The sequence below is a fragment of the Eleutherodactylus coqui genome, chromosome 1, assembly GCF_035609145.1.
Source record: "Eleutherodactylus coqui strain aEleCoq1 chromosome 1, aEleCoq1.hap1, whole genome shotgun sequence".
Classification (NCBI taxonomy): Eukaryota; Metazoa; Chordata; class Amphibia; order Anura; family Eleutherodactylidae; genus Eleutherodactylus; species Eleutherodactylus coqui.
Genome location: NC_089837.1, coordinates 4611854 through 4676434, shown reverse-complemented (window position 1 = coordinate 4676434; position 64581 = coordinate 4611854). Strand labels below are relative to the sequence as shown.

The 64581-nt window shown below is 45.3% G+C and overlaps 1 protein-coding gene across 1 annotated transcript; it reads left to right on the top strand.

The window, feature by feature from the left end:
* Nucleotides 1-18990: 18990 nt before the first annotated feature.
* Nucleotides 18991-58780, top strand: ZNF513 (zinc finger protein 513). The gene is made up of 4 exons (XM_066594334.1): nt 18991-19122; nt 47078-47200; nt 48044-48751; nt 57018-58780. Exons 1-4 carry the CDS (start codon nt 19083-19085, stop codon nt 57773-57775), a joined length of 1629 nt encoding a protein of 542 aa, XP_066450431.1. The 5' UTR covers nt 18991-19082; the 3' UTR covers nt 57776-58780.
* Nucleotides 58781-64581: the final 5801 nt, after the last annotated feature.

Genomic DNA, 64581 nt, shown 5'->3' with positions numbered 1-64581 from the left:
GTTTAACGAAACTCATGCTTATCTGGTTAGTGGCTGCTCCGGAATCAATAAACACCTTCCCGGGTCGGGAGAAATTCCGGAATCTAACCTGACAAGGTACCAACAGTTTAGGAAGTACCTGAAGTCCTAGGCGATCCTCCCTGCAATCGCCTAGGACTCAGAGCTCTTCCGCCGGTTCGGACTGTGAGCGCTGAAGCCTCGGGGCAGGTGATCACTCGATGTCCAGCTTTCCCGCAGTAGAAGCAGAGATGATGCACCAAACGAATCCGGCGTCGCTCTTTGGGGTCCAGCGGGTCCACCTCCATTGGCTCAGGAACAGCGACAGGTAGGGAAGAAGAGGGAACAGGACAAATGACCTCCCTGACCCTACGGGCCTGTCTATCCTGCTTCCTAGACCTGAGCCTCCTATCTGCCTTCACCGCTAGCTCCATAGCCTCCCTTAAGGACCTGGGAACGGGATGGGAAATCAACAGGTCTTTTACCGCATCCGAGAGGCCCTGCAAAAAGACGTCCTTCAGAGCGCTATCGTTCCATGCAGTATCCCCTGCATAGCGTCTGAAGTTGGAGCAATAATCCTCCAAACAGAGCGACCCCTGGTGCAACGCCAGCAACCGCGAAACCGCCAACCCCGCTCTGTCCGGCTCGTCGAAGATACCCCCGAGTTCCTGAAAAAACGAGTCCACGGACTGCAGGCAGGAGGAACCCTCGGGGATGGAAAAGGCCCATGTCTGGGCAGAGCCCCGCAGCAGGGACATTATCAGCCCGACCCTCTGAGACTCCGACCCGGAAGAACGGGGATGTATCCGAAAAAACAGGCGACACGCTTGTTGGAAAACAAAAAACTTGTTCCTCTCCCCAGAAAATACCTCAGGAAGAGGGCACTTGGGTTCTGGGCTGGTTGAGGCGTCCGGCCCCTGCGACACTTCCCGCTGCTCCTGGGCTGCCATGCGGGCGGATAAATCCTGGATCACAGGCCCCAGGGCCTGCAGCTGGTTCGTGAGGGACCTGATCGCCTCCATGACAAACGGTTTTAAAGGGCCAGTTATTATGTTACGGCACTCTGTCCCCCGAGCGCCAGATGGGGTGCCCTGAACTTCCCGCACCCCACTGTCCCTGCCTACTTGCCTCGGCCCTGGCTAACCCCAGGCGGGCAACTGGGCGGCGGTCCCTGTACTGGCTAGGGACCTGGCAACTACCACGATGGAACTAACTAACGGGGGACAGAGTGCCGACAGAAGAGGCAGGTGTAACAGACCAACAAAACTTACTAGGTAAATCAAGGCTGGAGGTGGAGCTCACAGGCAAACGAAAGGATACTGACAAGCAACTAGGGCAGACTTGAACAGACCTGACTAGAGGCTAGCAGAACCAATAACTGGCAGTGAGCTCAGGTCACTGCCAGCCTTTTAACTTCAAGTCTCCGCCCGGGGGCGGAGAGTGGGAGGAGCCGACTCTCCCACTGTGCATAAGGAAGGTGGGGGAGAGCGGGCGGCACCCTACGGGCGGACACGCCCACGCCGCCACACGCTGGCTGCCCCACGCCACCGGGAGAGCCCCGACTGCAGAGCTCCGGGGCGCCGGAGCCGACATCGGAGCGGTGCGCGCCGGCCACAGGACCCAGCGCCGCCCTGCATGGTAACAATAACTGCTACTCGCATGGACAGCGGGCGGAAAAGCCGTAGCATATGTACCTCAAATGATGGAAAAGTGAGTGAGGGTACAGGGGGGGATGATCTGGTAGGTACATTTCGGGGAGAGAAGAGCACCTACTCCTCTGCCATGCCTGTCATCTGGTCTCGGGGTCTAGGACAACTGCAGGCCATTGTAACACAGTGCAGCAGGGGAGGCCGCGTCAGACTCATGGATCCACGTTTCTGTGGGAGCGAGCAAATTTAAAGATTTAGCAGAAAAAAAGTCATGGATGGTGGGGAGTTTATTACGTGCTGACTGGCAGTTCCAGAGCGCACATTTAAAGGAGTCAGGGGAGGGTATGCATGGGCTAGCAGTTGGGCTTGGGGATTTTATTAGTGAGTCAAGTAGTGGGTGATAGCTGGGAGCAGTGGAGGGTGGGCCAAGATTGGGAGAGATATCCCCAGCAGCTAGTAGCAGCAGGATAGAGAGGGTGAGCAGATGGTTAGGAGATTTATGACGGTGGCAGTTATGGTTGTTAGTGGTATTAGGGGGTTTGAGGCTAAGCAAGAAGCTAAAGAGTGCATGAGAGCTGTGCATAGGTGAGGACAGGAGAGAGGGGCTGATGTGAATAGTGTGCCCCGGAGGTTGGCACTTGAAAGAAGTTCTAAAACTGAGAGCAAGAATGAGAACAGAGGTGACAGCATTAGTGATAGCTTTAAAGTGTAAAGGATTTAGACAAAGTTTGTGGCCTACCTGGCTCCTACCCTGTTGAACTGCCATGATCAAACTGCATCATACTTCATCCAGCCATACTTAATACAGCTTATATTCGCGAGGCAGCCACCCGCGTGGCATGGATGCTTACACTAATATTATAGTGAAAGTTAAAGGTACGACTAGGAAACAGCTGGGAGGGGCTAATCAGGTTCCAATTGACTAGCCAGCTGACTTTAGCATTGCAAACCTAATGACCAAGGGGGGGGGGGTGAAATTTATTGCTCTCCTTAGATAAGGCAAGCATCTCAACAAGGATGGGTGAAAGATGCTATTTGGGGTGGTGGATGGCAGAAGTAAAGTTTATTTTAGTCAGTAAAACGTACCAATGCCAACAGATGAAATGCAAAACACACAATTCACAGCAAGCAAGTAGTACAGATGATTTGGGCTAGTCCCACAGGGGGGGCCTCAGTGCTGGTACCTCCAGAGTGCACTTGTCTTTACTCTATTTCCCAATTTGTGAACAGCCGAGCTAATCTCACACCAATATGAACTCCATTCTTTTGAATGGGGTCATATACCTGAGCAACTTATCCTATCTTTGGGCGTTCCCTCGAACACCTTGCCCATTGTTTTCAATTGGGCCGGCAAAGCATCGCATGGCATGCAGAGTTTCCCATTGAAAGCAATGGAAAACACTTGCCGATCCTCCGTCATGGCTGAGAATCACGACTTGCCTGAAGTGCAGCGAGGTCTCCCACAGCGTCCGCATATGGGCTGCAAATGGCGCTGTGTATGCCTGTGAGACATGCTTTGTTCAGAGCATTGCATGTGTATGGACAGTGTATCCAACCCATACAAGGGCAATGTGTGATACATAGAGAAGTAGAGCATGCTGGGATTTATTTTCTGTGTATTGATACGCATTGTCTACATGCATGTAAGAATGTCTCTATTCACATCGTGTTACACACGGGGTATACGCGTGCATAATACGCAGTGACCATCCACCCCGATGGGGCAGATTAAAGTTGTGACGGGGTGAGCATCTTCACCTGGGCGTTCCCTTACCTGTTTCTTACCTGTTGTAAGCCAATCAGGTCTACAAACCATTAAAATCCTAAATGCAACATAAACAGCGACGCATAGCAATAGTAGAATAAAGCTTGAACTAAACCCAAGACCATAAGAACCTGGTGGCCCAGATAATCAGCGGCTTCTACTTACTCACCCCACGGCTGTAGAAGCATTGGAGAGCATTCAGAACCAAGAGAAAGCAAAGCTCTTCCGTTGTGCTAATAAATGCCTCAGTCCTGGTGCGATCATTCCTGCAGCGGCAGCCCCTCTGATGAGTAACGGTGGGCCAGATGACCTCCATCCACCGCCAAGAGAGGATAGAGCTCTTAGACTCGGGTCACACAGGACGGAATTCCAAAGGAACTCTTGCGGAATGGCCGCACCGAAAAACCGCGAGAATTCTGCTGGAAGAGCGTAGCTTCAAAACCCGTGGCATTCAGCAGCGGCTTTGAGGGGTTTTGCCGTCAGCATTCAGCAGCGGCTTTCTCTCCCCATAGAGAGGATAGAGGCCGCTGCGGAAATGAAAAGAAGAATTGCCATGCTGTTTCTTTGTTTTACGCACCGCATGTCCATTTCCGTGCGGCTTGGCTACAGCGTGTGGACGACATTTTTGCAAAATCTCGTCCACTTTGCTGGCTACACCCGGGATTAGGAGCTGCGGGCGGAATTGCCGTGCAGACATATCACATGGAAATTCCGCAGCAATTCCGCCCCGTGTAGACCCAGCCTTATGGCTGTCCATTAGAAAGGCTGCTTTGCTCCATAAGATTGCCATATCAGTCACACTCCCGGACCGTCTTGGGCTGCGCCTTAAGACATAATGTACAGATGGGCGTGTCTCTGAGATAAATAGTCTTACAAAGAGGAGAGGTGCTTGTAAGTATCAGACTGGCATCATTGACTAGTTTACTGCTATGAGAAGCAAAACAAGGTGTAAATATTTCTGGTATACCATCTCACAATGCCCCGACCCAACTCTATAGGGTTCGACTATACATCCCCATCAGATGCTGGAGCTTTGTACCCTTCTTCTGTGCATGGCTTGTGTCTGTTGTGGGGGCACAGCTCTATACCCGGGGTCCGGCCAAACCACATCTCCAAGGATGAAGTGATATCTTTCCATGGGATTCCTGATAGAGTATACAGTCATGACTAGGCATTATCCTCGGGTTCTGTTTCTCATCTTTGGCCTCTCTAATCTTAAAGGGGTTGTCCCGCGGCAGCAAGTGGGGTTATACACTTCTGTATGGCCATATTAATGCACTTTGTAATGTACATCGTGCATTAATTATGAGCCATACAGAAGTTTTTCACTTACCTGTTCCGTTGCTGGTGTCCCCGTCTCCATGGTGCCGTCTAATTTTCAGCGTCTAATCGCCGGATTAGACGCGCTTGCGCAGTCCGGTCTTCTTCTTTTCTGAATGGGGCCGCTCGTGCCGGAGAGCGGCTCCTCGTAGCTCCGTCCCGTCACGTGCCGATTCCAGCCAATCAGGAGGCTGGAATCGGCAATGGACCGCACAGAAGACCTGCGGTCCACCGAGGGTGAAGATCCCGGCGGCCATCTTCACCAGGTAAGTAAGAAGTCACCGGAGCGCGGGGATTCAGGTAAGCACTATCCGGTTTTCTTTTTTAACCCCTGCATCGGGTTTGTCTCGCGCCGAACGGGGGGGCTATTGAAAAAAAAACAAACCCGTTTCGGCGCGGGACAACCCCTTTAAAGGTTGAGGCTCCCATTGAGTCCATCTTCCTTGGCACTACGTTGTGGCCAGTGAAGTGTGAGACACTTGGACAACCATCAAGACGTTCTGAATCCTCTCACCTCAGGGCTCCATACTGACACACTACCTCAGACAACAGCTTCTTAGCCATACATAGTGACATAGTATGTAAGCCAAAAAAACACAGATGAGGCAAAAAAAAGATGAGGTAGAAGCCAAATTTCCTCTTTTAAGGGAAAAATTCCTTCCTAACTCCAATCAGTAATAGTCAGAATAATCCCCGAAATCCATAGGTGCACGGTAAACCACGGCGGCAACATACAGTAGAAGCAGAAACCAAGAATGGCAGCAGGATGCAAAGTATTCTATTGATGTATTTCCATTGGGAGGCTGTCCTACTGTATGTAGATATATTATACAGAGTTAGTATTTTACCCTCCAGCAGTCTTTTTTGTAAACTAAACACCCCCAGTTTTGATAGCCTCTCTGGGTATTGTAGTCCGTCCATTCCATTTATTACTTTAGTTGCCCCCTTTGTACCTACTCAAGCTCTGATGTGTCCTTCTCGAGTACCGGTGCCCCAAACCATCCACAATACTCATGTAGCTTTACCAGTGAATTGGAAAGAGGAAGAACAATGTTCTCATCATGCGCCCCTAGACCTCCTCTGTTGGCCCCATGATCCTATTTACCTTGGCAGCAGCTGCCTGACACTGGTTGCTCTAGTTACATAGTAACATAGTATGTAAGGCTGAATAAAGACAATGTCCATCTAGCCCAGCCTGTTTATCCTCCTGTGTTGATCCAGAGGAAGGCAAAAAACCCCAAGGGCAGAAACCAATTTAGCCCTTTTGGGGAAAAAAATTCCTTCCTGACTCCCTAATGGCAATCAGACTGCTCCCTGGACCAACCCCTAATAGTTCCTACCTGCCTGTATACCCGGATTGACAATTAACCTAAGACTTGTATCCTATAATGTCCTTCCTCTCCAGAAAGACATCAAGTCCCCTCTTAAACTCCTCTATGGATCCTGCCAGCACCACGTCCTCAGGCAGAGAGTTCCACAGTCTCACTGCTCTTACAGTAAAGAACCCCCTCCTGTGTTGGTGATGAAACCTGCTTCTTCTAGACGTAGCGGTTGTCCTCTTGTTACCGTCGCAGTCCTGGGTATAAACAGATCCTGGCAGAGATCCTTGTATTGTCCCCTCATGGATTTATACAGAGTTATTTGGTCGCCCCTTAGCCGTCTGTTTTCCGGGGTGAATAATCCCAGTTTTGGTGCCTCTCTGGGTATTCCAGTCCCTTCATTCCATGTATTAGTTTAGTCGCTCTTCTTTGTACCCCTCCAGCACTGTAACATCTTTCCTGAGCACCGGTGACCAGAACTGTACGCAGTATTCCATGTGAGGCCTGACAAGTGCCTTATATAGTGGGAGGATAATGTTTTCGTCCCTCACCCCTATACCTCTTTTAATGCACCCCAAGACTCTATTAGCTTTTGCAGCAGCTGACTGGCATTGGTTACTCCAGTTTAGTCTACAGCCCACTAGTACCCCTAGGCCTTTCCCCTAGCAGTACCCCATTTAGTGTATATTGGTGACATCCATTTCTCCTGTCCATGTGCAGAACCTTACATTTATCCACATTGGACTTCATTTGCCATTCCCCCCCCCCCCCCCCCAAGCCCCCGGCTTATCTCGGTCCGTTTGTAGCCGCACATTGTCCTCCATTGTATTAATTATATCGTATAATTTTGTGTCATCTGCAAATATTGATATTTTACTGTGCAACCCCTCTATCAGGTCGTTGATACATATATTGAACAGAATGGGGCCCTATACTGAACCCTGTGGCCCCCACTAGCAACGGGAGTCCAATCAGAGTACGAACCATTTATTACCCCCTCTGCTTTCTATCTCTGAGCCAGTTCTTTACCCAGATACACACGTTTCCACCCAATCTGAGCTCCTCATTATATATATTAGCCTATTATGCAGCACGGTGTCAAAGGCTTTAGAGAAGTCCAGATATACGAGATCAATAGACTCTCCCAGGTCCAGCCTAGAGCTTACTTCATCGTGGAAGCTGATCAGATTGGTCTGACATGATCAAACCCTCATGAATCCATGCTGGTGAGGGGTTATTCCGTTGTTCTCCTTGAGGTACTCTTCGATAGCGTCTCTCAGAAACCCCTCGAAAATTTTTCCCGTTACTGAAGTGAGACTTACCGGCCTGTAGTTACCAGGCTCACTTTTGGTCCCCTTTTTGTAAATTGGAATGACGTTGGCAATGCGCCAATCCAATGGTACAACACCGGTCTTGATAGTGTCTAGAAATATTCGATATAGCGGCCTAGCTATCTCATCACTTAGTTCCCTTAGTACCCTTGGGTGTATTCCATCTCGGCCTGGCGATTTATCGATTTTAATCGTCTTTAACAGGTTCCACACTTCCTCCTGCGTTAGGCATGAGATATTTTGTGAGGGGTTTCATTTTATTCCCCTGCATCTCGTGTGGCATTTCCTTTTCATTCCTGAATACGCTTGAGAAGAAACTATTTAATAGATTTGCCTTCCCTCCATCATCTTCAATGATTTCTCGTGCATCACTTGTTAAAGGGCCAGTGCTCTCCCTCCAACCCGATAGTGAGTGCCAACTATCACGGCTGCTCCCGCTTCTCATTCCATCCTGATGAAGCAGTTAACTCCTTGTTAACCTGCAGAAACGTGTTGATAGGGATGTAGTTCTTAGTGAGAGAGTTTTAACCTTTTCAGACAGTCAGAATCAGTGTTAGCCGGCGGCCCGGTACCATTAGCCGGGCGGCTGTACCGATGCCGAGATAGCCGCTGATTCATTACAGTGATTAGTACTGTTATGGTCAGTTAGGACCTTTTCACCGCTGAGACTACTGAATTTAGGGATAATCTGAAGCACTAAGGGTGTTGTGAGTAACTCCCATGAGCACATTATCTTTTAAAGCACACGGGGGTTATTAACCTTTGGTGTGCTGGTTTCCAGTGACTTGATGAATAAAGGAAGGATCTTTGGGGCTAAGGTGGTATATTACACAGGGCCCTAGTGGGATCATATGTGTGTGTCAGATACTGATTAATGTGCACACATTTAACCCCTTCAGCGCTGGAATACTATGCCACGTTTTGCAAAAATAAGGAAAGTGGTAATTCTTTACTAACCGGTGCTCCCAATAACCTTATTAAAGGGGTTGTCCCGCGAAAGCAAGTGGGGGTATACACTTCTGTATGGCCATATTAATGCACTTTGTAATGTACATTGTGCACTAAATATGAGCCATACAGAAGTTATTCACTTACCTGTTCCGTTGCTGGCGTCCCCGTCTCCATGGTGCCGTCTAATTTCAGCGTCTAATCTCCCGATTAGACGCGCTTGCGCAGTCCGGTCTTCTCCCTTCTGAATGGGGCCGCTCGTGCCGGAGAGCTGCTCCTCGTAGCTCCGCCCCGTCACGTGTGCCGATTCCAGCCAATCAGGAGGCTGGAATCGGCAATGGAACGCACAGAGCTCACGGTGCACCATGGGAGAAGACCTGCGGTCCACCGTGGGTGAAGATCCCGGCGGCCATCTTCGCAAGGTAAGTAAGAAGTCACCGGAGCGCGGGGATTCGGGTAAGTACTATCCGTTTTTTTTTTAAACCCCTGCATCGGGTTTATCTCGCGCCAAACAAGGGGGCTATTGAAAAAAAAAAAAACCCGTTTCGGCGCGGGACAACCCCTTTAAGGAATCAAGTGTGTCCGTAATATAGGGGAGATATTAACCCTTTACGGTCTGAACACCTTAAGTTATAATCACATAACCTCCGAATATATGATGTGATTACTTCTGTGCCATTACCTAAACCTATACTAGTAACATTAAATCTCGGTTTGGTCCTTTCCCCATTTTACACCCTAGCGAGAGGGGGATCTGCATGAGAGAACAGTGAGACTAGATATCTAATGCTCATCCTTTGCATCCCCCCTGGGGGGCACATCCAGGCGGCTGGGTGCATAACAACACATTATCTCTCCGACTCTGTAACTTCTTACAATCTAAGGGTTCCGTTAATAAACTGGACCACAGATAAGATTGTAATGAAAAGGATTTTGTTCCTTCCCGAACCTAAAACAGCGTTTGATCACCAGTGGGAGGTCATCATCTAACTTTTCTGGTCATAGGCCCCACAAGTGACTCAGTGTCCATTACCAGCGACACTGCTTGGTTCTGGTATACGGGTTTTCCGTGTGGAACTAGGGGATACTCTATATCCAAGCGTTCCTATCTCGATTATATATGTTTTGTTCTGTCCGTTTTTGGTTTTTCTGATAAAGTTGGTTGGTTTAATATGACATTCTTCCTCGGTGATTGCCTAGAATTTGATGAATTACTGCCTCGGTGAATAATGGGGAGGACAGGATGCTTCTACTTGGTGAATGTTCAGGCACGATGGGCGCCTTCCTGGTTCCTCCCCCGACACCTTATGCTCGGTTATGATAAAGATCTATTAACTCTTTATAATTGGAGCTTTGCATTACAATATAGTTTATTTGATAAAATACAATGTAATCTGCAATATATGTAGATGCTACATGAGAGACAAAGCGCAGCCAGACCTCATGACCAATAATAAGAGTATGGAGAAATATGGTCAAAGATATGATACCGAAGGGAGCATGGGTACAGCCTGAATAGAGAATGCACAACTGAGTATTGTACGGCTCTAGGATAGATTTACAGGTAAAGAGCCCCGATCTGATGGGCCAGTTCATAGTGTTACCTGTGATACTTGGTCCACCACTATACCCAGCACAATACTGGCTAACTAAGGCCTCATGTCCACGGGGAAAATCAGGCCCGCTACGGATGCTCCATGGAGAATCCGCAGCGGGTCCCTCCTGTCCCGCGGATATGAGCACTGAAAATAGAATATACTCACCTACTGCGGGCCGTGCCTGTCTTCCCTTCTTCACGGCCGGATCTTCTTTCTTCGGCCCGGCAGATGTGCTCGGCACGCCGGCTGCATGCCGCGCGCATGCACCAGCACATCCGCCTGGGGCGAAGCAAGAAGATCCGGCCGCGAAGAAGGGAAGACAGGCACAGCCCGCAGCAGGTGAGTATATTCTGATTTTAGGTCTCCCGTGGATCCAGACGGCTTCCATAGGCTTCAATAGAAGCCTGCAGGAGCCATCCGCGCAGGGGACCCGCACCAAATGGAGCATGGTCCTGATTTTTTCCTGCACACGGATCCACGTCTGCAGGGAAAAATGACATCCGCAAGTATTTAACTACCTGCGGGTGTCTAATGCATCCCTATGGGGAGCGGATCCGCGTGCAGGAAAAACGCTGCGGATTGTAAATTAGAATTTACAAGTGGACATGAGGCCTTAATGTAATGGTGGATACAAATAATAAGACACATAAGATAGACACCTGTGAAAAGACCTTAGATGGTCTAGTCTGTGGTCAGAGGACATCACAATATGAGCCATGTCTGTTATACCATACAGTCAGTATATGCGGCTGGACCATGCTGTTAATTACTTATCACATGATGGTAGGGCCACAATATATTTGTATGGTAGCACCACCTCCATGTACAATATGACTCCACCCTTCTCAGGAGGTTTACAGAATGTGTCCCTGTTATACTGGTTCACAGAAGTTTATACTTTCCTCCCTGATGCTGAAATAACTATAATATATTATTGGCATCCAGACAGATTACCGATGTCTGATATTAACAATATCACTCCAGAAGCACTGAGGACCATTGGTATGATGGATACAGGGTGGATACAGGGCACCATTGGTATAATGTATTCACAGGTTGGTCGCCCACAGCAGGAAAAGTTATACATTGTGTATTGCATCCTTTATTATTACTTTTTACTCTCTTTGTTATTTTCAGTATTTGCGATTCCTGGATGTTCTGCAATATGGGAAGAGAAGCCAATAATCTGGAGACGCTGCCCCTACGATATAGGTAAAACAGCCGTCTTAAAGAGCCTTTTAGATGTTAATCCGGCAAGAAGAATTGAAGAATATAATGGATACATCTGGCATGGATGGAATAGAACCCTCGAACGTACCATCATCTTATGGACTCTTTCTCAATGGACAATTCTAAATGGGGGATTTGTGAAGGTCTCAGGCCTAAATATGAATTGGTCTACCACTTCTTGACACAGCTAAACAGGATTTTCTGGGGTCAGTACAGAGATCTCTCCCATCATCTATTTATACCCAGGACTGTAACAAGGAGGCGCTCTAATAACTATGTATACATATATCAGGAGTCAGTACAGAGATCTCTCCTATCATCTATTATACCCAAGACTGTAACAAGGGGGCGCTCTCATAACTATGTATAATATATCAGGAGTCAGTACAGAGATCTCTCCCATCATCTATTATACCAGGAGTGTAACAAGGAGGCGCTCTAATAACTATGTATAGATGTATCAGGGGTCAGTACAGAGATCTCTCCCATCATCTATTATACCCAGGACTGTAACAAGGGGGCGCTCTAATACCTATGTATAATATATCAGGAGTCAGTACAGAGATCTCTCCCATCATCTATTATACCAGGAGTGTAACAAGGAGGCGCTCTAATAACTATGTATAGATGTATCAGGGGTCAGTACAGAGATCTCTCCCATCATCTACTATACCCAGGACTGTAACAAGGGGGCGCTCTCATAACTATGTATAATATATCAGGGGTCAGTACAGAGATCTCTCCCATCATCTATTATACCCAGGACTGTAACAAGGGGGCGCTCTAATAACTATGTATAGCTATATCAGGGGTCAATACAGAGATCTCTCCCATCATCTATTTATACCCAGGACTGTAACAAGGAGGCGCTCTAATAACTATGTATACATATATCAGGAGTCAGTACAGGGATCTCTCCCATCATCTATTATACCCAGGACTGTAACAAGGGGGTGCTCTAATAACAATGTATAATATATATGCGGTCAGTACAGAGATCTCTCCCATCATCTATTATACCCAGGACTGTAACAAGGGGGTGCTCTAATAACTATGTATAGATATATCAGGGGTCAGTACAGAGATCTCTCCCATCATCTATTATACCCAGGACTGTAACAAGGGGGCGCTCTAATAACTATGTATGGATATATCAGGGGTCAGTCCAGAGATCTCTCCCATCATCTATTATACCCAGGACTGTAACAAGGGGGCGCTCTAATAACTATGTATGGATATATCAGGGGTCAGTCCAGAGATCTCTCCCATCATCTATTATACCCAGGACTGTAACAAGGGGGCGCTCTAATAACTATGTATAGATATATCAGGGGTCAGTCCAGAGATCTCTCCCATCATCTATTATACCCAGGACTATAACAAGGGGGCGCTGCAATAGCTATGTACAGATATATCAGGGGTCAGTACAGAGATCCCTCCCGTCATCTATTATACCCAGGACTGTAACAACGGGGCTCTCTAATAACTATGTATAAATATATCAGGGGTCAGTACAGAGATCCCTCCCGTCATCTATTATACCCAGGACTGTAACAAGGGGGCGCTCTAATAACCATGTATAGATATATCAGGGGTCAGTACAGAGATCTCTCCCATCATCTATTATACCCAGGACTGTAACAAGGGGGCTCTCTAATAACTATGTATAGATATATCAGGGGTCAGTACAGAGATCTCTCCCATCATCTATTATACCCAGGACTGTAACAAGGGGGCGCTCTAATAACCATGTATAATATATCAGGGGTCAGTACAGAGATCTCCCCCATCTATTATACCCAGGACTGTAACAAGGGGGTGCTCTAATAACTATGTATAGATATAACAGGGGTCAGTACAGAGATCTCTCCCATCATCTCTTATACCCAGGACTGTAACAAGGGGGCGCTCTAATAACTATGTATAGATATATCAGGGGACAGTACAGAGATCTCTCCCATGATCTATTATACCTAGGACTGTAACAAAGGGGGCGCTCTAATAACTATGTATCGATATATCAGGGGTCAGTACAGAGATCTCTCCCATCATCTATTATACCCAGGGCTGTAACAAGGGGGCGCTCTAATAACTATGTATATCAGTGGTCAGTACAGAGATCTCTGCCATCATCTATTATACCCAGGACTGTAACAAGGGGGAGCTCTAATAACTATGTATCATATATCAGAGGTCAGTACAGAGATCTCTACCATCATCTATTATACCCAGGACTGTAACAAGGGGGCGCTCTAATAGTTATGTATAGATATATCAGGGGACAGTAGAGAGATCTCTACCATCATCTATTATACCCAGGACTGTAACAAGGGGGCGCTCTAATAGTTATGTATAGATATATCAGGGGACAGTAGAGAGATCTCTGCCATCATCTATTATACCCAGGACTGTAACAAAGAGACGCTCTAATAACTATGTATAGATATATCAGGAGTCAGTATAGAGATCTCTCCCATCATCTATTATACCCAGGACTGTAACAAGGGGGCGCTCTAATAACTATGTATAGATATGTCAGAGGTCAGTACAGAGATCTCTCCCATCATCTATTATACCCAGGACTGTAACAATGGGGCGCTCTAATAACTATGTATAGATATATCAGGGGTCAGTACAGAGATCTCTCCTATCATCTATTATACCCAGGACTGTAACAAGGGGGCGCTCTAATAACTATGTATAGATATATCAGGGGTCAGTACAGAGATCTCTCTCATCATCTATTATACCCAGGACTGTAACAAGGGGGCGCTCTAATAACTATGTAAAGATATATCAGGGGTCAGTACAGAGATCTCTTCCATCATCTATTATACCCAGGACTGTAACAAGGGGGCGCTCTAATAACTATGTATAGATATATCAGGGGTCAGTACAGAGATCTCTCCTATCATCTATTATACCCCGGACTGTAACAAGGGGGCGCTCTAATAACTATGTATAGATATATCAGGGGTCAGTACAGAGATCTCTCCTATCATCTATTATACCCAGGACTGTAACAAGGGGGCGCTCTAATAACTATGTATAGATATATCAGGGTCAGTACAGAGATCTCTCCCATCATCTATTATACCCAGAACTGTAACAAGGGGGCGCTCTAATAACTATGTATGGATATATCAGGGGTCAGTGCAGAGATCTCTCCCATCATCTATTATACGCAGGACTGTAACAAGGGGGCACTCCAATAACTATGTATTATATATCCGGGGTCAGTACAGAGATCTCTCCCATCATCTATTATACCCAGGACTATAACAAGGGGGCTCTCCAATAACTATGTATAATATATCAGGGGTCAGTACTGAGATCTCTCCCATCAACTATTATACCCAGGACTGTAACGAGGGGGCGCTCTAATAACTATGTATAATATATCAGGGGTCAGTACAGAGATCTCTCCCATCATCTATTATATCCAGGACTGTAACAAGGGGGCACTCTAATAACTATGTATAGATATATCAGGGGTCAGTACAGAGATCTCTCCCATCATCTATTATACCCAGGACTGTAACAAGGGGGAGCTCTAATAACTATGTATCATATATCAGAGGTCAGTACAGAGATCTCTACCATCATCTATTATACCCAGGACTGTAACAAGGGGGCGCTCTAATAGTTATGTATAGATATATCAGGGGACAGTAGAGAGATCTCTACCATCATCTATTATACCCAGGACTGTAACAAGGGGGCGCTCTAATAGTTATGTATAGATATATCAGGGGACAGTAGAGAGATCTCTGCCATCATCTATTATACCCAGGACTGTAACAAAGAGACGCTCTAATAACTATGTATAGATATATCAGCGGTCAGTACAGAGATCTCTCCTATCATCTATTATACCCAGGACTGTAACAAGGGGGCGCTCTAATAACTATGTATAGATATATCAGGGGTCAGTACAGAGATCTCTCCTATCATCTATTATACCCAGGACTGTAACAAGGGGGCGCTCTAATAACTATGTATAGATATATCAGGGGTCAGTACAGAGATCTCTCCCATCATCTATTATACCCAGGACTGTAACAAGGGGGCGCTCTAATAACTATGTATAGATATATCAGGGGTCAGTACAGAGATCTCTCCCATCATCTATTATACCCAGGACTGTAACAAGGGGGCGCTCTCTACGTCTAGAGAAAAGGTTTCTACTACATAGAAGGGGGTTTTTACTGTAAGAGCAGTGAGACTGTGGAACTCTCTCCAGAGGACGGGGTGATGGTGATACGATATAAGAGGGCACTGGAGGCCTTTCTTGAGTGTTACGATATTACATGTTATCTCTGATTACTGTGAAGGTCTCAGGCCTGAATATGATTTTGTCTAGCACTCCTTGACACAGCTAACCAGGATTCCCTGGGCAGACTGCTAGCAGTACAACTCAGCAAAGTTCACTAATCGCACATCCTGTTTACTGGAACCATCAACGGAATGTAATACTGGAATGCGATAAGATAACATCGCTAAGCAACAATGTATGTTTATGTGAAACCACGCTGATCAGACATAAAGCCGCCCTCGTCATGTTACTATAGAGGTTGGGACATGTAATAAGGGTGGACTGCTTTGCACATAGACCAGTCTGTGTCACTGCTTTCTCACGGCGGCCGCCATAACCACCTCTGCTTTGGAGCCTCACAGCATAGTGATGGAATGATTGAATTTCCCTAACGTCACTCAGGCGGGTCGGTGACCCCGGGATTATTCTGATTGCCAGACTAGAGGCAGGAAGGATTTTTTCCCCTTTAAACGGGAAACATTGTCTTCTACCTGATTGGGGTTTCTTCCCTTTCTCTGGATCCACATTGTGGGGTGATAGGCTGGACTGGATCTTACACCATTATGAACCCCATTTTTTTGAATGGAGTCATATGCACAAGCAATCTTTTCCTGCATCGCCCACTGATGTCAATGGCCCCTTTAAGGGCTCGTGCGCTGTGCGCTGTGCATGCGAGTGCTACGCAAGGTTGTATCAAGACTGCCAATCCTCCATAACGTGCACCCACATCCTGGAGAGCTTCACAGCCCGAAAATGGAAGGACCGTGTGTAGGAAGCCTCACATGTTACTATGCAGGGGCACTCACCTACATAGGGTTGGTAGGTGTAGGTAGAGTCAACCTCGCAGTGGCGGCAGGTGTAAGTAGAGCCCCTCCCCACAGGTGAAGGTACAGTCACTCCCACAAGTGTAGGTAGAGTCAACCTCGCAGTGGCAGCAGGTGTAAGTAGAGCCCCTCCGCGCAGGTGTAGGTACAGTCAACCTCCCCACAGGTGAAGGTACAGTCACCCCCACAGGTGAAGGTACAGTCACCCCCACAAGTGTAGGTACAGTCACCCCCACAGGTGAAGGTACAGTCACCCCCACAAGTGTAGGTACAGTCACCCCCACAGGTGAAGGTACAGTCACCCCCACAAGTGTAAGTACAGTCACCCTCCCCCTCCCTCCCCGCAGGTGAAGGTACAGTCACCCTCCCCGCAGGTGAAGGTACAGTCAACCTCCCCACAGGTGAAGGTACAGTCAACCTCCCCACAGGTGAAGGTACAGTCACCCCCACAAGTGTAGGTACACTCACCCCCACAAGTATAGGTACAGTCAACCTCCCCACAGGTGAAGGTACAGTCACCCCCACAAATGTAGGTACAGTCACCCCCACAAGTGTAGGTACAGTCAACCTCCCCGCAGGTGAAGGTACAGTCACCCCCACAAGTGTAGGTACAGTCACCCCCACAAGTATAGGTACAGTCAACCTCCCCACAGGTGAAGGTACAGTCACCCCCACAAATGTAGGTACAGTCACTCTCACAAGTGTAGGTACAGTCACCCCCGCAGGTGAAGGTACAGTCAACCTCCCCACAGGTGTAGGTACAGTCACCCCCACAAGTGTAGGTACAGTCAACCTCCCCACAGGTGAAGGTACAGTCACCCCCACAAGTGTAGGTACAGTCACTCTCACAAGTGTAGGTACAGTCACCCCCGCAGGTGAAGGTACAGTCACTCCCACAAGTGTAGGTAGAGTCAACCTCGCAGTGGCAGCAGGTGTAAGTAGAGCCCCTCCGCGCAGGTGTAGGTACAGTCAACCTCCCCACAGGTGAAGGTACAGTCACCCCCACAAGTGTAGGTACAGTCACCCCCACAGGTGAAGGTACAGTCACCCCCACAAGTGTAGGTACAGTCACCCTCCCCCTCCCTCCCCGCAGGTGAAGGTACAGTCACCCTCCCCGCAGGTGAAGGTACAGTCAACCTCCCCACAGGTGAAGGTACAGTCAACCTCCCCACAGGTGAAGGTACAGTCACCCCCACAAGTGTAGGTACACTCACCCCCACAAGTATAGGTACAGTCAACCTCCCCACAGGTGAAGGTACAGTCACCCCCACAAATGTAGGTACAGTCACCCCCACAAGTGTAGGTACAGTCAACCTCCCCGCAGGTGAAGGTACAGTCACCCCCACAAGTGTAGGTACAGTCACCCCCACAAGTATAGGTACAGTCAACCTCCCCACAGGTGAAGGTACAGTCACCCCCACAAATGTAGGTACAGTCACTCTCACAAGTGTAGGTACAGTCACCCCCGCAGGTGAAGGTACAGTCAACCTCCCCACAGGTGTAGGTACAGTCACCCCCACAAGTGTAGGTACAGTCAACCTCCCCACAGGTGAAGGTACAGTCACCCCCACAAGTGTAGGTACAGTCACCCCCACAAGTGTAGGTACAGTCACTCCCCCCCCCCTCCCCGCAGGTGTAGGTACAGTCAACCTCCCCACAGGTGAAGGTACAGTCACCCCCACAAGTGTAGGTACAGTCACCCCCACAAGTATAGGTACAGTCAACCTCCCCACAGGTGAAGGTACAGTCACCCCCACAAATGTAGGTACAGTCACCCCCACAAGTGTAGGTACAGTCACTCCCCCCCCCCCTCCCCGCAGGTGTAGGTACAGTCAAGCTCCCCACAGGTGAAGGTACAGTCACCCCCCCCCCCCAGGTGTAGGTACAGTCCCCAACAACACACACAGATGTAGGTACAGTGACACACACCCACAGATGTAGGTACAGTCACACCCTTCAGGTGTAGGTACAGATACTCCACAGATGTAGGTATACTCCCCCCCCCCCCACAAATGTAGGTACAGTCACCCCCTACAGGTGTAGGTACAGTCACCCCCCCCTCACAGGTGTAGATACAGTGAATCCTCCCCCCTCCCCCACAGATGTAGATACAGTCACCCCCTCAGGTGTAGGTACAGTCACCCCCCTACAGGTGTAGGTACAGTCACCCCCCCCCCCCCCTCACAGGTGTAGATACAGTGAATCCTCCCCCCTCCCCCACAGATGTAGATACAGTCACCCCCTACAGGTGTAGGTACAGTCACCCCCCTACAGAGGTAGGTACAGTCACCTCCCCCCTCAGGTGTAGGTACAGTCACCTCCCCCACAGGTGTAGGTACAGTCACTCCCCTACAGATGTAGGTACAGTCACCTCCCCCCTCAGGTGTAGGTACAGTCACCTCCCCCACAGGTGTAGGTACAGTCACTCCCCCCCTCCCCCACAGATGTAGGTAAAGTCAGCCCGCCATACCCTCCCACAGGTGTAGGTATAGACATCCCCCATACAGGGGTAGGTACAGTCACCCCACAGGGCGGCGGGTGTGAAGTGATCACTTCGGTTACTATGGCAACAGCTGTGAACACGTCCTCGCCGTCATAACGAGTCTTTGGAGGGAGGAGAAACTACAACTCCCAGCACGCCCCGCGCCCGCACCGGAAGTCAGCGCACAGCAAGCGAATATGACGTACCTCCTATTCCGGCCGGAAACACATGAAAGAGCCGAGCTGAGAGCCGCCGCACCGGAAATACCGAGAGCGGCGCCGGAAGTACCGGAGAGGGAGGAGCCATGCCGCGGAGGAAGCAGTCCAACCCCCAGCCGGTGAAATGTGAGGATGGATGCGTGTGCCCGCCCCGTATATACACATACATACAACCCTTGTGCTGTATACACAGCTGTGTGCCCCCTGTAATATATACCTATATACACCCGAGTCCCGCTGTACCCCCATATATATATATATATATATACACCCCATGTACTGTATATACACTATATACTGTATACACAGCTGTGTGCCCCCGTGTAATATATACCTATATACACCCGAGTCCCGCTGTACCCCCATATATATACACCCCATGTACTGTATATACACTATATACTGTATACACAGCTGTGTGCCCCCTGTAATATATACCTATATACACCCGAGTCCCGCTGTACCCCCATATATATATATATATATATACACCCCATGTACTGTATATACACTATATACTGTATACACAGCTGTGTGCCCCCCTGTAATATATACCTATATACACCCGAGTCCCGCTGTACCCCCATATATATACACCCCATGTACTGTATATACACTATATACTGTATACACAGCTGTGTGCCCCTGTAATATATACCTATATACACCCGAGTCCCGCTGTACCCCCATATATATATATATATATATATACACCCCATGTACTGTATATACACTATATACTGTATACACAGCTGTGTGCCCCCTGTAATATATACCTATATACACCCGAGTCCCGCTGTACCCCCATATATATATACACCCCATGTACTGTATATACACTATATACTGTATACACAGCTGTGTGCCCCTGTAATATATACCTATATACACCCGAGTCCCGCTGTACCCCCATATATATATATATATATATATACACCCCATGTACTGTATATACACTATATACTGTAGACACAGCTGTGTGCCCCCTGTAATATATACCTATATACACCCGAGTCCCGCTGTACCCCCATATATATATACACCCCATGTACTGTATATACACTATATACTGTATACACAGCTGTGTGCCCCCTGTAATATATACCTATATACACCCGAGTCCCGCTGTACCCCCCATATATATATATATATATATATATATATATATATATATATATATATATATATACACACCCCATGTACTGTATATACACTATATACTGTATACACAGCTGTGTGCCCCCTGTAATATATACCTATATACACCCGAGTCCCGCTGTACCCCCCATATATATATATACCCCATGTACTGTATATACACTATATACTGTATACACAGCTGTGTGCCCCCCTGTAAATATACCTATATACACCCGAGTCCCGCTGTACCCCCATATATATATATATACACCCCATGTACTGTATATACACTATATACTGTATACACAGCTGTGTGCCCCCTGTAATATATACCTATATACACCCGAGTCCCGCTGTACCCCCATATATATACGCCCCATGTACTGTATATACACTATATACTGTATACACAGCTGTGTGCCCCCTGTAATATATACCTATATACACCCGAGTCCCGCTGTACCCCCATATATATACGCCCCATGTACTGTATATACACTATATACTGTATACACAGCTGTGTGCCCCCTGTAATATATACCTATATACACCCGAGTCCCGCTGTACCCCCATATATATATGTATACACCCCATGTACTGTATATACACTATATACTGTATACACAGCTGTGTGCCCCCTGTAATATATACCTATATACACCCGAGTCCCGCTGTACCCCCATATATATACGCCCCATGTACTGTATATACACTATATACTGTATACACAGCTGTGTGCCCCCTGTAATATATACCTATATACACCCGAGTCCCGCTGTACCCCCATATATATATATACGCCCCATGTACTGTATATACACTATATACTGTATACACAGCTGTGTGCCCCCTGTAATATATACCTATATACACCCGAGTCCCGCTGTACCCCCATATATATATATATATACGCCCCATGTACTGTATATACACTATATACTGTATACACAGCTGTGTGCCCCCTGTAATATATACCTATATACACCCGAGTCCCGCTGTACCCCCATATATATATACACACCCCATGTACTGTATATACACTATATACTGTATACACAGCTGTGTGCCCCCCTGTAATATATACCTATATACACCCGAGTCCCGCTGTACCCCCCATATATATATATATATACACCCCATGTACTGTATATACACTATATACTGTATACACAGCTGTGTGCCCCCTGTAATATATACCTATATACACCCGAGTCCCGCTGTACCCCCATATATATATATACACCCCATGTACTGTATATACACTATATACTGTATACACAGCTGTGTGCCCCCGTGTAATATATACCTATATACACCCGAGTCCCGCTGTACCCCCATATATATATACACACCCCATGTACTGTATATACACTATATACTGTATACACAGCTGTGTGCCCCCTGTAATATATACCTATATACACCCGAGTCCCGCTGTACCCCCATATATATATATATATATATATATATACCCCATGTACTGTATATACACTATATACTGTATACGCAGCTGTGTGCCCCCGTGTAATATATACCTATATACACCCGAGTCCCGCTGTACCCCCATATATATATATATATATATATATATATATATATATACACACCCCATGTACTGTATATACACTATATACTGTATACACAGCTGTGTGCCCCCTGTAATATATACCTATATACACCCCATGTACTGTATATACACTATATACTGTATACACAGCTGTGTGCCCCCTGTAATATATACCTATATACACCCGAGTCCCGCTGTACCCCCATATATATATACACCCCATGTACTGTATATACACTATATACTGTATACACAGCTGTGTGCCCCCTGTAATATATACCTATATACACCCGAGTCCCGCTGTACCCCCATATATATATATATATATATATATATATATATATATATATATATATACACACCCCATGTACTGTATATACACTATATACTGTATACACAGCTGTGTGCCCCCTGTAATATATACCTATATACACCCGAGTCCCGCTGTACCCCCCATATATATATATACCCCATGTACTGTATATACACTATATACTGTATACACAGCTGTGTGCCCCCCTGTAAATATACCTATATACACCCGAGTCCCGCTGTACCCCCATATATATATATATACACCCCATGTACTGTATATACACTATATACTGTGTACACAGCTGTGTGCCCCCTGTAATATATACCTATATACACCCGAGTCCCGCTGTACCCCCATATATATACGCCCCATGTACTGTATATACACTATATACTGTATACACAGCTGTGTGCCCCCTGTAATATATACCTATATACACCCGAGTCCCGCTGTACCCCCATATATATACGCCCCATGTACTGTATATACACTATATACTGTATACACAGCTGTGTGCCCCCTGTAATATATACCTATATACACCCGAGTCCTGCTGTACCCCCATATATATATATATATATACACCCCATGTACTGTATATACACTATATACTGTATACACAGCTGTGTGCACCCTGTAATATATACCTATATACACCCGAGTCCCGCTGTACCCCCATATATATATACACCCCATGTACTGTATATACACTATATACTGTATACACAGCTGTGTGCCCCCTGTAATATATACCTATATACACCCGAGTCCCGCTGTACCCCTATATATATACACCCCATGTACTGTATATACACTATATACTGTATACACAGCTGTGTGCCCCCTGTAATATATACCTATATACACCCGAGTCCCGCTGTACCCCCATATATATATATATACACCCCATGTACTGTATATACACTATATACTGTATACACAGCTGTGTGCCCCCGTGTAATATATACCTATATACACCCGAGTCCCGCTGTACCCCCATATATATATATATATATATATATATATATATATATATATATACACCCCATGTACTGTATATACACTATATACTGTATACACAGCTGTGTGCCCCCGTGTAATATATACCTATATACACCCGAGTCCCGCTGTACCCCTATATATATATACACCCCATGTACTGTATATACACTATATACTGTATACACAGCTGTGTGCCCCCTGTAATATATACCTATATACACCCGAGTCCCGCTGTACCCCCATATATATATATATACACCCCATGTACTGTATATACACTATATACTGTATACACAGCTGTGTGCCCCCTGTAAATATACCTATATACACCCGAGTCCCGCTGTACCCCCATATATATATACACACCCCATGTACTGTATATACACTATATACTGTATACACAGCTGTGTGCCCCTGTAATATATACCTATATACACCCGAGTCCCGCTGTACCCCCCCATATATATATATATATACACACCCCATGTACTGTATATACACTATATACTGTATACACAGCTGTGTGCCCCCCTGTAATATATACCTATATACACTCGAGTCCCGCTGTACCCCCATATATATATATACACCCCATGTACTGTATATACACTATATACTGTATACACAGCTGTGTGCCCCTGTAATATATACCTATATACACCCGAGTCCCGCTGTACCCCCATATATGTATATACACCCCATGTACTGTATATACACTATATACTGTATACACAGCTGTGTGCCCCCGTGTAATATATACCTATATACACCCGAGTCCCGCTGTACCCCCCCATATATATATATATATATATACACCCCATGTACTGTATATACACTATATACTGTATACACAGCTGTGTGCCCCTGTAATATATACCTATATACACCCGAGTCCCGCTGTACCCCCATATATATATATATATATATATATATATATATATATATATATACACCCCATGTACTGTATATACACTATATACTGTATACACAGCTGTGTGCCCCCGTGTAATATATACCTATATACACCCGAGTCCCGCTGTACCCCCATATATATATATATATACACCCCATGTACTGTATATACACTATATACTGTATACACAGCTGTGTGCCCCCTGTAATATATACCTATATACACCCGAGTCCCGCTGTACCCCCATATATATATATATATACACACCCCATGTACTGTATATACACTATATACTGTATACACAGCTGTGTGCCCCTGTAATATATACCTATATACACCCGAGTCCCGCTGTACCCCCATATATATATATATATATATATATATATATATATACATACACCCCATGTACTGTATATACACTATATACTGTATACACAGCTGTGTGCCCCCTGTAATATATACCTATATACACCCGAGTCCCGCTGTACCCCCATATATGTATATATACGCCCCATGTACTGTATATACACTATATACTGTATACACAGCTGTGTGCCCCCATGTAATATATACCTATATACACCCGAGTCCCGCTGTACCCCCATATATATATACCCCATGTACTGTATATACACTATATACTGTATACACAGCTGTGTGCCCCTGTAATATATACCTATATACACCCGAGTCCCGCTGTACCCCCATATATATATATATATATATATATATATATATATATATACACCCCATGTACTGTATATACACTATATACTGTATACACAGCTGTGTGCCCCCGTGTAATATATACCTATATACACCCGAGTCCCGCTGTACCCCCATATATATATACACCCCATGTACTGTATATACACTATATACTGTATACACAGCTGTGTGCCCCCTGTAATATATACCTATATACACCCGAGTCCCGCTGTACCCCCATATATATATACACCCCATGTACTGTATATACACTATATACTGTATACACAGCTGTGTGCCCCCGTGTAATATATACCTATATACACCCGAGTCCCGCTGTACCCCCATATATATATACACCCCATGTACTGTATATACACTATATACTGTATACACAGCTGTGTGCCCCCGTGTAATATATACCTATATACACCCGAGTCCCGCTGTACCCCCATATATATATACACCCCATGTACTGTATATACACTATATACTGTATACACAGCTGTGTGCCCCCCTGTAATATATACCTATATACACCCGAGTCCCGCTGTACCCCCATATATATATATATATATATATATATATATATATATATATATACACCCCATGTACTGTATATACACTATATACTGTATACACAGCTGTGTGCCCCCTGTAATATATACCTATATACACCCGAGTCCCGCTGTACCCCCATATATGTATATATACACCCCATGTACTGTATATACACTATATACTGTATACACAGCTGTGTGCCCCCGTGTAATATATACCTATATACACCCGAGTCCCGCTGTACCCCCATATATATACACACCCCATGTACTGTATATACACTATATACTGTATACACAGCTGTGTGCCCCCCCGTGTAATATATACCTATATACACCCGAGTCCCGCTGTACCCCCCCATATATATATATATATATATATATATATATACACCCCATGTACTGTATATACACTATATACTGTATACACAGCTGTGTGCCCCCTGTAATATATACCTATATACACCCGAGTCCCGCTGTACCCCCCCATATATATATATATATATATATATATATATATATATACACCCCATGTACTGTATATACACTATATACTGTATACACAGCTGTGTGCCCCCTGTAATATATACCTATATACACCCGAGTCCCGCTGTACCCCCATATATATATATACACCCCATGTACTGTATATACACTATATACTGTATACACAGCTGTGTGCCCCCTGTAATATATACCTATATACACCCGAGTCCCGCTGTACCCCCATATATGTATATATACACCCCATGTACTGTATATACACTATATACTGTATACACAGCTGTGTGCCCCCTGTAATATATACCTATATACACCCGAGTCCCGCTGTACCCCCATATATATATATACACCCCATGTACTGTATATACACTATATACTGTATACACAGCTGTGTGCCCCCTGTAATATATACCTATATACACCCGAGTCCCGCTGTACCCCCATATATGTATATATACACCCCATGTACTGTATATACACTATATACTGTATACACAGCTGTGTGCCCCCTGTAATATATACCTATATACACCCGAGTCCCGCTGTACCCCCATATATATATATACACCCCATGTACTGTATATACACTATATACTGTATACACAGCTGTGTGCCCCCTGTAATATATACCTATATACACCCGAGTCCCGCTGTACCCCCATATATATATACACCCCATGTACTGTATATACACTATATACTGTATACACAGCTGTGTGCCCCCCTGTAATATATACCTATATACACCCGAGTCCCGCTGTACCCCCATATATGTATATATACACCCCATGTACTGTATATACACTATATACTGTATACACAGCTGTGTGCCCCCTGTAATATATACCTATATACACCCGAGTCCCGCTGTACCCCCATATATATATACACCCCATGTACTGTATATACACTATATACTGTATACACAGCTGTGTGCCCCCTGTAATATATACCTATATACACCCGAGTCCCGCTGTACCCCCATATATATATACACCCCATGTACTGTATATACACTATATACTGTATACACAGCTGTGTGCCCCCCTGTAATATATACCTATATACACCCGAGTCCCGCTGTACCCCCATATATATATACACCCCATGTACTGTATATACACTATATACTGTATACACAGCTGTGTGCCCCCTGTAATATATACCTATATACACCCGAGTCCCGCTGTACCCCCCCATATATATATATATATACACACCCCATGTACTGTATATACACTATATACTGTATACATAGCTGTGTGCCCCCGTGTAATATATACCTATATACACCCGAGTCCCGCTGTACCCCCATATATATACACACCCCATGTACTGTATATACACTATATACTGTATACACAGCTGTGTGCCCCCCCGTGTAATATATACCTATATACACCCGAGTCCCGCTGTACCCCCCCATATATATATATATATATATATATATATATATATATATATATATATACCCCATGTACTGTATATACACTATATACTGTATACACAGCTGTGTGCCCCCTGTAATATATACCTATATACACCCGAGTCCCGCTGTACCCCCCCATATATATATATATATATATATATATATATATATATATATATATACACACCCCATGTACTGTATATACACTATATACTGTATACACAGCTGTGTGCCCCCTGTAATATATACCTATATACACCCGAGTCCCGCTGTACCCCCATATATATATATACACCCCATGTACTGTATATACACTATATACTGTATACACAGCTGTGTGCCCCCTGTAATATATACCTATATACACCCGAGTCCCGCTGTACCCCCATATATATATATACACCCCATGTACTGTATATACACTATATACTGTATACACAGCTGTGTGCCCCCTGTAATATATACCTATATACACCCGAGTCCCGCTGTACCCCCATATATATATACACACCCCATGTACTGTATATACACTATATACTGTATACACAGCTGTGTGCCCCCTGTAATATATACCTATATACACCCGAGTCCCGCTGTACCCCCATATATATACACCCCATGTACTGTATATACACTATATACTGTATACACAGCTGTGTGCCCCCTGTAATATATACCTATATACACCCGAGTCCCGCTGTACCCCCATATATGTATATATACACCCCATGTACTGTATATACACTATATACTGTATACACAGCTGTGTGCCCCCTGTAATATATACCTATATACACCCGAGTCCCGCTGTACCCCCATATATATATATACACCCCATGTACTGTATATACACTATATACTGTATACACAGCTGTGTGCCCCCTGTAATATATACCTATATACACCCGAGTCCCGCTGTACCCCCATATATGTATATATACACCCCATGTACTGTATATACACTATATACTGTATACACAGCTGTGTGCCCCCTGTAATATATACCTATATACACCCGAGTCCCGCTGTACCCCCATATATATATATACACCCCATGTACTGTATATACACTATATACTGTATACACAGCTGTGTGCCCCCTGTAATATATACCTATATACACCCGAGTCCCGCTGTACCCCCATATATATATACACCCCATGTACTGTATATACACTATATACTGTATACACAGCTGTGTGCCCCCCTGTAATATATACCTATATACACCCGAGTCCCGCTGTACCCCCATATATATATACACCCCATGTACTGTATATACACTATATACTGTATACACAGCTGTGTGCCCCCTGTAATATATACCTATATACACCCGAGTCCCGCTGTACCCCCCCATATATATATATATATATATACACACCCCATGTACTGTATATACACTATATACTGTATACATAGCTGTGTGCCCCCCTGTAATATATACCTATATACACCCGAGTCCCGCTGTACCCCCATATATATATATATACGCCCCATGTACTGTATATACACTATATACTGTATACACAGCTGTGTGCCCCCTGTAATATATACCTATATACACCCGAGTACCGCTGTACCCCCCCATATATATATATATATATATATATATATATATATACACCCCATGTACTGTATATACACTATATACTGTATACACAGCTGTGTGCCCCCGTGTAATATATACCTATATACACCCGAGTCCCGCTGTACCCCCATATATATACACCCCATGTACTGTATATACACTATATACTGTATACACAGCTGTGTGCCCCCTGTAATATATACCTATATACACCCGAGTCCCGCTGTACCCCCATATATATACACCCCATGTACTGTATATACACTATATACTGTATACACAGCTGTGTGCCCGATGTAATATATACCTATATACACCCGAGTCCCGCTGTACCCCCATATATGTATATATACACCCCATGTACTGTATATACACTATATACTGTATACACAGCTGTGTGCCCCCTGTAATATATACCTATATACACCCGAGTCCCGCTGTACCCCCATATATATATATACACCCCATGTACTGTATATACACTATATACTGTATACACAGCTGTGTGCCCCCCTGTAATATATACATATATACACCCGAGTCCCGCTGTACCCCCATATATATATACACCCCATGTACTGTATATACACTATATACTGTATACACAGCTGTGTGCCCCCCTGTAATATATACCTATATACACCCGAGTCCCGCTGTACCCCCCCATATATATATATACACCCCATGTACTGTATATACACTATAAACTGTATACACAGCTGTGTGCCCCCGTGTAATATATACCTATATACACCCGAGTCCCGCTGTACCCCCATATATGTATATATACACCCCATGTACTGTATATACACTATATACTGTATACACAGCTGTGTGCCCCCCTGTAATATATACCTATATACACCCGAGTCCCGCTGTACCCCCATATATATACACCCCATGTACTGTATATACACTATATACTGTATACACAGCTGTGTGCCCCCGGTAATATATACCTATATACACCCGAGTCCCGCTGTACCCCCATATATGTATATATACACCCCATGTACTGTATATACACTATATACTGTATACACAGCTGTGTGCCCCTCTGTAATATATACCTATATACACCCGAGTCCCGCTGTACCCCCATATATATATATATACGCCCCATGTACTGTATATACACTATATACTGTATACACAGCTGTGTGCCCCCTGTAATATATACCTATATACACCCGAGTCCCGCTGTACCCCCATATATATATACACACCCCATGTACTGTATATACACTATATACTGTATACACAGCTGTGTGCCCCCCTGTAATATATACCTATATACACCCGAGTCCCGCTGTACCCCCCATATATATATATATATATATATATATACACCCCATGTACTGTATATACACTATATACTGTATACACAGCTGTGTGCCCCCGTGTAATATATACCTATATACACCCGAGTCCCGCTGTACCCCCATATATATATATACACACCCCATGTACTGTATATACACTATATACTGTATACACAGCTGTGTGCCCCCTGTAATATATACCTATATACACCCGAGTCCCGCTGTACCCCCATATATATATATATATACACCCCATGTACTGTATATACACTATATACTGTATACACAGCTGTGTGCCCCCGTGTAATATATACCTATATACACCCGAGTCCAGCTGTACCCCCATATATATATATATATACATACACCCCATGTACTGTATATACACTATATACTGTATACACAGCTGTGTGCCCCCTGTAATATATACCTATATACACCCGAGTCCCGCTGTACCCACATATATATATACACCCCATGTACTGTATATACACTATATACTGTATACACAGCTGTGTGCCCCCTGTAATATATACCTATATACACCCGAGTCCCGCTGTACCCCCATATATATATATATATATATATATATATATATACACACCCCATGTACTGTATATACACTATATACTGTATACACAGCTGTGTGCCCCCTGTAATATATACCTATATACACCCCATGTACTGTATATACACTATATACTGTATACACAGCTGTGTGCCCCCTGTAATATATACCTATATACACCCGAGTCCCGCTGTACCCCCATATATATATATACACCCATGTACTGTATATACACTATATACTGTATACACAGCTGTGTGCCCCCTGTAATATATACCTATATACACCCGAGTCCCGCTGTACCCCCATATATATATATATATATATATATATATATATATATATACACACCCCATGTACTGTATATACACTATATACTGTATACACAGCTGTGTGCCCCCTGTAATATATACCTATATACACCCCATGTACTGTATATACACTATATACTGTATACACAGCTGTGTGCCCCCTGTAATATATACCTATATACACCCGAGTCCCGCTGTACCCCCATATATATATACACCCCATGTACTGTATATACACTATATACTGTATACACAGCTGTGTGCCCCCTGTAATATATACCTATATACACCCCATGTACTGTATATACACTATATACTGTATACACAGCTGTGTGCCCCCTGTAATATATACCTATATACACCCGAGTCCCGCTGTACCCCCCATATATATATATACCCCATGTACTGTATATACACTATATACTGTATACACAGCTGTGTGCCCCCCTGTAAATATACCTATATACACCCGAGTCCCGCTGTACCCCCATATATATATATACACCCCATGTACTGTATATACACTATATACTGTATACACAGCTGTGTGCCCCCTGTAATATATACCTATATACACCCGAGTCCCGCTGTACCCCCATATATATACGCCCCATGTACTGTATATACACTATATACTGTATACACAGCTGTGTGCCCCCTGTAATATATACCTATATACACCCGAGTCCCGCTGTACCCCCATATATATACGCCCCATGTACTGTATATACACTATATACTGTATACACAGCTGTGTGCCCCCTGTAATATATACCTATATACACCCGAGTCCCGCTGTACCCCCATATATATATATATATATATACACCCCATGTACTGTATATACACTATATACTGTATACACAGCTGTGTGCACCCTGTAATATATACCTATATACACCCGAGTCCCGCTGTACCCCCATATATATATACACCCCATGTACTGTATATACACTATATACTGTATACACAGCTGTGTGCCCCCTGTAATATATACCTATATACACCCGAGTCCCGCTGTACCCCTATATATATATATACACCCCATGTACTGTATATACACTATATACTGTATACACAGCTGTGTGCCCCCTGTAATATATACCTATATACACCCGAGTCCCGCTGTACCCCCATATATATATATATACACCCCATGTACTGTATATACACTATATACTGTATACACAGCTGTGTGCCCCCGTGTAATATATACCTATATACACCCGAGTCCCGCTGTACCCCCATATATATATATATATATATATATATATATATATATATACACCCCATGTACTGTATATACACTATATACTGTATACACAGCTGTGTGCCCCCGTGTAATATATACCTATATACACCCGAGTCCCGCTGTACCCCTATATATATATATACACCCCATGTACTGTATATACACTATATACTGTATACACAGCTGTGTGCCCCCTGTAATATATACCTATATACACCCGAGTCCCGCTGTACCCCCATATATATATATATACACCCCATGTACTGTATATACACTATATACTGTATACACAGCTGTGTGCCCCCTGTAAATATACCTATATACACCCGAGTCCCGCTGTACCCCCATATATATATATATATACACACCCCATGTACTGTATATACACTATATACTGTATACACAGCTGTGTGCCCCCGTGTAATATATACCTATATACACCCGAGTCCCGCTGTACCCCCCCCATATATATATATATATACACCCCATGTACTGTATATACACTATATACTGTATACACAGCTGTGTGCCCCCCTGTAATATATACGTATATACACTCGAGTCCCGCTGTACCCCCATAATATATATATACACCCCATGTACTGTATATACACTATATACTGTATACACAGCTGTGTGCCCCCTGTAATATATACCTATATACACCCGAGTCCCGCTGTACCCCCATATATATATATATACGCCCCATGTACTGTATATACACTATATACTGTATACACAGCTGTGTGCCCCCGTGTAATATATACCTATATACACCCGAGTCCCGCTGTACCCCCATATATATACACCCCATGTACTGTATATACACTATATACTGTATACACAGCTGTGTGCCCCCGTGTAATATATACCTATATACACCCGAGTCCCGCTGTACCCCCCCCATATATATATATATACACCCCATGTACTGTATATACACTATATACTGTATACACAGCTGTGTGCCCCCTGTAATATATACCTATATACACCCGAGGCCCGCTGTACCCCCATATATATATATATACACCCCATGTACTGTATATACACTATATACTGTATACACAGCTGTGTGCCCCTGTAATATATACCTATATACACCCGAGTCCCGCTGTACCCCCATATATGTATATACACCCCATGTACTGTATATACACTATATACTGTATACACAGCTGTGTGCCCCTGTGTAATATATACCTATATACACCCGAGTCCCGCTGTACCCCCCATATATATATATATATATACACCCCATGTACTGTATATACACTATATACTGTATACACAGCTGTGTGCCCCTGTAATATATACCTATATACACCCGAGTCCCGCTGTACCCCCATATATAATATATATATACACCCCATGTACTGTATATACACTATATACTGTATACACAGCTGTGTGCCCCCGTGTAATATATACCTATATACACCCGAGTCCCGCTGTACCCCCATATATATATATATATATATATACACCCCATGTACTGTATATACACTATATACTGTATACACAGCTGTGTGCCCCCTGTAATATATACCTATATACACCCGAGTCCCGCTGTACCCCCATATATATATATATACACACCCCATGTACTGTATATACACTATATACTGTATACACAGCTGTGTGCCCCTGTAATATATACCTATATACACCCGAGTCCCGCTGTACCCCCATATATATATATATATATATATATATATATATATATATATATATACACCCCATGTACTGTATATACACTATATACTGTATACACAGCTGTGTGCCCCCTGTAATATATACCTATATACACCCGAGTCCCGCTGTACCCCCATATATGTATATATACGCCCCATGTACTGTATATACACTATATACTGTATACACAGCTGTGTGCCCCCATGTAATATATACCTATATACACCCGAGTCCCGCTGTACCCCCATATATATATACCCCATGTACTGTATATACACTATATACTGTATACACAGCTGTGTGCCCCTGTAATATATACCTATATACACCCGAGTCCCGCTGTACCCCCATATATATATATATATATATATATATATACACCCCATGTACTGTATATACACTATATACTGTATACACAGCTGTGTGCCCCCGTGTAATATATACCTATATACACCCGAGTCCCGCTGTACCCCCATATATATACACCCCATGTACTGTATATACACTATATACTGTATACACAGCTGTGTGCCCCCTGTAATATATACCTATATACACCCGAGTCCCGCTGTACCCCCATATATATATATATATATATATATATATATATATATACCCATGTACTGTATATACACTATATACTGTATACACAGCTGTGTGCCCCCTGTAATATATACCTATATACACCCGAGTCCCGCTGTACCCCCATATATGTATATATACACCCCATGTACTGTATATACACTATATACTGTATACACAGCTGTGTGCCCCCGTGTAATATATACCTATATACACCCGAGTCCCGCTGTACCCCCATATATATACACACCCCATGTACTGTATATACACTATATACTGTATACACAGCTGTGTGCCCCCCCGTGTAATATATACCTATATACACCCGAGTCCCGCTGTACCCCCCCATATATATATATATATATATATATATATATATATACACCCCATGTACTGTATATACACTATATACTGTATACACAGCTGTGTGCCCCCTGTAATATATACCTATATACACCCGAGTCCCGCTGTACCCCCCCATATATATATATATATATATATATATATATATATATATATATACACCCCATGTACTGTATATACACTATATACTGTATACACAGCTGTGTGCCCCCTGTAATATATACCTATATACACCCGAGTCCCGCTGTACCCCCATATATATATATACACCCCATGTACTGTATATACACTATATACTGTATACACAGCTGTGTGCCCCCTGTAATATATACCTATATACACCCGAGTCCCGCTGTACCCCCATATATGTATATATACACCCCATGTACTGTATATACACTATATACTGTATACACAGCTGTGTGCCCCCTGTAATATATACCTATATACACCCGAGTCCCGCTGTACCCCCATATATATATATACACCCCATGTACTGTATATACACTATATACTGTATACACAGCTGTGTGCCCCCTGTAATATATACCTATATACACCCGAGTCCCGCTGTACCCCCATATATATATATATACACCCCATGTACTGTATATACACTATATACTGTATACACAGCTGTGTGCCCCCCTGTAATATATACCTATATACACCCGAGTCCCGCTGTACCCCCATATATATATACACCCCATGTACTGTATATACACTATATACTGTATACACAGCTGTGTGCCCCCTGTAATATATACCTATATACACCCGAGTCCCGCTGTACCCCCCATATATATATATATACACCCCATGTACTGTATATACACTATATACTGTATACATAGCTGTGTGCCCCCCTGTAATATATACCTATATACACCCGAGTCCCGCTGTTCCCCCATATATATATATACGCCCCATGTACTGTATATACACTATATACTGTATACACAGCTGTGTGCCCCCGTGTAATATATACCTATATACACCCGAGTCCCGCTGTACCCCCATATATATACACCCCATGTACTGTATATACACTATATACTGTATACACAGCTGTGTGCCCCCTGTAATATATACCTATATACACCCGAGTCCCGCTGTACCCCCATATATATACACCCCATGTACTGTATATACACTATATACTGTATACACAGCTGTGTGCCCCCTGTAATATATACCTATATACACCCGAGTCCCGCTGTACCCCCATATATGTATATATACACCCCATGTACTGTATATACACTATATACTGTATACACAGCTGTGTGCCCCCTGTAATATATACCTATATACACCCGAGTCCCGCTGTACCCCCATATATGTATATATACACCCCATGTACTGTATATACACTATATACTGTATACACAGCTGTGTGCCCCCTGTAATATATACCTATATACACCCGAGTCCCGCTGTACCCCCATATATATATACACCCCATGTACTGTATATACACTATATACTGTATACACAGCTGTGTGCCCCCTGTAATATATACCTATATACACCCGAGTCCCGCTGTACCCCCATATATATACACCCCATGTACTGTATATACACTATATACTGTATACACAGCTGTGTGCCCCCCTGTAATATATACCTATATACACCCGAGTCCCGCTGTACCCCCATATATATATACACCCCATGTACTGTATATACACTATATACTGTATACACAGCTGTGTGCCCCCTGTAATATATACCTATATACACCCGAGTCCCGCTGTACCCCCATATATATATACACCCCATGTACTGTATATACACTATATACTGTATACACAGCTGTGTGCCCCCGTGTAATATATACCTATATACACCCGAGTCCCGCTGTACCCCCATATATATATATACCCCATGTACTGTATATACACTATATACTGTATACACAGCTGTGTGCCCCTGTAATATATACCTATATACACCCGAGTCCCGCTGTACCCCCATATATTATACACCCCATGTACTGTATATACACTATATACTGTATACACAGCTGTGTGCCCCCGTGTAATATATACCTATATACACCCGAGTCCCGCTGTACCCCCCATATATATATATATATATATACACCCCATGTACTGTATATACACTATATACTGTATACACAGCTGTGTGCCCCCTGTAATATATACCTATATACACCCGAGTCCCGCTGTACCCCCATATATATATATACACCCCATGTACTGTATATACACTATATACTGTATACACAGCTGTGTGCCCCCTGTAATATATACATATATACTCCCGAGTCCCGCTGTACCCCCATATATATATACACCCCATGTACTGTATATACACTATATACTGTATACACAGCTGTGTGCCCCCCTGTAATATATACCTATATACACCCGAGTCCCGCTGTACCCCCCCATATATATATATACACCCCATGTACTGTATATAAACTGTATACACAGCTGTGTGCCCCCGTGTAATATATACCTATATACACCCGAGTCCCGCTGTACCCCCATATATGTATATATACACCCCATGTACTGTATATACACTATATACTGTATACACAGCTGTGTGCCCCCCTGTAATATATACCTATATACACCCGAGTCCCGCTGTACCCCCATATATATACACCCCATGTACTGTATATACACTATATACTGTATACACAGCTGTGTGCCCCCGGTAATATATACCTATATACACCCGAGTCCCGCTGTACCCCCATATATGTATATATACACCCCATGTACTGTATATACACTATATACTGTATACACAGCTGTGTGCCCCTGTAATATATACCTATATACACCCGAGTCCCGCTGTACCCCCATATATATATATATATATATATATATATATATATATATATATATATATATATATATATATATATACACCCCATGTACTGTATATACACTATATACTGTATACACAGCTGTGTGCCCCCTGTAATATATACCTATATACACCCGAGTCCCGCTGTACCCCCATATATATATATATATATATACACCCCATGTACTGTATATACACTATATACTGTAGACACAGCTGTGTGCCCCCTGTAATATATACCTATATACACCCGAGTCCCGCTGTACCCCCATATATGTATATATACACCCCATGTACTGTATATACACTATATACTGTATACACAGCTGTGTGCCCCCGTGTAATATATACCTATATACACCCGAGTCCCGCTGTACCCCCCCATATATATATATATATATATATATATATATATATATATATATATATATATATATATACACCCCATATGCTGTATATACACTATATACTGTATACACAGCTGTGTGCCCCCTGTAATATATACCTATATACACCCGAGTCCCGCTGTACCCCCATATATATATATACACCCCATGTACTGTATATACACTATATACTGTATACACAGCTGTGTGCCCCCCTGTAATATATACCTATATACACCCGAGTCCCGCTGTACCCCCATATATGTATATATACACCCCATGTACTGTATATACACTATATACTGTATACACAGCTGTGTGCCCCCTGTAATATATACCTATATACACCCGAGTCCCGCTGTACCCCCATATATGTATATATACACCCCATGTACTGTATATACACTATATACTGTATACACAGCTGTGTGCCCCCTGTAATATATACCTATATACACCCGAGTCCCGCTGTACCCCCATATATGTATATATACACCCCATGTACTGTATATACACTATATACTGTATACACAGCTGTGTGCCCCCTGTAATATATACCTATATACACCCGAGTCCCGCTGTACCCCCCCATATATATATATATATATATATATATATATATATATATATATATATACACCCCATGTACTGTATATACACTATATACTGTATACACAGCTGTGTGCCCCCTGTAATATATACCTATAACACCCGAGTCCCGCTGTACCCCCATATATATATATACACCCCATGTACTGTATATACACTATATACTGTATACACAGCTGTGCCCCCTGTAATATATACCTATATACACCCAAGTCCCGCTGTACCCCCATATATATATACACACCCCATGTACTGTATATACACTATATACTGTATACACAGCTGTGTGCCCCCCTGTAATATATACCTATATACACCCGAGTCCCGCTGTACCCCCCCATATATATATATATATATACACCCCATGTACTGTATATACACTATATACTGTATACACAGCTGTGTGCCCCCTGTAATATATACCTATATACACCCGAGTCCCGCTGTACCCCCATATATATATATATATATACACACCCCATGTACTGTATATACACTATATACTGTATACACAGCTGTGTGCCCCCTGTAATATATACCTATATACACCCGAGTCCCGCTGTACCCCCATATATATATATACACTCTATGTACTGTATATACACTATATACTGTATACACAGCTGTGTGCCCCCTGTAATATATACCTATATACACCCGAGTCCCGCTGTACCCCCATATATGTATATATACGCCCCATGTACTGTATATACACTATATACTGTATACACAGCTGTGTGCCCCCCTGTAATATATACATATATACACCCGAGTCCCGCTGTACCCCCATATATGTATATATACGCCCCATGTACTGTATATACACTATATACTGTATACACAGCTGTGTGCCCCCCTGTAATATATACCTATATACACCCGAGTCCCGCTGTACCCCCATATATATATATACACCCCATGTACTGTATATACACTATATACTGTATACACAGCTGTGTGCCCCCTGTAATATATACCTATATACACCCGAGTCCCGCTGTACCCCCATATATATATATACCCCATGTACTGTATATACACTATATACTGTATACACAGCTGTGTGCCCCTGTAATATATACCTATATACACCCGAGTCCCGCTGTACCCCCATATATATATATATATATATATATATATATATATATATATATATATATACACCCCATGTACTGTATATACACTATATACTGTATACACAGCTGTGTGCCCCCTGTAATATATACCTATATGCACCCGAGTCCCGCTGTACCCCCATATATATATATATATATATATATATATACACCCCATGTACTGTATATACACTATATACTGTATACACAGCTGTGTGCCCCCTGTAATATATACCTATATACACCCGAGTCCCGCTGTACCCCCATATATGTATATATACACCCCATGTACTGTATATACACTATATACTGTATACACAGCTGTGTGCCCCCGTGTAATATATACCTATATACACCCGAGTCCCGCTGTACCCCCCCATATATATATATATATATATATATATATATATATATATATATATATATACACACCCCATGTACTGTATATACACTATATACTGTATACACAGCTGTGTGCCCCCTGTAATATATACCTATATACACCCGAGTCCCGCTGTACCCCCCCATATATATATATACACCCCATGTACAGTATATACACTATATACTGTATACACAGCTGTGTGCCCCCTGTAATATATACCTATATACACCCGAGTCCCGCTGTACCCCCCCATATATATATATATATATATATATATATATATATATATATATATATACACCCCATGTACTGTATATACACTATATACTGTATACACAGCTGTGTGCCCCCTGTAATATATACCTATATACACCCGAGTCCCGCTGTACCCCCATATATATATATACACCCCATGTACTGTATATACACTATATACTGTATACACAGCTGTGTGCCCCCTGTAATATATACCTATATACACCCGAGTCCCGCTGTACCCCCATATATGTATATATACACCCCATGTACTGTATATACACTATATACTGTATACACAGCTGTGTGCCCCCTGTAATATATACCTATATACACCCGAGTCCCGCTGTACCCCCATATATATATATACACCCCATGTACTGTATATACACTATATACTGTATACACAGCTGTGTGCCCCCTGTAATATATACCTATATACACCCGAGTCCCGCTGTACCCCCATATATATATACACCCCATGTACTGTATATACACTATATACTGTATACACAGCTGTGTGCCCCCCTGTAATATATACCTATATACACCCGAGTCCCGCTGTACCCCCATATATATATACACCCCATGTACTGTATATACACTATATACTGTATACACAGCTGTGTGCCCCCTGTAATATATACCTATATACACCCGAGTCCCGCTGTACCCCCCCATATATATATATATACACACCCCATGTACTGTATATACACTATATACTGTATACATAGCTGTGTGCCCCCCTGTAATATATACCTATATACACCCGAGTCCCGCTGTACCCCCATATATATATATACGCCCCATGTACTGTATATACACTATATACTGTATACACAGCTGTGTGCCCCCGTGTAATATATACCTATATACACCCGAGTACCGCTGTACCCCCCCATATATATATATATATATATATATATATATATATATATACACCCCATGTACTGTATATACACTATATACTGTATACACAGCTGTGTGCCCCCTGTAATATATACCTATATACACCCGAGTCCCGCTTTACCCCCATATATATACACCCCATGTACTGTATATACACTATATACTGTATACACAGCTGTGTGCCCGATGTAATATATACCTATATACACCCGAGTCCCGCTGTACCCCCATATATGTATATATACACCCCATGTACTGTATATACACTATATACTGTATACACAGCTGTGTGCCCCCTGTAATATATACCTATATACACCCGAGTCCCGCTGTACCCCCATATATATATATACACCCCATGTACTGTATATACACTATATACTGTATACACAGCTGTGTGCCCCCCTGTAATATATACATATATACACCCGAGTCCCGCTGTACCCCCATATATATATACACCCCATGTACTGTATATACACTATATACTGTATACACAGCTGTGTGCCCCCCTGTAATATATACCTATATACACCCGAGTCCCGCTGTACCCCCCCATATATATATATACACCCCATGTACTGTATATACACTATAAACTGTATACACAGCTGTGTGCCCCCGTGTAATATATACCTATATACACCCGAGTCCCGCTGTACCCCCATATATGTATATATACACCCCATGTACTGTATATACACTATATACTGTATACACAGCTGTGTGCCCCCCTGTAATATATACCTATATACACCCGAGTCCCGCTGTACCCCCATATATATACACCCCATGTACTGTATATACACTATATACTGTATACACAGCTGTGTGCCCCCGGTAATATATACCTATATACACCCGAGTCCCGCTGTACCCCCATATATGTATATATACACCCCATGTACTGTATATACACTATATACTGTATACACAGCTGTGTGCCCCCCTGTAATATATACCTATATACACCCGAGTCCCGCTGTACCCCCATATATATATATATATACATACGCCCCATGTACTGTATATACACTATATACTGTATACACAGCTGTGTGCCCCCTGTAATATATACCTATATACACCCGAGTCCCGCTGTACCCCCATATATATATACACACCCCATGTACTGTATATACACTATATACTGTATACACAGCTGTGTGCCCCCCTGTAATATATACCTATATACACCCGAGTCCCGCTGTACCCCCCATATATATATATATATATATATATATATATATATATATACACCCCATGTACTGTATATACACTATATACTGTATACACAGCTGTGTGCCCCCTGTAATATATACCTATATACACCCGAGTCCCGCTGTACCCCCATATATATATATACACACCCCATGTACTGTATATACACTATATACTGTATACACAGCTGTGTGCCCCCTGTAATATATACCTATATACACCCGAGTCCCGCTGTACCCCCATATATATATATATACACCCCATGTACTGTATATACACTATATACTGTATACACAGCTGTGTGCCCCCGTGTAATATATACCTATATACACCCGAGTCCAGCTGTACCCCCATATATATATATATACATACACCCCATGTACTGTATATACACTATATACTGTATACACAGCTGTGTGCCCCCTGTAATATATACCTATATACACCCGAGTCCCGCTGTACCCCCATATATATATACACCCCATGTACTGTATATACACTATATACTGTATACACAGCTGTGTGCCCCCTGTAATATATACCTATATACACCCGAGTCCCGCTGTACCCCCATATATATATATATATATATATATATACCCCATGTACTGTATATACACTATATACTGTATACGCAGCTGTGTGCCCCCGTGTAATATATACCTATATACACCCGAGTCCCGCTGTACCCTGATATGTACACATATACACACCATGTACTACATGTAGATGTATACACCTCCTGTTCTATATACACACCACGTACTGTATATACACTGTATACACAACCGTGTGCCCCCCTGTAATACCTATATACACCCGAGTCCCGCTGTACCCCCATATATATACACCCCACGTACTACATGTAGAGAATATATATATACACCCCATGTACTACTGAGGAGAATCTATCTCACCTCTATGTATATACTGAGGAGAATCTCCCTCACCCCTATGTGTATATACTGAGGAGAATCTACCTCCCCTCTATGTGTATATACTGAGGAGAATCTACCTCCCCTCTATGTGTATATACTGAGGAGAATCTACCTCACCTCTCTGTGTATATACTGAGGAGAATCTCCTTCACCCCTATGTGTATATACTGAGGAGAATCTACCTCACCTCTATGTGTATATACAGAGGAGAATCTACCTCCCCTCTATGTGTATATACTGAGGAGAATCTACCTCCCCTCTATGTGTATATACTGAGGAGAATCTACCTCCCCTCTATGTGTATATACTGAGGAGAATCTACCTCACCTCTGTGTGTGTATATACTGAGGAGAATCTACCTCACCTCTGTGTGTATATACTGAGGAGAATCTACCTCACCTCTATGTGTATATACTGAGGAGAATCTACCTCACCTCTATGTGTATATACAGAGGAGAATCTACCTCCCCTCTATGTGTATATACTGAGGAGAATCTACCTCCCCTCTATGTGTATATACTGAGGAGAATCTACCTCCCCTCTATGTGTATATACTGAGGAGAATCTACCTCACCTCTGTGTGTGTATATACTGAGGAGAATCTACCTCACCTCTGTGTGTATATACTGAGGAGAATCTACCTCACCTCTATGTGTATATACTGAGGAGAATCTACCTCACCTCTGTGTGTATATACTGAGGAGAATCTACCTCACCTCTGTGTGTATATACTGAGGAGAATCTACCTCACCTCTGTGTATATACTGAGGAGAATCTACCTCACCTCTATGTGTATATACTGAGGAGAATCTACCTCACCTCTATGTGTATATACTGAGGAGAAACTACCTCTCCTCTGTGTGTATATACTGAGGAGAATCTTCCTCCCCTCTATGTGTATATACTGAGGAGAATCTACCTCCCCTCTATGCGTATATACCGAGGAGAATCTACATCACCTCTATGCGTATATACTGAGGAGAATCTACCTCACCACTATGCATATATACTGAGGAGAATCTACCTCCCCTCTATGCGTATATACTGAGGAGAATCTACCTCCCCTCTATGTGTATATACTGAGGAGAATCTACCTCACCTCTGTGTGTATATGCTGAGGAGAATCTACCTCACCTCTGTGTGTGTATATACTGAGGAGAATCTACCTCCCCTCTGTGTGTATATACTGAGGAGAATCTACCTCACCTCTATGTGTATATACTGAGGAGAATCTACCTCCCCCCTATGTGTATATACTGAGGAGAATCTACCTCCCCTCTGTGTGTATATACTGAGGAGAATCTACCTCCCCTCTGTGTGTATATACTGAGGAGAATCTACCTCCCCTCTGTGTGTATATACTGAGGAGAATCTACCTCCCCTCTGTGTGTATATACTGAGGAGAATCTACCTCACCTCTATGTGTATATACTGAGGAGAATCTACCTCCCCTCTATGTGTATATACTGAGGAGAATCTACCTCACCTCTCTTTGTATATACTGAGGAGAATCTACCTCACCTCTATGTGGATATACTGAGGAGAATCTACCTCCCCTCTATATGTATATACTGAGGAGAATCTACCTCACCCCTGTGTGTATATACTGAGGAGAATCTACCTCACCTCTGTGTATATACTGAGGAGAATCTACCTCACCTCTGTGTGTATATACTGAGGAGAATCTACCTCACCTCTCTGTGTATATACTGAGGAGAATCTACCTCCCCTCTATGCGTATATACTGAGGAGAATCTACCTCCCCTTTATGCGTATATACAGAGGAGAATCTACCTCACCTCTATGTGTATATACTGAGGAGAATCTACCTCACCTCTATGTGTATATACTGAGGAGAATCTACCTCACCTCTATGTGTATATACTGAGGAGAATCTACCTCCCCTCTATGTGTATATACTGAGGAGAATCTACCTCACCTCTATGTGTATATACTGAGGAGAATCTACCTCACCTCTATGTGTATATACTGAGGAGAATCTACCTCACCTCTGTGTGTATATACTGAGGAGAATCTACCTACCCTCTGTGTGTATATACTGAGGAGAATCTACCTCACCTCTATGTGTATATACTGAGGAGAATCTACCTCACCTGTATGTGTATATACTGAGGAGAATCTACCTCACTTTTGTGTGTATATACTGAGGAGAATCTACCTCGCCTCTATGTGTATATACTGAGGAGAATCTACCTCGACTCTATGTGTATATACTGAGGAGAATCTACCTCACCTCTATGTGTATATACTGAGGAGAATCTACCTCCCCTCTGTGTGTATATACTGAGGAGAATCTACCTCCCCTCTCTGTTTTTGTACTGTAGACTGTATTTTTACACTCCCGCTTAAATGCTTTACTAACCGCCTGCGGGCGTCCTTATAGCTGAGATGCTTCCATACCCCCGGCCTGTGTATAGCTCCGTAGTTCCTCTGGATGCGTCCAGCAGTTTGAGTCGGTTTGCTCCCTCTATAGTCCATGATTGGGGATTTCCGTGCCGTATTCTGTTAATGGAGCAGCTTTCTTAACGCCTCGGCATTTGATCTTGATGTTAGCTGCAAGCAGTTCCTGATCAGCGCCGCAGTCGGCGGCAGGAATGGTTTTTTTTATTGCAACGACTGAACTTTGGTATCCAGCCACGTGGTAAGTTAGTGAACCTCTCCATCTTACAGGTCTATGCCCAACGACGGATGAGGAAACCAGTGAACATCTTTATGCCGACGTCCAGAGAACTTTAGGGCCCCCTGTCTTCGGGCGTCGTGGATCCGCCGCGGGAGCCACCGCCTGGGAGCAGGAGCCGGCAGACGGATCTAGGCTGACCGCGGAGAATCAGGGCAATCCGCTGCATGCTGCTATATGCCGGCCGTGAGCGGAGGATCACAATGCTTCTCCGCTCATGGATAGTGGGCTGGAGCTTCCATAGCACCGCTATGGAAAGCTTCAGCCTGCGTGATTCGCCAGCGATACCACACCCGTGGACAGGAGCTCTAAACGAAGAGCCAAAGACATCATTTACATTATTGACGACTGCAATTCTATAGTCAGCCGCCAGCCAGAAACAGCCGTCACAGGTAGATGCCGGCTTGGTGAAGACGCCGCTGATCACCTGGTACAGTTCTGCCAAGAAAATAGTCTCGGCATAGCAAACACCTGGTTTATGCAAGCCAAGCGCCGTCTGTCCGCGCGGACATCCCGCAATGGCCTCCAGCAAAATCAGACTGATTGCATCCTGTGTAATCATCGTTAGTAAAGTTGAGTCGTTGCAATAAAAACCTTTCCTGGCGCCGACTGCCGCACTGATGATGAACGGCTTGCAGCCCAGATCAAGATCAAATTCTGTAGTATTAAGGAAACCGCTTCATTGAGAAAATACAACACCTCTAAAATACCCATCTGTCCCTCTCTCACACACCCACACACATTTATTTACATATACATACATACATACATACATACACACTCATGTCCAATGGCCCCATATATGACACTATGACACATCCATGTATGACTCCGATGAGGACACGACTGTCGGTCATGTTGTTTGTGAGGTAACAGGCTGTCTCTGTGTCAGGGGGCAGTGAGGAGTGTCTGGATCCTGGCAGTCTCGTCCTGGAGTCTGATCTCTTACTTGTGGATGAGCTGGAGCTGTCAGACAGCAGCGAGCGACATCTCTCCTACTCCAAGGACTCTGAAGGTGAGTGTGAGTGATTTCTGCTCCTGAGGTTACTGGTGACATCTTACACATATACCCATACCGCCAACACAGGGCTAGAGACGTAGAGCCTTCACTGCTGCCAATGGGAGCTTCTTCTCTACAGGAGAGTACCCCGCTGTCCACAAGAGCTTACACTCTACAGGATCGTAGCTGCAGCTCAAGAGAAACCTTGTACACAGGAGCATGGATTGTTGTCGCAGCTCAGAAGAAGCCTTGTAGACAGGAGCATGAATCGTAGGTGCATCTCTTACAATTTAAGAGAAGCATTGAGGAGTGTTGATTGTAGGTGCAGCTCAGGAGAAGCCTTTTGGGCAGGAGCCTAGATCGTAGGTGCCGTCCAGAAAAAGCCTTGTGGACGGGAGAGTGGATCGTAGCTGCAGCTCAAGAGAAACCTTGCAGACAGGAGTGCAGATTGTAGATGAACCGCTGCAGAATCCTTGTAGACAGGAGTGCAGATTGTAGATGCACCGCTGTAGAATCCTTGTAGACAGGAGTGCAGATTGTAGATGCACCGCTGTAGAATCCTTGTAGACAGAAGCATGGATCGTAGGTTCAGTTTAAGAGAAGCCTTGCAGACAGGAGCGCAGATTGTAGAGTCACCTCAGCAGAATCCTTGTAGACAGGAGCATGGATCGTAGGAGCAATTTGAGAGAAACCTTGTAGATGGGAGTGTAGATCATGGGTACAATTCTTTAGGATTGTTGATGCTGCAGCCCAGAAGAAGGCTTGCAGACAGGAGCTGTGATTGTAGGTGCAGCTCAGGTGAAGAATGTTGTGTCCCGTGTATGTCAGGTAACATGTGGGTATTTGTTGTATTTGCAGATTCTGGGGTTGGCAAGATGGAGATTCCTTGTTACTCTCTGAGTGAGGATGAATATTCCGGCTATCGGCCTCTTAGTGCGGACAGTGATCCCGAGGAGGCGGCCATGGTGTCCACACCACCTCCCTGTGAGCAGTGTGATCCCCGCAGCCGCTGTGTTTTCCTTGCACACCAATGTTTACCCTTGTCGTCATCTCCTATGGCCGAAGGTTCGGCGCCTCTCCAGATCGGTCCTCCATCCCTAGACGAGGAGGCACAGAAGGACAGGCTGCTCTTTCCCTGCCGCCTGTGCCCCTTCTCCACTCATTACTCCAGTCACCTCAAACGTCACATGAAGACTCACAACGGAGAGAAGCCTTTCCGCTGCCCTCATTGCCTATATGCATCCGCACAATTAGTTAACCTGAAGCGCCATCTACGCACCCACACGGGGGAGAAGCCCTTCCGTTGTGATCACTGCAGCTTCTCCTGCAGCAGTCCGGGAAACCTAAAGCGGCACCAGCGGGTCCATACCCAGGAGAAACCGTACATCTGCAATCTGTGCGCCTACCGCTGCAACCAGAGCCGCAACCTGAAGCGCCACCTTTTAGCTCATCGCAGGAGAGGACTAGAGAGGCAGCACCAGGGTGTTAAGAGGGAGGAAGATGAAGAGGATGGAGATGAGGATGAGGATGAGGAAGAGAAAGGCAGCAGAAACAACGCCCCCAATGGTTAGTTTACAAACTCATGCTTCACTCCCCATGATGTAAATGTGCAGTCGGGCTGGGAAGGGGTTCCCACAAATGGTCATACATTTCTGTTCTGTGGATGGTGCTGGCTTAGAAGCTGAGCCGGTTGTGTCTCTCTCTGCAACAGCGGGGATTGGTGAAAACGACGATCCCTGCTGTTAACCCTTTACATCTTCTGATCAATATTGATCATGGCATTTGAAGCGTTCACAGAGAGAAGGCGCTCCGTCTGTGATGTCATTCGCCTTCCGCCTTGTAATCGTGGAGGGCTGATGTGTTGTCTTCGCAGTCGGATGCCACGGCCTGTGATCCCTATGAGAAGTGATAATGCATTGCAGTACAGAAGCACTGTAGTGTATTTTCATTGCGATCATAGCATCCCAGCTTCTAGTTCCCTACAGGGACATAAAAAATAGTAAAATAAGAAAAAACCCAATTGTAGACTTTTCCCACTAAGGTTAAAATAAAAAAAAAGCAGCATGTTTGACATCATTGCATCCTTACCGACTTACGGTAAATCGAACGCACATTTTATCCTACACGGCAAATACTGTTAAAAAGGAAAGCAAAAAACAGGCACAATGTGAAATAAGTCATCAAAACATCCCCATGGCCTCCAATATGGTACCAATAAATACCACCGCTCGTCACGCCGAAAACACGGAGCTCCGTGGTGGGAAGACTAAAACCGCTATGGAACTGGGAATGTAGCGATGTCATGAAAACAAGTATGTTTTATTGTGTAAAAACCTAAAAAACATCATACCAGCCTGCAGAAAGAAGGTATCCTGTAATTGTCGCTGCGCCATGTGGGGCTCGTTCACACGGCCGTAGGAGTACAACGCTGCAGATTGAATGAAAGGCCATAGAATGTCATTGCCTCCATTCACTGTGTGAAATACGCGTGCGTAATACAGGGTGACAGTACGCCATGTGAATGAGGCCTAATGCTGTAAAAAAGAAATGTTCTTTGTTTCTCCCCGCCCTCCCAGAAAAGTCCAGTTTTATAATACGTATCCAAAAAGTGGTACTAATAAAAACTACATCTCATCAAGCAAAAAACATCCGTCATACGACCGCGGCAATGGGAAAATAAAGTCATGGCTTGTGAAAAGTTGGGATGAAAATCCCCAAAAGGTGTGTCCCTAGGACCAAAACAGGTCGTCACTAAGGGGTTGAATAGCCTAATATGGGGCGATTCATCACCCCCCCCCCCCTCCCCGCCCCTCTGTGATAGTGATGTGCAGGATCTTTGGGAGTGCTATTATGAAGCTCGTGGTTTGCATTTCGTTTAACCAAATGAGGAAAATGTCAAGACCTTATAATAACCCTTCCGATTGCAGAATCTACTCCCGTCAGGATGATGACATCAAGTAGGATGGAAGTGACCACTAATATGATGATAGGAGCTTGTGATACATGTACCTACTCACCTGCCATAACATTAAAACCCCCTCCAAACTATTGTGTAATCCCTCTATGAGCCGTTGAGGCCCGGACTCCACAAGACCTCTGAAGTGTCCCGTGGTCTCAGCAGTAGGTCCTGTAAGTTGCCCGCTGTGGCCTCCATGGGTCTGACTCGTTTCTCCCAGTTGGATGAGATCAGGGAGGAGAAGTTGTCCTCTCCATATCTCTGTCCTGTACCTGCATTGCAGCTGGACACAATCCTGCTGAGGGCACTTGTCTGTACAATGGTAGGTGGTACATGTCACAGCCACATGATGCTTGACCCAAGTACCCAGCAGAACATTGCCCTTCACACTGCCTCACTGGCTTGTCTTCTTCCTATCCTGGTCCCATCTCTTCACAAGGTAAGTGACGCACCCGGCCATCTACATAATTTATTAGACTAGACCTCCTGTTGCTCCCTGGTCCAATTCTGATGCTCATGTGTCTATTGTTGACAGTTTGAGCAGTGGCCAGGGTTCATATGGGCATTCTGTCCTGTTTGTGGCTACACAGCCCCATACCCAATGAGCCGTGCAGTCCTGTGTGATCTGACATCCTTTTATATTATCAGTAACTTGTCCTACAGTTGCTCTTCTGTGGGATTGAGCCAAACAGGCGTCCATCACTCCCTACACCCATCAGTGGCCCTTAGGCGCCCAAAACCCTGTTGCTGATCACTGGTTGTTCCTCTTTGGACCACTTTTGGTAGGTATTAACCACTACATACCAGAAACACCCCACAATACTGACCATTGTGATTTGAAGGCGCTATGACCAGTCGTCTACACATTACAATCCGGCCCTTGTTAGTCACTCTTGTACATGCTATCAATTGGCTGATCTCTCGTTGCTTAGTATATCCCATTGTCGTGGATGGGAGAGGGAAGACCCGACCCACACCGCCTCCATCAACGATTTGTCACAGATTGAGTGTTCCTAGCGCCTGGCTGCTATGACCATGTGTCACGGCCGAGCCTCGATCAGTCACTCTAGCGAGATTGAAAAACACCTCCTGATCCGGTGTAACACCCGCCAGCGCTCTACAATGCTGCACACGGCGCCACCAGCAGCTGCTTAGGGAAGCTGGGACCCGGACTATGAATTTTGAGCATAATCTTTGGAGTTTATGGTTCCTTTTAAAACGGACAAGGCTTGACTAATAAATTGTAGATTGATATAAAAAAAAAAAAAAAAAAAAGAGTAGCAGTGCAGATATATACACAAAGAATATACAAAAAGATTGTTACACTGGATTTTAAGGGTGTACACAACAAAACAGTCTTTAAAATAAAACAAGGAGAAAAATAAACAAGATCCTAGATTTGGTATTTGTCACGTCCAAGATTCTGATCCGTGCAGAGTTACTGAAGCAATAGAAGCAGCCTTCTGCCAAGCCGTATCTCTGAAGTCTGACACCTATTATACAGATACAACGTAATGTAACCCACCCCAGACAAACGCCATTCCCATAAGATATTGTTATTTTATTGTCAGTGATTTTAATGTTATGGCTTATCAGTGTAACCAGATGAAGGTGTAAGATGGATGGAGGTGATGAGATGACCTGTAGCACAGAGTATGGTATTACATGCTCCTATCACTATGTTGACAAAAGTATTTTCCCCTTCCACCATTCCTGTGCTGTCAGGTGAATTTCGAGTATTAGGTATAAAGGAGAGGATCAGATGTCACCAGGTGTTGAGCTGACAACAGGGTCTGGCGGTGGAATGTCACCGGGTGTTGAGCTGACAACAGGGTCTGGTGGGGGAATGTCACCGGGTGTTGAGCTGACAACTGTGTCTGGTGGGAAGATGTCACCGGGTGTAGAGCGGACAACGGAGCTGGTGGTGGGATGTCACCTGGTGTAGAGCGGACCACGGGGTCTGGTGGGATGTCACCTGGTGTAGAGCGGACCACGGGGTCTGGTGGTGGGATGTCACCTGGTGTAGAGTGGACCACGGGGTCTGGTGGTGGGATGTCACCTGGTGTAGAGCGGACGACGGGGTCTGGTGGTGGGATGTCACCTGGTGTAGAGCGGACGACGGGGTCTGGTGGTGGGATATTACCTGGTGTAGAGTGGACCATGGGGTCTGGTGGTGGGATGTTCCCAGGGGTAGAGGGGACCACGGGGTCCGGTGGTGGGATGTCACCTGGAGTAGAGCGGACAACTGGGTCTGGTGGGGAGATTTCACCTGGTGTAGAGCGGACAATGGGGTCGGGTGGTGGGATATTACCGGGTGTAGAGCTGACAACTGCGTCTGGCGCTGGGATGTCATCAACCAATCAGTACAGCACATCACAGCTTCTGGACCTTCCAGAGCCCACTGTAGGTCATGTTATTGGGAGATGGAGGCTATCCGGTGTGCCGATGCAGCCACGTTCAGGAGACCTGACAACAAAGCCTTGTAGAAGCTGTGAAGACATCACGCACATCATCTGCCCTTGCTTAGAAGGCCTTACAGGACATTGGACCATCCATTAGCAGCAGAACCCTCCATAGGGAATGGCATGTAAAGGGTTACCATGGACGAGCAGCTGCACACAACATCACAGTGAATGCACAGCAGCACCTGCGATGGGGTTTGGAGCGACGGACTGTAAGTGAGTGGAAAGCAAGTGTTGTGGACAGATGAATCAGAGTACTCCATCTTCCGATCGGATGGCGGCACTTGGGTGTGGTGGTTGCCTGCAGAGTGGTTTCTACATGACTGCATCATCCCAACAGTGAGATATGGAGGAGGGTCTGTTATGATGTGGGGGTGTATCTGCTGGGAATGACTAAAGCCATTGATTATAGTGTTCACCCTCACCACCAATGGGCTCAGAGTCATCCTGGACAATGTGGCATCACCTCCCCTATGGTAATACTCTGGTACAGCTTCATGTCTCTACCAACATGACCAAGCGCCGTGTGCGTGTGAGAGGGGGGCAGAACATCTGCAGACTTCATTGGCCGCCCAAAGACCGACTCAATCCCATCAAGCGGGACGAACCAGAATGCCGTATCCGTGCGCCCAACACACCCATCATCCCCAAATCACTATCTGAAGCTCCTCCAGGAATGGAGGCAAATCCTTCCACACATCTATGGGAATTTGATGAAAAGCGGCTGCGGAGGGGACTGCAGTCATCGAGACCAAAGGCAGCCCAAAACTGTATGAAAAAATGTGAATAAAATCCAATTTCATCACCTATGTGTGACCCAATACTTTTGTCAGCATAGTTTATTTGACAACCAGAAGGTCATTTCATTGATATGAGGTTGTCATGCAGGTTGTGTGTTTCATCTGTATTGTGACTTTCCCATGTATGTCAGATACTGATGGTATACAGGCTCCATGTCATTATATAGCCTCTGACAGAGAATCTGTATATAGTTTACTCTAAGTGTGTACAAATCTGGCCGTGTGAGATGCTCCATGGAATAGTGCCTGTGGCAGGTTGCCATCTATACAGAAGGGCTGTATCGTGCTTTGCAGGGTTTGGAAAAGTGCTTGAAGTTGTCTCTCTTAGGTGGTCCTATTGAAGTCAATGGAATGGTGACCATTTGTTAAGCCCCCATTGATAAACAAGTTATGCCTTGTCCCGTAGATTGGTCAGGACTTGTTTTCATGGGACAACCTTTATGAGTAATTGCTTAGATATGAGGGAAACAATTATGGAATCTCCTTGTATTTCGCATTCCCAAAGCAAATCCTGACACAAGTCTAAAAATGTTAATGAGTCAGGGCATACATCCAGACATGGAGAGCTTGGACTTGGCTAATTGAAAGAAATTGCTCTTAACAAGAGACTTGTCAATTGAAACAATGGAGGTAATTAAAACTCCTTCAAGATGGAACTCCTACACAGTTGTTCCCGGCCAGCGGGATGTAAAATTTGGTGCTAGTACACTCCTTGTCAAAAAAACAATGCAGTCCCTAGAAGATATTGTAGTTTTGCTAAAAAACCCGTCCTGCACTTCCATCTCATGTAGACATGCAAAAGATTAGCGTTGTGGCGTGGTTAGATGAACAATCTTGCCACTGAGGCCCTAAAAGTGGTTCCCCCCCTTAGCCTAAAGGAGGCTCTCGGAGGCTCCTTGTGTCCAGTGACCTCTTCTTCCGCTTGTGTAGAGCTTGTTGACCACTAGACGCGTCCATGACGCAGAGAAGAGATTTTACCCCATTACCAGGGTCTGAGAGGGGCGCATTATTGGGATGTGAAGAGCTGGATGGGTCGTATCGATGAATTGTCTCCCCCTGGCCGTTCTGACCAGACTGTTAGGGGGTGTTGGGACCAGTGGATGTGTGAGGATACACAAGGTGACCGGGCTCAGGACGCCCCCTACAGACCACCAGTAGAGAGGAGTGTATCACCAGACTGCTGGGGGTTGTTGGGACCAGTGGATGCATGAGGACACACAAGGCGACCAGGCTTAGGACGCCCCCTACAGACCACCAGTAGAGAGGAGCGTCTGACCAGACTGTTAGGAGGTGTTGGGACCAGTGGATGTGTGAGGACACACAAGGTGACCGGGCTCAGGATGCCCCCTACAGACCACCAGTAGAGAGGAGTGTATCACCAGACTGCTGGGGGTTGTTGGGACCAGTGGATGCATGAGGACACACAAGGCGACCAGGCTTAGGACGCCCCCTACAGACCACCAGTAGAGAGGAGCGTCTGACCAGACTGTTAGGAGGTGTTGGGACCAGTGGATGTGTGAGGACACACAAGGTGACCGGGCTCAGGACGCCCCCTACAGACCACCAGTAGAGAGGAGCGTCTGACCAGACTGTTAGCGGGTGTTGGGACCAGTGGATACATGAGGACACACAAGGTGACCAGGCTTATGACGCCCTCGACCTACCACTGGTAGAGAGGATCGTCTGATAATGCTGAGCAGCTCCCAACCGTTTTGTCGTCTGCCATCTGGAGACAGGTGGCGTCATCATGACAGCCCAGTGTCTGCTGGTACCATTTGCAGGCACTTGTTACAGAGTGGTACTGGGTTGTCTTCAGAGATGAATCCAGGTTTAGTTTTGGCGCTGACAAAGTCCACTGCTGTTGTATGCGATGGCCCCCCAAACCATCACAACAGTTGGTCCCCCCCTAGTGGTCTTTCGAGGGACAGTGACAGCTCAGTGATATGTTCAGACCATCCTGCAGCCATATGGCTTTCTCTCATGGCGGCTTCCAAAAAGCATTTCCCAGCAGGATAATGCTCAGTCACACACACAAGCATGTCTCAGGAATGTCTCCACAACATTGCCGCACTATATGCCTTGTCATGAGATTTATCGCTAATAGAACACGTATGCGAGCATTTGGGACGCCAACTGCCACAGCCTACAAGTTTGCACCATCTAAAGGCTCAGTTACAGCAAATGTGGAGCAATATGCTGCAGGATACCATATAGAACATGTATGCCTCCATGCCTGCCTGTATTACATCTTGTATCCAAGCTAGCGCTCGCCCCAATAGGGTACTTGAGCATCCATGCCTAGCTGTATCACATCTTGTATCCAAGCTAGAGGTGGCCTAACAGAGTACTAGAGCCTCCATGCACCCTGTATAACATCTTGTATCTAAGCTAGAGGTGGCCCACTAGGGTACTAGAGCCCCCCCCCCCCCCCCATATCACATCTTGTATCCAAGCTAGAGGCAGTACAACAGGGTACTAAAGCCGCCATGCCTGCCCATATCACATCTTGTATCCAAGCTAGAGGTGGTACAACAGGGTACTAGAGCCTCCCTACCCCCATATCACATCTTGTATCCAAGCTAGAGGCAGTACAACACAAGCTCTACACAAGCTGAAGAAGAGGTCACTACACACAAGGGGGGGGACCTTTAAGGTTTCAAGTGACAAGACCTTTCATCTAATCACCACAATTTTAATCCTTTACAGATCGGCCTGAGATGGAACTGCATGCCGAGTTTTACGGCAAAATGACAACTCCTTCTGGGGGCGGATTGTCTGTGACAAAGAGTGTAGAATACAAAAATAGAGGTCACGAGTGTTATCTGCTGTATAGTATCATTCATACTTCCACCAACCGGAAGGTGTCAGCACCCATCAAACAACGCCATCTCACCGAATACCACCCTATAACATCACATTCTCTCGACGTGAGCAGATTTCTTTCATGAAAATTCAGGTTGCTCATGGTAGGAACGCACAAAAGTTTCACCGAGGCCTTCGAAAAGCATGCGATGAGATGGGTAGCATCATTTTAAGAAGGACCTGAACATGTCCCACACTAGGCCAGAGCAGGCTGGAGTGTGACTGCTACAGATGAATCTCTTATTGCTCAAGTTCGCCTGCTACTGGCAGACTGAGGATGGACATGCGAAGACATATGGCTGCTGAGATAAACATTTCATCCAAATCTACGAACACGATTCTAACAGTCACACCTAATAATGTGAACAGTGACTAGCAGATGGGTTCCACACAACTGTATCAAGGTTCGAGCTCGGCACTATATGGAAGTGTCTGCGTCTCATCATGAAAGAGACGGAGAATCTTATAGGAGATGCATTATCACAACTGATGAGACGGACACGGAGCTACGAGCCTGAGCTGAGAACGCACCAGCAACATGAATTGGTGAGATGGCATTGGTTGATGGATGCTGACACCTTCCGGCTGGCAGAAGAGGTAAGAACAATACCATAGATTTCACTCATGACCTCCAATGGAGCAGGGTGTTGTCAGTAATTGTTAAAGACCCTTATAAGTTGGGATGGCCACCACTGAGCTGTAGACGTGAGCAGTCTTCCACATCCTACCTGTTATATTTTCTCTTCTCACAGATGTGTCTGTCGCAGTCCTGGCTCTTCCTGTGACAACCAGCGACCTTGATCTCTTCTTACCAACTTGTGCTCTTTTGAGTCATTCTCCTGCTCCTCGTCCACCTCCCTCGGCAGATGGTCTACCAGAACTGCTCTTTCCATTCACCTGTCGATCGTGTGGGATGGTCTTAAATGAAGGCTACCCCCAGGATGAAGATGAGGATGACAGAGTGGCTGAAGGACACTACTGCCCTCGTTGTAATGCCCCTCCAGCATCTGGAAGTCCTGGCAAAGGCTTCTCCTGCCTTCTCTGTTCATTTGTGACTCATTATCCAAACCACTTGTCCCGACACATGAAGACCCACAGTGGGGAGAAGCCTTACAAGTGCCAACTGTGTTCTTACGCTTCTGCTCATTATGATAACCTGAAGCGGCACCAAAGGGTGCATACTGGTGAGAAACCATATAAGTGCCAGCTGTGTGACTATGCCTGTGGCAACCTTGCCAACTTGAAGAGACATGGACGCATTCATTCAGGTGACAAACCGTTTCGCTGTGGTTTGTGTAATTATAGCTGCAACCAGAGTATGAACCTCAAGCGCCACATGCTGAGACACACCGGGGAGAAACCATTCCGCTGTGCACAATGCCACTACACTACAGGACACTGGGACAACTACAAGCGGCACCAGAAGACTCACGGGCACTCTGATGGCCTGAATGAGTCCCATACTCCCTTACATGGCAGCATCTTCAGCAAATCCGAAACAGCAGCATAAGAACCGGCGGTGATGGGGCAGCACCTCGGTTATATCTGTCCATATGCATATTGTTTCACTATGGTGTATTGCATGGTTGACTCACGTGCCTGTCCAATTAGTGCTAGACATTTCATGTGTGGATAACGACCATCCTCTGCCGAGCTGGAGGACAGTAATCAATTCCCTGGTGGATGTAGGCCATGAACTTTTTATTATTTCTTGGTAGAGTCCACGCTCCATTTCGAAGGCTGGGGCATATTTCGGAACTGGTAGGACTTTGAGGACCTTGTAAGCAGGTGGAACTACACAAACTGGACAGAATGTGAACATTCCCCTCGTGTTAATACTTATTTATGCAGTAAATATTCCAAATATCCCTTTGTCTTCATTGAGTTGAAGTTGGGTGATATTTGTGTTCATTATATCCAGATGCTGGCCATACGTTACCCCGAACCCTTTTTGTCTCAAAGGGGTTGTCCAAATGTAAACTATTGATGGCCTTTCCTCTGAGTAGGGCATTAATAGTAGATTGATGGGGGTCTGTTTCCCAGGACCCCCACAAATCAGCTGTTTTCCAGGCCAGCGTGCTTATGCATTGAATTGATTTCTGCAGGAAGTAGACAGCTCTGTTCTTACTCTTGTGGCCAGGCTTCGTATTGCAGGCAAAGTACCCATTCATTTCAGTGGGAACTTGGTCTGCAATACTAAGTATGGCCACAACAGTAAGAATGGTGCTGTGCGTTTTTCTGTATCATGCAGCTCAATGCAATAGCCCAACAAACATCTGATCGGTAGGGGTCTTCAGCTGGGGTTCGTTGCCTATCTACTATTGATGACCTATCCTGAGGACATGCTACTAATAGTTTACAAATGGACAACCCCTTTAACCTACAACATTTCAGTATTTACATGACTTCTTGCACCAATGCAGCTCCTACAATAATGAAGAGACCTGTGCTTATACTCCCTGTGAGCAATGTTATGTGGAAGACATCCAGCAGTAAAGTCCATTTTAAGACTCTGCATAGTCGCTTTGTTCTTGTGATGCACCAAATAAGTAATTGTCTACAGCAGCTATTCCTGACATTGTTGTGATTGGGACCCTCGAAAGCGGTTTCCACCTGCGAGAAGCCCTAACCCATCCCTATTTCAGCTTTCCATCCACCCTGACTAGTCTTCTCTCCTCTGGCATGATGTTCCACCACCATGCTTCACTGTAGAGATAGTATAGGGCAGGTGATGAGCGGCGCCTGGTTTCCATCCACACTGACTGGTCTCCCCTCCCCCAGCATGACGCTCCACCACTAGGCTTTAGTGTAGGGATGGTATTGGGCCCATGATCTGCAGCACCTGGTTTCCTGCAGACAGAATGCTTAGAGGCCAAAAAGATCCATCTTGGTGTCATCAGAGCGGATAATCTTGTTTCTCGCAGTTTGAGGGTCCTTTAGGTAACTCCAGGGGGCTTTTGATGTGTCTTACTGAGGAGGCTTCTTTCTGGCCGTCCGCCATAAAGCCCAGATTGGTGGAGGCTGCAGTGATGGTCAACCTTCTGGAAGTTTTTCCCATCTGCACGCAGGATCTTTGAAGCTCAGCCAGAGTGACCGCTGGGCTCTTTGTCTCCTCTCTTACAAGACCCTTCTCCCGTTAGTTTGGAGGGTCGGCTGCTCTAGGAAGAGTCCGGGTTGTTCCTCTTCCATGTAAGTATTATGGGGGCCACTGGGTTCTTGGTGTCCTCTCTTACTGAGACCCTTCTCCCTCTTAGTTTGGGGGGGGGGGGGGGGGTCTTTCTCCCCCTTAGTTTGAGGGGTTGGCAGATCTAGCAAGAGTCCTGGTTGTTCTTCCATGTAAGTATTATAGGGGCCACTGGGCTCTTGGTCTCCTCTCTTACAAGACCCTGTTCACCCTTAGCTTGGGGAGTTGGTGGCTCTAGGAAGAGTCCTGGTTGTTCTTCCATGTAAGTATTATAGGGGCCACTGGGTTCTTGGGAACTTTCAGGGCAGCAGAAATGTTTTGTAGCTTCCCCAGATCTGAGCCTCCACACAATCCTGTCTCTGAGCTCTACAGGCAGGTCTGTCCTCCTCCTTGGTTTTAGCTCTGATATGCATTGTGAGCGGTGAGACCTTCTATAGACGGGGGGATCTTTTATGTCCCATCAGATGAATTTCCCCCAGGTGACTCCCATCAAGGTGTAGAAAAATCTCAGAGATGATCAAGAAAAATGTGAGGCCCCAGAGCTACAAGTGTCACCAAAGGGTGTGAATACTTATGTCACTGCAAAATGGGAGGTTTTCATTGTTAAAAAATGTACACGATTTCTCCCGTTCTGTTGTCACTTATGGGGTACTGAGTGCAGAATGAGGGGGTACACACTGCCACAACATGCAAGAAGGTGAGAGGGGCTGAAAACTTTACAAAGGCAGGGTACAGATTCAAGCCTGGCTAATGCAAGTTAAAGGGAACCTGTTACTAGGTCCATGCTGCTAAAACCTCCATCAGCATGATCCCAGGACAGGTATGCACAGTGCGAGCATGTATGTCAATCAGCATGATCCCAGGACAGGTATGCACAATGCGAGCATGTACGTCAATCAGCATGATCCCAGGACCGGCATGCACAGTGCGAGCATGTACGTCAATCAGCATGATCCCAGGACCGGCATGCACCGTGTGAGCATGTACGTCAATCAGCATGATCCCAGGACCGGCATGCACAGTGCGAGCATGTACGTCAATCAGCATGATTCCAGGACAGGTATGCACAGTGCGAGCATGTACGTCAATCAGCATGATCCCAGGACAGGCATGCACCGTGCGAGCATGTACGTCAATCAGCATGATCCCAGGACAGGCATGCACCGTGCGAGCATGTACGTCAATCAGCATGATCCCAGGACAGGTATGCACAATGCGAGCATGTACGTCAATCAGCATGATCCCAGGACCGGCATGCACTGTGCGAGCATGTACGTCAATCAGCATGATCCCAGGACAGGTATGCACAATGCGAGCATGTACGTCAATCAGCATGATCCCAGGACCGGCATGCACAGTGCGAGCATGTACGTCAATCAGCATGATCCCAGGACCGGCATGCACAGTGCGAGCATGTACGTCAATCAGCATGATCCCAGGACCGGTATGCACAGTGCGAGCATGTACGTCAATCAGCATGATCCCAGGACAGGTATGCACAGTGCGAGCATGTATGTCAATCAGCATGATCCCAGGACCGGCATGCACCGTGCGAGCATGTACGTCAATCAGCATGATCCGAAGACAGGTATGCACAGTGCGAGCATGTACGTCAATCGGCATGATCCCAGGACCGGCATGCACCGTGCGAGCATGTACGTCAATCAGCATGATCCCAGGATAGGTATGCACAGTGCGAGCATGTACGTCAATCAGCATGATCCCAGGACCGGCATGCACCGTGCGAGCATGTACGTCAATCAGCATGATCCCAGGATAGGTATGCACAGTGCGAGCATGTACGTCAATCAGCATGATCCCAGGACCGGCATGCACCGTGCGAGCATGTACGTCAATCAGCATGATCCCAGGATAGGTATGCACAGTGCGAGCATGTACGTCAATCAGCATGATCCCAGGACCGGCATGCACCGTGCGAGCATGTACGTCAATCAGCATGATCCGAAGACAGGTATGCACAGGGCGAGCATGTACGTCAATCAGCATGATCCCAGGACAGGTATGCACAGTGCGAGCATGTACGTCAATCAGCATGATCCCAAGACAGGTATGCACCGTGCGAGCATGTACGTCAATCAGCATGATCCGAAGACAGGTATGCACAGGGCGAGCATGTACGTCAATCAGCATGATCCCAGGACCGGCATGCACCGTGCGAGCATGTACGTCAATCAGCATGATCCCAGGATAGGTATGCACAGTGCGAGCATGTATGTCAATCAGCATGATCCCAGGACCGGCATGCACCGTGCGAGCATGTACGTCAATCAGCATGATCCCAGGACAGGTATGCACAGTGCGAGCATGTACGTCAATCGGCATGATCCCAGGATAGGTATGCACAGTGCGAGCATGTACGTCAATCAGCATGATCCCAGGACTGGTATGCACAGTGCGAGCATGTACGTCAAATCAGCATGATCCCAGGACAGGTATGCACAGTGCGAGCATGTACGTCAATCAGCATGATCCCAGGACTGGCATGCACAGTGCGAGCATGTACGTCAATCAGCATGATCCCAGGACTGGCATGCACAGTGCGAGCATGTACGTCAATCAGCATGATCCCAGGATAGGTATGCACAGTGCGAGCATGTATGTCAATCAGCATGATCCCAGGACCGGCATGCACCGTGCGAGCATGTACGTCAATCAGCATGATCCCAGGATAGGTATGCACAGTGCGAGCATGTACGTCAATCAGCATGATCCCAGGACTGGTATGCACAGTGCGAGCATGTACGTCAATCAGCATGATCCCAGGACTGGTATGCACAGTGCGAGCATGTACGTCAATCAGCATGATCCCAGGACCGGCATGCACAGTGCGAGCATGTACGTCAATCAGCATGATCCCAGGACAGGTATGCACAGGGCGAGCATGTACGTCAATCAGCATGATCCCAGGACTGGTATGCACAGTGCGAGCATGTACGTCAATCAGCATGATCCCAAGACAGGTATGCACAGTGCGAGCATGTACGTCAATCAGCATGATCCCAGGACAGGTATGCACAGTGCGAGCATGTACGTCAATCGGCATGATCCCAGGACAGGCATGCACAGTGCGAGCATGTACGTCAATCAGCATGAACCCAGGACAGGTATGCACCGTGCGAGCATGTACGTCAAATCAGCATGATCCCAGGACAGGTATGCACAGGGCGAGCATGTACGTCAATCAGCATGATCTGAAGACAGGTATGCACAGGGCGAGCATGTACGTCAATCAGCATGATCCCAGGACCGGCATGCACCGTGCGAGCATGTACGTCAATCAGCATGATCCCAGGATAGGTATGCACAGTGCGAGCATGTACGTCAATCAGCATGATCCCAAGACAGGTATGCACCGTGCGAGCATGTACGTCAATCAGCATGATCCGAAGACAGGTATGCACAGGGCGAGCATGTACGTCAATCAGCATGATCCCAGGACCGGCATGCACCGTGCGAGCATGTACGTCAATCAGCATGATCCCAGGATAGGTATGCACAGTGCGAGCATGTATGTCAATCAGCATGATCCCAGGACCGGCATGCACCGTGCGAGCATGTACGTCAATCAGCATGATCCCAGGACAGGTATGCACAGTGCGAGCATGTACGTCAATCAGCATGATCCCAGGACCGGTATGCACAGTGCGAGCATGTACGTCAATCAGCATGATCCCAGGACAGGTATGCACAGTGCGAGCATGTACGTCAATCGGCATGATCCCAGGACAGGCATGCACAGTGCGAGCATGTACGTCAATCAGCATGAACCCAGGACAGGTATGCACAGTGCGAGCATGTACGTCAAATCAGCATGATCCCAGGACAGGTATGCACAGGGCGAGCATGTACGTCAATCAGCATGATCCCAGGACCGGCATGCACAGTGCGAGCATGTACGTCAAATCAGCATGATCCCAGGACAGGTATGCACAGTGCGAGCATGTACGTCAATCAGCATGATCCCAGGACAGGTATGCACAGTGCGAGCATGTACGTCGATCAGCATGATCCCAGGACTGGCATGCACAGTGCGAGCATGTACGTCGATCAGCATGATCCCAGGACTGGCATGCACAGTGCGAGCATGTACATCAATCAGCATGATCCCAGGACCGGTATGCACAGTGCGAGCATGTACGTCTTATCTGCAAACGCAGCAGTATTTCAGAATAAGCATCCAAACGAGGGATCTCAAACTCATTAGCACCGGGGGCCACAGCTGCATTATGGTTATCTTCAAATGGCCGTTATCATTGGAAGACTGTATTTTAAAGGATATATTAAAAAGAGGAGAGGGGAGAAGAAACGGACCAGAGATAGGTTCCAGTGCAGGAAAACTGGGGCACAAGTTCCCCAACAGACATTTGGCTCTAAACTGCCAGGTAGTCAGAAAAGGAAAAATTATGGGAGTCAGCAGAACCCGGTGAAAGGGTCCCAAAAACATTCAAAGAAGGTGGTTAACCAGCAGCACAAACCTTGTAGATCCTGAAATCAGTGAGGCAGTCGGTCTGCAGAGCCTACAAGATGGCGAACCAACAATCCACATGTAAACTAGATGGACGAGGCCGCAGAGAGCAAACAAATATCCTCAGATGTCTTATTCCTCGCTTCGGCTCAACAGGAGCCTTTAAGGCAGTGCCCCAACTCCAGTCCTCGGGACCGCCAACTGGTCATGTTCTCAGGATTTCCTCAGTGTTGCACAGGTGATGTCATTATTGTCGGGGCCTCAGACATTGCCACAGGTGTACTTACCATAGGATACCCTGAAGACATGACCTGTTGGGGGTCCCTGAGGACTGGAGTTGGGGACCCCTGCTTTAAGGAATAAAAGACATCTAAGGATATTTGTTTGTACCAACTCTGCTGCCCTTCCTCACTAGATTAGGCAGCAGTATAACACAACAGGCAGGCGCACAGGATACGGGGGGCTGGAACAGACTGTTCTCTGCAGGATGGTAGCAAGGACCAGCCAGGATGTACAGGCCGCTTCACAGTCTGAGCCCCGGCAAGCAGCGCTGTCCTGCAGGGAGTGCACACCAAAGGCTTCGGAGGCTGCAGCAACAGCCACAGCACGTAGTCCGTGTGCACCCAACGTCACAGTGTAGGACCAA

Bases quoted from the DNA above. Each gene is read 5' to 3' on its own strand.
- ZNF513 (XM_066594334.1), top strand. From the start codon at position 19,083: ATGCCGCGGAGGAAGCAGTCCAACCCCCAGCCGGTGAAAT. The intron at 19,123-47,077 runs GTGAGGATGGAT...TCTCTGTGTCAG, and splicing joins CAACCCCCAGCCGGTGAAAT to GGGGCAGTGAGGAGTGTCTG. The intron at 48,752-57,017 runs GTTAGTTTACAA...CTCTTCTCACAG, and splicing joins CAGAAACAACGCCCCCAATG to ATGTGTCTGTCGCAGTCCTG.